The sequence below is a fragment of the Rosa rugosa genome, chromosome 5 (assembly GCF_958449725.1).
Source record: "Rosa rugosa chromosome 5, drRosRugo1.1, whole genome shotgun sequence".
NCBI lineage: Eukaryota > Viridiplantae > Streptophyta > Magnoliopsida > Rosales > Rosaceae > Rosa > Rosa rugosa.
In genome coordinates, this window is record NC_084824.1 from 37,922,888 (window position 1) to 37,994,754 (window position 71,867).

The 71,867-nt window shown below is 39.5% G+C and overlaps 4 protein-coding genes and 1 long non-coding RNA gene across 7 annotated transcripts; 3 read left to right on the plus strand and 2 right to left on the minus strand.

Annotated features, from left to right (window-relative positions):
* Window positions 1-2,179: 2,179 nt before the first annotated feature.
* On the plus strand, window positions 2,180-5,778 carry LOC133709356 (probable alpha,alpha-trehalose-phosphate synthase [UDP-forming] 11). The gene is made up of 3 exons (XM_062135073.1): window positions 2,180-4,624; window positions 4,698-4,971; window positions 5,279-5,778. The coding sequence occupies exons 1-3, from the start codon at window positions 2,580-2,582 to the stop codon at window positions 5,597-5,599; spliced, it is 2,640 nt and encodes an 879-aa protein (XP_061991057.1). The 5' UTR covers window positions 2,180-2,579; the 3' UTR covers window positions 5,600-5,778.
* Window positions 5,779-11,553: 5,775 nt separating this feature from the next.
* On the minus strand, window positions 11,554-14,257 carry LOC133712241 (uncharacterized). The gene is made up of 4 exons (XR_009847241.1): window positions 13,999-14,257; window positions 13,074-13,575; window positions 12,660-12,863; window positions 11,554-11,815 (listed from the first exon to the last, which is right to left on the minus strand). It is a non-coding gene; the product is annotated as an uncharacterized LOC133712241 (long non-coding RNA).
* A 13,583-nt stretch (window positions 14,258-27,840) lies between these two features.
* LOC133708834 (protein WUSCHEL-like) lies at window positions 27,841-28,468 on the minus strand (the record flags this gene model as incomplete). The annotated part of the gene is made up of 1 exon (XM_062134369.1): window positions 27,841-28,468. A coding segment is annotated over exon 1 (498 nt), but the record flags the coding sequence as incomplete, so codon positions are not given.
* Window positions 28,469-37,193: 8,725 nt separating this feature from the next.
* On the plus strand, window positions 37,194-43,292 carry LOC133708401 (cyclic nucleotide-gated ion channel 17-like). 2 transcript variants are annotated; one of them, XM_062133862.1, is made up of 7 exons: window positions 37,196-37,502; window positions 38,254-38,824; window positions 39,802-40,011; window positions 40,093-40,391; window positions 40,838-40,949; window positions 41,388-41,624; window positions 42,191-43,292. In XM_062133862.1, the coding sequence occupies exons 1-7, from the start codon at window positions 37,474-37,476 to the stop codon at window positions 42,917-42,919; spliced, it is 2,187 nt and encodes a 728-aa protein (XP_061989846.1). In that variant the 5' UTR covers window positions 37,196-37,473; the 3' UTR covers window positions 42,920-43,292. The 2 variants fall into 2 exon arrangements, with proteins under 2 accessions (XP_061989845.1, XP_061989846.1); XM_062133861.1 differs by having other exon boundaries at window positions 37,194-37,502; window positions 39,802-40,391.
* A 1,102-nt stretch (window positions 43,293-44,394) lies between these two features.
* On the plus strand, window positions 44,395-48,427 carry LOC133712827 (uncharacterized). 2 transcript variants are annotated; one of them, XM_062138942.1, is made up of 10 exons: window positions 44,395-44,651; window positions 44,860-45,016; window positions 45,117-45,203; window positions 45,864-45,991; window positions 46,947-47,043; window positions 47,148-47,225; window positions 47,307-47,532; window positions 47,840-48,063; window positions 48,197-48,256; window positions 48,373-48,427. In XM_062138942.1, exons 1-9 carry the CDS (start codon window positions 44,455-44,457, stop codon window positions 48,218-48,220), a joined length of 1,218 nt encoding a protein of 405 aa, XP_061994926.1. In that variant the 5' UTR covers window positions 44,395-44,454; the 3' UTR covers window positions 48,221-48,256; window positions 48,373-48,427. The 2 variants fall into 2 exon arrangements, with proteins under 2 accessions (XP_061994926.1, XP_061994925.1); XM_062138941.1 differs by having other exon boundaries at window positions 44,396-44,651; window positions 48,197-48,427.
* The last annotated feature ends 23,440 nt before the right edge of the window (window positions 48,428-71,867 follow it).

Consider the following 71,867-nt stretch of genomic DNA (forward strand, 5'->3'; position numbering starts at 1 on the left):
ATCTCTAGTTAGCTTAAGTGAGAGAGAGAGAGAAAGATTGACACGAGATGTATAGTGGTTCGCCTCCGCATGAGCGGAAGACTACGTCCACTTGAAAGCTATACTAGTGTGTCGAGCCTTGCGGCCTAACAAGATTACAAGAGATGTAATGAATAATCATGTCTAGTGTTGTGGGAGGGGGCATTCCTTTTATAAGTGAAGGAATGTTTCTCCTTTACTTATTCTTCGATGTGGGACAAGTTACCACACATTTCTAGTCTATTTAACATGTAGAAAGCCATGTTGTGGAGGCATGTTGGCAATGGCGGGAAGGTGGCTTCCCGGTGGCGGATTTGCGACTTCCGGATACCGCCGCGTAGCCTGAACATAGGGCTATACGATGTATGTCTTGGTTGGGCCTTGCCATGTCTTGTGGATGTCCCAAAGTGGGTGTTACTTATGCTTGGTGATGTAGCAAATCCTCCATATTATTGGAGGTATGTACACCACTAAACGCAATACTACTCCACCAATTGAGTGAAGCTCAAGGGGGAGAAAAATAATAGGAAACTGACAATAAAATTTTTCTACAGCATCCATCAGTAGACTCGCTGACAACCTAAGACCAATAATCCCTGCAGTTCCTCGCGGGTATTGATCCCAAGAAAAATAAGAGACTAGGTACCAAAGCATGGTGCGTCCTGGATCCCAAATTTTTATACAAAATCCACCGGGATCCCAGATCCGGTACCAACAGTAGGTAAGCCCAAGTAAAGCTGCTTCAACCCCTCTAAAAAGGCCCAAGCCCACATTTGATAAACAAATTTGAGTCCAAGCCCTAAGGGGAATTGCCCTAACAGCCCAAATCGATCTAGCCCACTTAGCGTCTGCTCCTCGGACGGACCAAAACTCCGGTAATCCAGCGGCAATACTACTGCCACTCACGGCCACCAATTGGCTCTGCCACCAGACCATCCAATGACGCCGATCTGCAGATAGAATAGGCAGAGAAAGAAACTTGAAACGAATCTGACCCGACCTGCCCTTCACCATCACGTCACCACTCGACGATCTGTCACCTGCACCACCTCGCCCACTACCTCGACGCAAGAAACCACTGCTTGCGCTGAGACCAAAAGAACCTCCACGAACAAGAAGCATCGGCGTCGGACTCAGATGATCTGGTCGGAGTAAGATCGGAGCCACGCTTCGCAGCCTTCTACTCGGATCCCACTCCATCCCACAACCGCCGCCGCCCTCCTTTGCCGTTCCAAAAGTCCTTTGGCTACCCAATACAGCCACACCAATGCCTAAACTCTCTTCAAGAATTGCTCTACCATCAAGAACAACAATAACCAACACACAGAGGCCGAAGCCTGAGAATATCTCCATGAAAGGAGCAGATTTAGGTCGCGACGGCCAAGAGGCGCCGCTACCACAAACCCTAGCAGAGCGCTAGGGATATACTTGACTATCAATTTAAATATATTCACCTTTATAGATAGTATGCTTGATAGAATTTGGATTTAGGTTGAATATATGTTTATAACTATTATATATGTTTTATAATCTTCTTAATATAATTACTTACTTAAGTCTTGAAATGATGATGCCTCAACACATTGAGGCTCAGTCCTTAGCTAATGCGACACTACTAAAGCACAACGTGCTCTTCTCTTTAAAAACTCTATCATCATATCTTAGTTCATCAAATTATAGGTCGGCTAATATTGCTCTACACTTTAAATTCGCCAAATAAATCCTCGTTATCTTTTTTCTTAAACTTCAACACATTGAGCCTCAGTCCTTAGCTAATGCGACACTACTAAAGCACAACGTGCTCTTCTCTTTAAAAACTCTATCATCATATCTTAGTTCATCAAATTATAGGTCGGCTTCTACACTTTAAATTTGCCAAATAAATCATCGTTATTTTTTTTTCTTAAACTTCATGAATTTATTCAAATTCCATTACCTAATCTAATCCAACTTCTTTCGTTTATGACACTTAAAAGATGGATTAGGCCAATCATAAATGCTATCTTAATCACAACCGAAAAAAAGACAATTACAATATATCAACTTTTTAAAAAATAAATAAATAAAAAGCTTGTACCAAAATTAGGAAAGAAAATAAAAAGTCAAAATAAAATATAAAAAAATAAAAAACTTCCTATATTAATCCACAAAATTTGTGTCAGGCCTCAAGTTCCAGTCAGCACCAACATTCCCCGTATTTATTACGGTAAGGATAATCCGGCGATCCACTAAATCCGGACCGTCCAAGCAATTCCCTCGTACGTACCACCCCCATCTCATTTCATCACCATCATCATGATAATATATAACGCAATCACTTTCGTTCTTATCCTATTAGAAGATTACTACTGATTTATTGGGATTTTACTGATTGAAGAGTGAAACAGAGAGCTGGGTCAGAAAAAATGGATTTCGTTTCAAAATCTTTCAATTCCATTACTCCAAGATTCATCTTCCTTTGCAATACCCACCTATAAAGACTTGACATCCTCACCCAAATCCCCCCACCATTGTTGAGACAAAAAAGTTTCAATCTTTTTAACCTTCTGGGTTTCTCGACTATGCTCTCGAGATCTTGCTTTGATTTACTGAATTTGGACCCCATTGACGATTTCCGGGCCGTCAGTCGGATCCCCAGAGTCATGCAAGCCTCCGGCTTCATCTCCGAGTTCGACAACAACTCCGACGACCGTTCCGGCGGCTCCTCCTCATCCGACAACAACAACAACAACAACGTTGTTTCCTCTGTTTCGCAGGAACGAAGAATCATCGTCTCCAACCACCTGCCGATACGTGCGTTTCGAGAAGAAGACGACGACGAGACGAACACGTGGCGTTTCGAATACGACCACGACAGCTTGGTCCTCCAACTCAAAGACGGCGGCGGCTTTGGCGCGGACGTCGAGGTCTTGTACGTGGGTTGCTTAAACGGAGTCGAGATCGACCCCTGCGATCAAGACGACGTCGCATTTGTCCTCCTCCACGAGTTCCACTGCGTGCCGTGTTTTCTACCGACGGAAGTCGTCAACAAGTTTTATCACGGCTTCTGTAAGCACTATCTTTGGCCTCTGTTTCACTACATGCTGCCCATGTCAGCCAGCCACGGTGCACGCTTCGACCGTGCACTCTGGCAGGCCTACGTGTCGGCCAACAAGGCCTTCGCCGATAGAATCATAGAGGTTCTAAACCCGGATGAGGACTACGTTTGGATCCATGACTACCATCTCATGGTTTTGCCTACTTTCTTGAGGAAAAGGTACTACCGGGTCAAGCTTGGTTTCTTTCTGCATAGTCCTTTTCCGTCGTCGGAGATTTACCGGACGATTCCGGTCCGGGAAGAGATTCTGAGGGCTCTGTTGAATTGTGATCTTATTGGGTTCCATATATTTGATTATGCGAGGCACTTCTTGTCTTGCTGTAGCAGAATGCTGGGTCTTCATTATGAGTTCAAAAGAGGGTACATGGGTTTGGAGTATTATGGTCGAATAGTGAGTATTAAGATGTTGCCTGTGGGGATTCATATGGGTCAGCTTCAGTCTGTTTTGTCGCTCGATGATACTGCCAAGAAAGTGAAGGTGTTGAAGGAAAAGTTTGAGGGGAAGATTGTGATCTTGGGGGTGGATGATTTGGACTTGTTTAAGGGGATTAGTTTGAAGTTTCTGGCAATGAAGCAGCTTTTGGAAGAGCATCAGAGTTTGAGGGGGAAGGTGGTTATGGTGCAGATAACAAACCCGGCGCGAAGCCGAGGCAAGGATGTGCAGGAGGTTCTGAATGAGACCAGTGCTATTGCTAAAGAGATCAATGACAAGTATGGCCGACCCGGGTACCAGCCCCTTGTTGTCATCGATGGACCTGTGACGACGCAAGACAAAGCTGCATATTATGCCATTTCGGAGTGCTGTTTGGTTAATGCTGTGAGGGATGGGATGAATTTGGTGCCTTACACGTACACTGTTTGTAGGCAGGGGAGCTCTGTTTTGGACAAGGTGTTGGAGATTGGTGATGAGGCAGCAGATACGACACCTAAACCGAAAAAGAGTGTGATCATTGTCTCTGAATTTATTGGCTGTTCTCCGTCTCTTAGTGGCGCAATCCGTGTCAATCCCTGGAACATTGATGCTGTCTCTGATGCCATGAATTTGGTCATCACAATGTCGGAGGACGAGAAGCGTCTTCGCCATGACAAACATTACAAGTATATCAGCTCTCATGATGTTGCTTATTGGGCTCGGAGTTTTGATCAAGATCTTGAGAGAGCTTGCAGAGAGCATTATCGGAGGAGATGCTGGGGCATCGGTTTAGGTTTGGGATTCAGAGTTGTAGCTTTGGGACCCAACTTCAGGAAGCTTTCTGTGGATCACATTGCCTATGCTTACAGAAATACAAGTAGCCGGCTCATCTTATTGGACTATGACGGCACTATGACACCTCAGGCTTCAGTGGACAAAGCTCCAAGCAGTGAAGTTATTTCGGTCTTGAATTGCTTATGCAGTGATCCGAAAAACATTGTTTTCATTGTGAGTGGCAGAGGGAAGGATTCTCTCAGCAAGTGGTTTTCGCAGTGTGAGAAACTAGGTTTATCAGCAGAGCATGGTTACTTCACCAGGTGAAATTCTGTGCTTCTTTAGTGTTTTTACATTTGACTGTTCTTTCTTAATTTTGTTATTCCTCTCTTGTAGGTGGACTAAAGATTCTCCTTGGAAGACTTGCTCATTGACAATGGATTTCAGTTGGAAGAAGATTGTGCTGCCTATTATGGAGCCATACACAGAAGCAACCGATGGTTCTTTTATAGAAGAGAAAGACAGTGCACTGGTCTGGCATCATCAAGATGCTGATCCTCATTTCGGCTCATCCCAGGCTAAAGAGCTGCTTGATCACCTAGAGAGTGTGCTTGTCAATGAGCCGGTTGTAGTTAAAAGAGGCCAACACATTGTGGAAGTGAAACCACAGGTATGCATCTTACTAAATTGTTCGATACATGAAGTCTTCAGCAGTTTACAAAGTAGGAAACAAAACATTTTTTGTGGAAAACGTTGATGACATTACACTCCGGCTTTGAATGAATTAGAAATAGTGTCTTTCAAATTTACGTAATAGGTGCCATATAAAGTACTGAAATCAAAATCTGCACAACTAGATTTAGGGTATAATTTTCAACTCCTCATGGATGATGCCAATTGTCATAAAAGTTATTAATTTCATTTATTAGTTTCGTGTAAGAGTTCTGCAGGGTAACACTTCGTCTCTGTAATTGCAGGATGTGAACAAAGGTATAGTTGTGGAGGAGCTCATCTCCACTATGCGAAATAGGGTGAAGTCACCAGATTTCTTGTTATGCATAGGGGATGATCGCTCAGATGAGGATATGTTTAAGAGCATCATGTATCCCGAATCAAGTCCGTCCTTGCCAGCCATTGCAGAAGTCTTTGCTTGCACTGTTGGTCAAAAACCAAGCATGGCAAAATACTATCTGGATGATACAGTTGATGTCATCAAGTTGCTTCAAGGCCTCGCTTCAGCATCAGCGCAACCAAAGTCTGGACCGCAGTTTCCGGAAGCATTTGAAGTGTTCATTTGAAAGTGACCGGTAGCAATTTAGGTAGCTGATGTGCTGTTTTTGCATCAGGATTTAGGTATATTTGGGCCTTGACTTGTTTGTTTACAAGGGGACATAAAGGTATAGAGCTAACAACACATCGAACTTTGTACAAATGATATCTGCATTTACCGATCCATCTTAAAACTCCATTCTTTTGAGTCTTCTAGTTCTAGATATATATGTTCTTTTAACATAATTAAAAGTGTCACGTAAATCCAGTTTCTGCTATTTAGAAAACTCACATGACTATCCTAAAATGAATACCGAACCGGTTTAGGTTTCAGACAGTTGATCCTCAATCACTTGCAAGGTCCAATCGGCAACTCATTCAAATTGATATGTTTTATCAAATCAACCTTCGACATTTAAAAATCTCAATTAGACTCTAATAGTCAACTTTTTATACAGAATACTTGCATGAAATTCAATTTCATGATTGATGAAAGGCAGAAAGTAATCAAAGAAATATATAATGAGGAAAGCCTTGGATGGATTGAGGGAATGGAAGATCGTTGAAGGGATGAGAGAGAGAAATAAAGAAAAGAGGCACTGAGATAGGTAGGCAGCGTGAAGAATTGAAAATGTTCAGCAAATTGAGGAAAAAAAATCAAAAAATGGAAAACGTATCGGTTACTAATTTTGTACTGGAGTATGTTATTTTTCAATACTTCTAATGTACCACATAGAGTCTACTTTACGTGGCAACAAATGTACATTCATATTATTTCTAATTTGTGAATGGTTATGCAATATTTGCTTTCACATAAGGTGAGTTTTAAGTGGTACGTTAAATGTGCTTCACCTGAATAAAAATAGAGGTAAAGTTTGTATTGGACGTGTTATAGTGGTTTACAAACTTGAGAGTAATAGTCGTAATATGTAAATCCAATATACCAATTAGCCTTTTTCACACATGATTTGCATGTGTTAGCTAGGGCTGAGCAAAAGTTAAGAAAAGTTATTTGAGGAAAAAAATATTTACAATTTATCAGTAGAGAGATAATAGAAAGTGAGAGATAATTTTGTTTTTAGAGCAACAGACAACATAATTGTATTAATTTATACTATTATTTAAGAGAAAAGCTTTCGTTAGACATAATAGATCTTTACACTTCTACCTCCTCCTATGTTCTGTCTCTCTATTCTATCTCTCTTATTCTCTAGTTTAAAACACAAGGAAAACTCTAAGCGGCCTCCCTTGCTGCACCAAAACCCTAGCCAACACCGATCTCCTTTGATCGACGTTTTTCCAATCCTTCCAGGCCAAATTTCGACCTCTATTCACCAATTGCAAACCCTATCCTACTGCACCATGTCAAACATTGATTCAATCACCAAAAGTTTTGCTACCTCACTTGCTATTGCTACCAATGAAGTGGTAGACATCTCGTCCATGTCTGATGAGGGAGCACAACGCAATTCCCAATCATATCTTCTGACAAGACTTCTGACACCGAAACCAACAACCACTATAGACTTGAAGCGGCATTTCCGCCGTATTTGGGTCCTGAACAAAGGTTTCAATGTTCAGCAATGCACTCCGGATCACTTTCTATTCTCTTTTGATCTTCGAGGGGATAGAAACAAAGTTTTAATGGGTGGCCCGTGGAGCTTCAATCGGGCTTTGGTTGTGCTGCAGCCATATGATGGAGTTTCGTCTCTGCAATCTGTAGAGATGGAAGATTTATTTTTCTGGGTTCGTGTCACGAATATGACGCCGGCATATGAGCAGAGGAAAACTATAGTGAATGTTGCTTCTGTTGTTGGTAAATTTCTTGATCTAGATCAGAAGTTGTTTGATGCAACTGGAGAAATTAGGGTTAGGGTTTCTCATGCAATTTTGAAACATTTCTTCATGCAAAAAACCATAAAGTTTGCCAAAGAGTTGAGCAAGAGGTCCACTTTTTCTTTGAAAACCTAGTGGGCAAATGCAAAACATATCAGCGTGTTTTTCATGATGGGGAGGCCTGTAATATAGAAGCTGCAACACCGGTGGCCACTACTGCTCCAACACAGGCAGCAAGAAAGCTAGAACTTAATGACTCCTTTTTGGGTTTTCAGGGAAATCAATTCAAGGATGGAACGTTTCACTTTCAGGGTATTACCACCCCAATCCTGCCGCCTGTGGGAGAAGCTGAAACAAGCAAGCTACGTAAACCTATTGTTATCCGTAGTGCAGAAAAAAGACCTGCTAGCGAGGATAATTTGTTGGCCATAGTACATGTGGACACCGAGCAGCAAGCAAAGAGGGATATGCCTTTCCTCTCCCCAAAGAAACTACAATTCCTAATGTCTGATTTACTGGAAGGCAAGACAAGCCCTGTGGCACCCTCCAAGGAGGTAAAAATGTATGAATTCTCTACCAAGTTTAGTGCAAAATCTCTGGGATTAGTGGAGACACCAGGTGGTATGTTGGTGTCTGCAAAAGTAGTGATGCCCAAACCTATGCAAGTAGAGCTTCCTGGTGGAAAAAAGAAGAGAGGAAGACCTTTGGGTGCGAAAAATAAAAATCCCCCTAAAGCAAAGAAAGTTCTTGCTGAAGATGTCTTGAGTGTTCTGTTTTTAGGTAAGCCTCCTAACCCTAGCGTAAAGGGCAAGGAGAAGATATAGGTTTTTTCTTTTATGATTGTAAAGCCTATACACTATGTAATTATTTTGGCATAGTTATAGGCTCACTTTAAATAAGTGAACGATAAGTTCTAATATAGTTGGTCTATCCTATGTACCACTGTGGCTCCCCGACGAAGTCTTGTTCTGTCCATTATTATGTGGCAGTGGATGGGTATGTAATGGCCTTCTTGGCATGCGCTATTTATCAATGAAATTATCATTACTTCAAAAAAAAAAAAAAGACATAATAGATCTTTTAACGTAATACCCTTCAAATATTAAAATATTGGTTCTAATGTCAAACCAGAGATTTTGCATACTTGCCCACTTTCTTCAGATAACTACCTCCATTCCCACACCTATCGGGTGTGTGGTTCCAATATGTTTTGTGATTGGTACCCTGACCGTGATAGATGTTAAACACTTTTAAGCTCTGACTAGCACATGACACCTTTTCTTTATATGGTGGAATAGTGAGCCAATCTGTGCTCCTTCATGGATTGTGTTGATCTTGGTGGTGCCCACAATGTTTGTTTGCTTTTTTATTTATTTTTATATGAAAAGACTATAAAATTAAATTTGGAAGCCTCTCGGGCATCCACAATTTACAGCGTCAAACAGTAAGGCTCTCGAGACCTCACTAAGAACCCTATTGGTCCAAGTTGAACCAATTTTGCGACAACGTTTACTTCTCTAAAAATGTGTTTAAAAGTAATGGAAGCAACAGAACGTTTGTTGGTTTAGAAAGAATCGTACTTATAGAGCTAGAGCTATATTATTGTATCTCGAGCTAACTCAAATTCAATGGTTAATGGTCACAAAAGTCACTTGATAAACCAAAAAATAAAATTGGAGAATGGCGTAGTAAGACACTAAGCCTCACATATTCACAGCTTAAGTCTTTTTCCTAAGCCTAAAAATAGCCAAGAAAAAACCAAAATCCTAATTGTACTTACAATTTTTTTTTTTTTTTTTTTGTGGGGAAGGGGGAGGGGAGGAAATATGTTAGAAATTAATAGACAAGGAAATTGAAATATACAAAATAGTTTTTACTTTCTTTTCTCTCTTCAAGACCACAACAAGTTGGTTCTCCCTTTTATTTTTTTATCCCTTGTGTTCATTTATGTGAATGAATCAATCTAAAGAAATTGATTAGATCGAATGATGGCTACCTATAGAAATTGGAAGGAGATTGTGCCAGGTATTGAAGCAGAAAAAGAACATGGTCCTAGTCTTGTAATCCTCGTCCTTCGTTTATCGAAAGTAGTAGCATGTCGGACTGAAAACCAGCCCGATATTTTTAGGTCCAGTTTTTATTCGATCCCAGCCTTACCATATACACAAACAAAAGCCAACCTAAATATTTCGGTATGGTCTCTAGCGCAACAAAATTTCAATCAAGCCTGGACCGCACCTAACCTAACCGTGAGCCTGTTGTGTTGCCGGCCTTAACTCACTAGCGATCAAAAGTTAACGACCTTAACTTTTGACCCAATTTGACTTTTCATCTCTTTCACCCCGACTCATCAAACCGCAAGGCAACACATCAGATCTTGTCACCATGACCAACCTTTCCATCACCAGTATTGGACCAAAAAGCTCCAACCAAAGAAAACGATGATGTAACCAACAAAGTACTAGTCACCAGTTCCGAAAGCAGAGCTCTACCCACACTCCTCGAATGACCAAAACTAAAATCAGACAAAAAAAACTACTTAAACTTTGATTTATTGAAAAACTAAAATACACTAATATAAAAATACAATAAATGTGTTGAAGGAAAATAGACTTAGTGTGCCTTATCAAACTAGGAGTAGTAATATGAGAGAAGGTTCTAGAATTCCTAATCCTACTCGGATTAGTATTCCTTGTAACATTAGAATATGTGCTTTGTAATCCCTATATATAGGGCTCCTATTCTCAATAATATGATTGACAATTCTCTCTACATTCTCTCTCGAATCTCTTTTTCCTTAAACACGTTATCAGCACGAGTTCTAACCACAAAACAGAAAACTAAAAACCAAAAACCAAAACCCGAAAATCCTCTTTCACCACCGCAGCCCCTAGCCCGAGCTAGCCGAGCCTTCGCTGCAGCCTGCGTGCCCGTGCGCTTGCAGCTCTGTATCGCTGCCCCTGCAACATCACCGCAGCCCCTGCTACTCGTGTTCTCTGCTGCCCCTGCAGCGTTTACTTCCTAGCTGCATCTGCAGCCTTTTAGGACCACCAAACCGGACCACCAGCAGCAGCTTTCTGCCTAACTCCCTGCAATACTCGGCAACAATCAAAATTCTTTGCTGCATCACCACCGAGCCATTTGCCACGACCAGGATTGCAAACCGTTTGCAATCCTAGCTTAGGATTGAACAGCTACCACAATCCTATCTCTGGATCGAAAAGCCTCCGCAATCCTAGATTAGGATTGAAGCAGCATCTGCAATCCCTAGCTTCCATCAATCAACAATAGTCCGAGCTTCATAAGTTCAAGAATCAAGGTTTCAAGCTTCGAATTAACCAAGTAAGTTTTATAATTAAAGTTCCCGCTTTTCGTACTTTAATTTCTCCTTCTTTTCTTCGGGGACTTGCAACCTCCCTTCTTCTACATCCCACATTTCTTATAACGTGGGTTCGATTCTTTGAGAAAGCGGAATCGTGGGGATTCACGCTATTAACGAACTAACACTATGCCAAAAAAGTAATCAGACGACAGAGGAGATCTGTCGTCTGATCAAAAAAAATTCTATTGTCTAGTACGGTGCCGTCTCTTGGGGGTATCAGACGACAGATTTCCTCTGTCGTCTGAAAAATCAGACGACAGAAGGTTTTCAAGTTGTCTGTTGTTTGATTAAAAATCAGACGACAGAAGGTTTCAAGTTGTCTGTTGTCTGATTAAACCCAAGACATGTGTTTGATGAATTCAGACGACAGTTATCTGTTGTTTGTAATGACTTACAATAACAGTTTTCTGCTGTTTGTTTTGTATTCTAATAACACTTAACTGTTATTTAAACTACCAACACAAGACAATTGTTTGTTGTTGTACATTCATTTAAGATACAATTATATGTTGCTGTTTTTGTTTTGAGTCAACAAAAGTTTATATATTTTTGTCTTTGTTTTTATTGTCAGACCACATTTTTCTGTTGTTTGAGTAGGAAAATAACAGTAGATTTTTCCTTAATTCTGTTGTTCTTAACTAGCTCCAACAACATATTTTGTGGTTTTGATTTAGTGGTTGCATGGTATTTCAGATGTCACATTTGTATTCCTATGAGGATGTAATCTGGAAACTACACAAAAGGCATATATTATTCATTCTGTCATTATAGCCAACAAATACATCCATAATTGTTTCATACATAAACCTAATGAGCATCTGCTCAATAAACTCATAAGGCAAAAAACTACCATCTAGAGCAACTACACTAATTTAGAGTGACTAAATATAAGTAGCAAAAGCTTTAATTTAATTAGCCAATTATGTAACAGCTATGATTCTTCAAGCGGATAATCCTCCAGAGATATCAGCTAATTGAGGCATCAAAGTTTTGAAGATGAGCCATTGTTCCATATAATTCTTGCAATCTGCATATCACACAAACACAGAAATTTAGCAAAGCTTCCTCTTGTTCACAAAGGCACTCCATCCAGTGGTGAGCAAATTAAGTATGTCAAGTTCCTCACCTACTAATACTTCATATCAGAAGCATGTAAAACCACAGAACAAGAGAACACATTTCTGTATCAAGCCTATATTAAAAGATTTAAATCGTACTTTACAAGTACTAATCCACATGATCACAAAGAAATATATTAGATCTATACTTTTGAAACTTATATCTTAAATTCTCTAAACCATCAATGAAAAAACTTCAATCTTCCAAAATATCTCCTCTGTGGTGTTATAAGGCCTAATATTTTGACAACATATTCCAATAAACAAAAGCCTAACAATCAAACATGTTCCATACAGAGGAGGCCTTTCATTTTTTTTTCGAGTGCAAAGTGCAAACCAAAAGAAAGCAGTAATATTTGTTAAACTATATTAGTAGATGTTCCTTGTCAGAGGAAGAAGATTGACAAGCTAGACTGATTGATACAAGGTAAAGTAGGCAAACATTGTACATATATCACAAGCTTTCTACTATTATCATTAGTGACTAACATCTTACTGGACACATTTGCGGATTGATACAAAGTAAAGTAGGCAATAGATCAAACACACTTTTGAAGACTTGTATGTAATACCATAAGAAGATCATGATAGAAATAAGCATTGTTTCACATCATTTTACATGGCGAATAACACAGACTAAGACTACTCTTGTAACTTGGTTTCATATTGCATAATCTAGCAGAGATAAGAAAGCATGTTTATACGGATCAAAGTACAAGATTGTGGATTAAGGATATTACACAAAAGAAATACCTTATCTCCTATTCGTGAGCTCCAAATGTCAGAGTGAGTCACTCTACCATCACCCTTGGTTGATCCAGATGCTTGGCTTGTCTGTTGATTTAGCAGTGGTTCCCATGTTCTACCCCTAGTATCATACTCATCTTCAACACCATAGTCAGCTTTATGAGTATATATCATGCCCCGTAGAATTATTACTAGTAGCAGAGATAAAGCCTGACATTGCAAGAAAGATGTATATAAGAAACAACAACAAAATAATCATAAGCAGGAATGCTCTCATATGCTAAAAGGCAGTCATGTTTTCTGAAAAAAAAAAAAAATAAATAAAGCAGATCCTGAAACTGAATACTTGGGTTTCAGCTTTTGTGAATGAAAGAGGGCTATTGATCTTAATACTATGCACTAGAGAGAGCAACAACATACCTGTATTCCAACAACAGCTATCCCAACCCATGCCACTTACAGATTTCATTGTTCTCTTCAATGACAGATCGAAGACCCTCAAGGTCACCGGTTAACTCAAGTGGAAGATCCCGTGTAGGCATGATAAAACATGTTAACTTTATTGGGTAAACAAGCACGGTGAAAACCCTTGTAGATATTACTGAAACAATATTCAATATTGTTAACGAAGCAACACCTTGTCCCAATGGCAATTTATTGCTATGAACGCTACCAAAGCTGCTTCCACCAGAGTTAGTACCATTATGAGTAGACTATACTAAAGATATCAAAGAGTTAAGGAAAGTATAGGATATAGAATCCAGAGCTGAAACTTTTGAACAAAATTTAAGTTTATACAATCCAACTTGCATGATATAATTCATTTAAAAACTTTGACCAAAGTTTAAAACTTGTGGCGATACAACCTATGAAAGTAATGCCATGGAGCCAAGCCCCCGCTCCCATAAAAGAGTAGATGAACCTGCCACCAACAAAAACACATATATCAAATCAAAAACCATATTTCTCCCTCTGGAAACTTCAAACCAATTCTAAACATGTAATTACTCAAAGCCAGATTCAAATAACCCAATTACTCACAGGCCCACAAACTTTGAGAAACATATGCACATGTTACATGGTGTTCGAACATGCAATTCTCTAATGCTCAGTATGTAATATGCAAGCACCACTAATCTGGGACTACAAACATGAATCTTTTGGCCTGTTGGGTAGTGCAGGGACTAGTTCTACCATATTCTAAATAAAATGATCAGCTCAAATTCCTGAAGGGGCTACAAATTCAACACGTCATCTTTCTTCATAAACCCATATGCAAAAGATAGTTTGACAAAACCAGTTTTAAACAAGAACATAATATTAGTTATAAGAAAGAGGAATTTACATTTTGGGGACCAATGATGTTGTCCAAGAACGCAAGTAGATATCATCTCCGTCATCCCATAGCTCACACTGTCATCCCCAATATCTCTCTCCACGTTCAAGTTCCTCTTGGAACTGCAGGGAAACTCAATTGACTTAAGGATCCACAGTTGACATAACCAAAAGACTTAAGATTCATGTTTACTCTGCTAAATAAATTTTACTTCAATGTTGAATAGTATCAGTTTTTTCATGATCAAGGTAGCATATAATTGGCTCACAAAATCAGCCACAAAACCAATACAAAATTCTTCTTGCATACCTTATCATCAATATAATAATGGGCATATACATATGACCACTTAACGTTATTCTATTTGACAACCTATAAGGTCCAAACCATGGCTGCCCTACTCTACTGTCCAATAAACAGTTAAACTTCAGCTTTTTAATACAAAAAACCAAAAGCAAGAATCACAAAAGTAAATTGAATTACCAATCCTCTCCTCAAACTTTTGGACCAAGGTAAATCCAATTACTTTACGTACTCTAGGAAAAAAAGATGGCACAGAACATTAAAGACAAAACATGTGATACTAGAAGACACACATGTAAAGCCTGGACATGACTATATGAGATATTAAGATAAGCACAAAACACACTCTGTATAAGTATTCAGATAAACCATACATGGTTCACAACTATGCACAGCATATACAAAATCATGCATAATCATTTAATTAGCCGACCACCCTGATATTTCTGACTTATATATATATATATATATATATATATATATATATATATATATATATATATATATAAAACCTTGCATTCACAATTCCTGACTGATAAATACAAGCAAGAACTAGAAACTTGCATGTGCCGATAGAAAACAGTAGTTGGAAGCCTTAAAATAGTCTCTACAGCACACCATCAAAGTTGAGAATCGGTACATGAAAGCTCTCTAATGAGTTCTGCACTTATGAAAGCTCATTCAACTTTACAATGAAAATTCCAATCGAAAATACCAACATCGAAAGACATAGAAGCAAGAAAATCCATGCTCGCAGACAATCTCTTTGATAAAGATTGTAGACTTAAAAATTCTATTGCTAATTTCACAAAGAAACTCATATTAAACAACAAAATCGCAACAGCCATACCTAAAAGTTAACAATGCTTTCCGCTACGATACTCAAACTTTTCCTGCAAAAGCAACATAAGAAAAAACATAAATTACAAACCAAGCCAAAGTAGCAGCAAAATTTTAAAAATTGAGACAGGAATTCCCACCTTACCAAATGAAAGTAAGCACAAATACCATAATACACAAAGCAGTCTCTTTGATAAAGATTGTAGACTTAAAAATTTGATTGCTAATTTCACAAAGAAACTCATATAAAACCATTTGAAAAGAGATTACTTTTTCATTAATTAAGATCTCATGTAGACAGGAAGACCCACCTTACCAAATGAAAGTGAGCAGAAATACCATAATACAGAAAGCAGTGACCACAATACCATAACACTTACTAAATCTTACGTTTATCTGTCTGCAACATCCATTGCACACAAAGGTTTTCAATAGGCTTTGAACTTTCTCAAAGTTATCGCACCCATTCAAGCCATAAAACGTAGAAGCCAAAATCTAAAAAACATAAGAACCTACATACCGAGATTACCTTTTAATTCAAATATTGCAGCCGCTATTGCAGTGTTGGGCTCCAAGATCCACAAACATAAACTGATAAAGACACCCAGATTTGCCCAAATCCGCACTCTAATCATGAGAAGAAGAAAGAATCACAAAAGCATTAACTCAGAACAAAAACAAAAGCAAAAAACTGAAAACCCAAACTTCTAGATGAAAATCTAATTTCGAAAATCCCTCACCTTGACACTGTCGAATAATTGATGATGCGAATTGATGGTCTGATCTGATTTCCGAACACTCGATGCTTGGATAGTCGATGTCGCTCTACCCGGTATTGGCTTACCAATAACCCAAACGAAAAAATAATAGTCAAGCCTCCTCTAATCTCTTGAGTCGCTGGTGGAGAATTCCATTAAGCCAGACGCGAATGGAAACAGCAAGTACGTCGGGGTTGAGGGAGAGACTAGATTTGGGTAAGGATTCTCATATTTGAGAGATGGCCGAGTTTTGAGAGATATCGATGGCTGAGTTTTCCTCGAGACACCGTGAGCTTTGAGTTTTTGGTTGCTGAGAGAGTTTTAGACAGAGTTAATGTTTGTGGGAATGAAAAACACGAAGGTTTTGTGTTTTGCCAAAAGAGACTTAAAATCAAACAAGTCAAACTCACCTCATTCAGACAACACAATTTCTTAGATGTGTTGTCTGAATATCACCCATTGACTAGTCAGCTATAGGGTTTGGGCAATTGAGAGGGAAAAAACTTTAATTTGTTGGAGGGAAATCTAAAATTTTTGCTAGAGTTCATTTTAGAAAATTTCCATCTTTTCAGACGACATTTATGTGTCGTCTGAATCTGACCATATATTTAAAATGGAACAAGTATGGTTTCTCATTGTATTCAGTGTGTCGTCTGAGCTCTGTTGTCTGATAGTATTTTTGGCATAGTGTAAGAGCGTTCGTAAGACTTCGGACTAAGAGCGTCCGTAAGCATCGATTTATGACCATCTAAACATCATTGTTTCGGTCTAATCCAAATATTCTTGGAAATCGATTTCTTGGTAGCATTAAGGCTCAGAAATCTTATATTAGTTTTCGTGGAAGCATTGACTCCGAAACTAATACGTTCTTGCTTTCCTTTTCAGGATGTAAGACTTGAACGAGCTCGATTTTACTCCATTGGATTCAACGGGCACGAAATTTTCATGTGGGCTCATAATGTTGAGCTCCACCTAATTGCCCTTGATTTATTGCCTACAATCCAGGAGTCTTGTTCTAAAAGAACCACTTAAGGCCCTCAAACTGAGATAGATAATTCCAGGGCATTTACCCTGATGAAGCGCCACATGAAGATGGCCCTCCAGTTGTTTGGCTCCAATTTTGCTGCAGCTGGTCAACAGTCTCTTTTCTTGCGCGGGCGTGCCAGCACCGTTCGGGTGCGGTCGTCGGGGGTGTCCCTTGACCTGACTTCTATCAAGCGATTGTAGACGAGGAGAGCACCAACCTCGTCGTGGGATTCTTTCTGCCTCGTGAGGAGGACTTTGCTGAAGTTTCTTCTTGTTCACAAGTCGATACTCAATATTGCAGATTGAGCAGAGCGAAATCACCGGGAAGTATTGAGATCTTGCTAAAGCGTGACTTTAGCTTGGCTGGGTTGCTAGGGCGTTACCCTTGCTTGGCTGGTTCTGTAACCGTTGTGGTCGCGGCACTACCGTCGGCTCCCGAGGAGACTAGGACCGAAGCACGTTGACAGAGGGTTTGGTGGCACTGAAAGTCGGCTTCTGAGAAGACTAGGACTAGGAGTGTGATCACCGTTAAGAGAAAGAGAAGGAGAGGAGTTGCTCTTAGAGAGGTTTGCTCTAGAGAGAACTTAGATCATCTTAGAGATGTTGTTGTTGTATGTGAATGGGTGTGTTTTAGAATGAGAGGAGAAGGTGTTTATATAGGGAAGAAAAAGAAGAGTGAAATGATGAGTGGAAGAAAAATAATGAAAGTAGATCTAAGTTCACTTGTAAAATATGGAAAAGATAGAGAAAAGATGAAATGAAAGCAAAGCATGAAGGTGCAGCAACATGGAAGTGGTGATGATCTATTAAAGAGATTGTAGAAGAAAAATATATCCAAGGAAAAAGAGAAAAGCATCTAGCTTTCTTCATGTGGGTAGGAAACATGAACATGTGAATATTGAGCTGGTTTTAGGTCAGTTTCTGCCCCTTTATTCCTTCAATTATTTCTCCAACAAGACTTCATTATATGCCTTCAACTTCTTCATATAAAATGTTCCACTATGAGTGTAGATCATTCTGACAAATTTTCAGATTTTTATTCCATGTGGTTGGGCCGAAAATGCTGCTGGACCTCTTACAGGTCCAGTTTTCCAGTTTTGCTTCTGTAGAAAATTGGGCTGATTGTTTGAAGGCCTTCCACTCAAAAAAAGCTCTTGCACTCTTCATAAGAAATGATCCTTGGGCTGTCTAGAATGGATCTGGAAAGTTTCAGCACATTTTGATTTCATTTGGTTAGTCTGCCACCCCTCCTTCCTTGTCTAGCTCGGTTTTTCCTAGCCGAAGTAGGAAAATATGCTAAAGTTGACTTGTCATACTTCCATAGTAGGCTTTATTTAGCCTCTAAATATATATTTCGAGCTTGTCGACAATATATAGCTTGAGCCACTGATATTGGCTCAATTTCTCCAAGACGTGCCTTGTCAGGCCAAAATGTTCATTTTGGGTCCAAACATTGCCCCTCAGACCTCGAAGTCAAAGGTCTTCGTCTTGACTGAAGAGGTCTTGAATCAGCACTGCTCTTATAATGTCAACCTCCAAAGCCACTTGTATTGGCTTGACTAAAATTACTTGAACAGTAGCCTCTCTCCCTCTTAATTATACATAGTGAGCATACATATATTAATCGCCAGTCTTCCTTCGCGAACCATCCTTTGCGAGGCCATGTAATTAAAACCACTTCGCTGCCAACAATTCGCAACCCAGCTTTCGCCACAATTATTGGCAAAAATATTGATTTGACCTCCTCCACTGCTAATACCATACTAGGCATATTAAATGCCTCTTGTATATGTGCCCAGACCAATACCAATGGCCTCTTAAGTATATTAGCAAGTTCCAGCCACTATTAGGCAAGAACACAATTTTTTGCATCCTCCGCGACGCACAAATTTGAAACTCTTTTTGTATTTTTGTTTTTTTTTTTTTTAATTTTAATAAGACATTGTGAATCAAGGTTTAGACATGCGGCCCAAGTATAGTCGTCTAGACACAAATTTTCTTTCAAATCCTTTAGGCAACCTTACTGAAATGGCCAGGTGGGGGAGGGCGAACAAGAGAGGAAGAATCCATTTTGGCATGAGCTACTCCCACATAGTGGTTTAGGCCCATTTGCACGCACTTCTGGATTCAAGAACCTGTCATGAACGTTGTCCCCTTTCTAGACACCATTTCACATAGGCTATACTTACTAAGATGAGAAAGGTCAACAAGTGTTAATAAAAGCCGCCCCTAACCTTAAGGGACCTGAACTAGGCACCAATAAGGAGTTTAGGCCAATATTAACAAAAAAGACTTCACCTATTCCGTTATGATTCACAACACCTTACCAAATTCAAATTTTTTTTTTTTTTAATGAAAAGAAAACTAGAAACGAAAAATTAACAGCAAATTAAAAGCAAAGAAAGAAAGAAGCTAGCAACACCATGTTTGGCTAACCTCTAGAAGACCACGGGGGAGGCCATCTATGCTTCATTCCAAGCTCCGATGTATCAAAATTTGTAGGGTAAAAATCCCTCCTGTGAGAGCTTGTAGGAAAAGAACAAAGATACTTCTCATCGAAAACTTGGGAAAAATTTGGCTCGTAGGAGGAGTAATCTTGCCCCCCAAGTATCTTTGTTGGTTGGCGAAACATGATCTTCAATTGCACTTTTGGCGATGAAGATGTTCCAAGATCGGCTTTGTTGCCAACTACCATGTCATAGAACATGGTGTCTTCAGGATTAGCCACAGATTGGCCATTATAGACGACCACTTGCTGGTCTGAATTCTCCACATCAAGAGCTTCACTTGTTGGATAATTATAAACAAGAGTTAACTTGTATTGATGATACTCAAATTTACAGTTGCGAAGGACAACTTGGCCACTAGAATAATTGTTCTGGCCATTCATGCAACGTGGGTTGTAGATGTGCCCTCCACATATATCAAAGCCACCGCTTGGCCTTGAAGAATATATGAAGAACTTCAAGTTGAATTGATTAATAAAGCCACAGATTGGCTTCCGTAGGCCACAACTTAATTGATAATTAAGTTGGTCCTGATTTTGATCACCTTCCCCATGACGTCCAGTAGCAGAGTCACAATTAAAATGATCATGAACTTGCTTCTTTTTGATCAAAGGGATGATCATGGGCCATATCTTGCCCCCCATGCATCTGATCAGTAGCCACATATTTGGCTTGATCAGTGGAGAAATCAGCTATATGTTCAGAGACAATTTCATTGTCAGAAAAACATTCTTGTTGATGACCTTTTCCATGCACAGCCTCTGTGTAAGGCTGTGACTCACCAGTGAGACCCTTAGGTTGATTGCCACCTATAGGCAAGTTAGTCTCAGAAACGACCTCTTCGCGAGCAGGTTCTTGACGTTCCAATTCGCCTTGTGTTTGTTGTGCCCCCAACTCGAGCTTTGTGACCGAAATCGTGAACTCATCGAGCCGTCGACGGTCCTCCGCGAGGGCTTTTCTCAGATTCTCATGGTATGCGGTAGAATTCTTTTGAAGGATATCAAGCCGCTCTTCTATGCTCGCATTCTCTGGAATGGGAATAGGCACATAGCCTTCTATCGTAGCCATGACTTCAGGAATTTCTTTTGGTAAAGATTTTCCTCTGGCATCCCAATGATGGTGAACATAAAAAGACTCTGGTGGTGTCCCACTGGGCGTGCCAAAATGTTTGTTTTGAAGCCCGGTGGTTGAATGTCTTCAAGAAAAAAAAAATTCTAACCATGTCCCACTGGGCGTGCCAAAATGTTTGGCTCCAGTTTTGCTGCAGCTGGTCAACAGTCTCTTTTCTTGCGCGGGCGTGCCAGCACCGTTCGGGTACGGTCGTCGGGGGTGTCCCTTGACCTGACTTCTTTCAAGCGATTGTAGACGAGGAGAGCACCAATCTCGTCGCGGGATTCTTTGTGCCTTGTGGTAAGGACTTTGCTGTAGTTTCTTCTTGTTCACACAATCGATACTCAATATTGCAGATTGAGCAGAGCGAAATCACCGGGAAGTATTGAGATCTTGCTAAAGCGTGACTTTAGCTTGGCTGGGTTGCTAGGGCGTTACCCTTGCTTGGCTGGTTCTGTAACCGTTGTGGTCGCGGCACTACCGTCGGCTCCCAAGGAGACTAGGACCGAAGCACGTTGACAGAGGGTTTGGTGGCACTGAAAGTCGGCTTCTGAGAAGACTAGGACTAGGAGTGTGATCACCGGTAAGAGAAAGAGAAGGAGAGGAGTTGCTCTTAGAGAGGTTGCTCTGGAGAGAACTTAGATCATCTTAGAGATGTTTTGATGTTGAATGTGAATGTGTTTGGTCGTGGTACTACAATCGGCTCTCGAGCAGACTAGGACCGAAGTACGTTGACAGAGGGTTTAGTGGCACTGAAAGTCGGTTTCTGAGAAGACTAGGACTAGGAGTGTGATCACCGCAAAGAGAAAGAGAAGGAGAGGAGTTGCTCTTAGAGAGGTTTGCTCTAGAGAGAACTTAGATCATCTTAGAGATGTTTTGATGTTGTGAATGTGTCTGTTTGTCGCTGCTCAAGAAAGGCTTATAGAATTGTTCTCTAGCTTCTCGAGCGTTCTGCTCAATTTCTTGGTCCCAATCGCGAAACCTCTGCTTTGTTTTTGCGATCAAACTGGCCATGTCCCTGGCTCGCTTTTCTTTATGCCTCTCGACGTTGGCCATGATGATCGCCAGCTGTTCCTCAATGCTTGCCCCCTCTGGGATGGGAATAAGCATAAACTCATCATTAATGGCAGTATCGCCAGTGGTGGCAACATTGACCATCTATTTACTTTAGGAATTTCTTTTGGTAAAGATTTTCCTCTAGCATCTCAATGATGGCGAACAAATACAAAAAGACTCTAGTGTAGTCCCACTGGGCGTGCCAAAATGTTTGTTTTGAAGCCCGGTGGTTGAATGTGCTTCAAGAGAAAAAACTTCTGATGTGGTCCCATTGGGCGTGCCAAAATGTTTGGCTCCAACTTTGCTGCAGTTGGTCAACAGTCTCTTTTCTTGCGCGGGCGTGCCAGCACCGTTCGGGTGCGGTCGTCGGGGGTGTCCCTTGACCTGACTTCTATCAAGCGATTGTAGACGAGGAGAGCACCAACCTCGTCGTGGGATTCTTTCTGCCTCGTGGTGAGGACTTTGATGAAGTTTCTTCTTCTTCACAAGTCGATACTCAATATTGCAGATTGAGCAGAGCGAAATCACCAGGAAGTATTGAGATCTTGCTAAAGCGTGACTTTAGCTTGGCTGGGTTGCTAGGGCGTTACCCTTGCTTGGCTGGTTCTGTAACCGTTGTGGTCGCGGCACTACCGTCGGCTCCCGAGGAGACTAGGACCGAAGCACGTTGACAGAGGGTTTGGTGGCACTGAAAGTCGGCTTCTGAGAAGACTAGGACTAGGAGTGTGATCACCGCTAAGAGAAAGAGAAGGAGAGGAGTTGCTCTTAGAGAGGTTTGCTCTAGAGAGAACTTAGATCATCTTAGAGATGTTGTTGTTGTATGTGAATAGGTGTGTTTTAGAATGAGAGGAGAAGGTGTTTATATAGGGAAGAAAAAGAAGAGTGAAATGATGAGTGGAAGAAAAATAATGAAAGTAGATCTAAGTTCACTTGTAAAATATGGAAAAGATAGAGAAAAGATGAAATGAAAGCAAAGCATGAAGGTGCAGCAACATGGAAGTGGTGATGATCTATTAAAGAGATTGTAGAAGAAAAATATATCCAAGGAAAAAGAGAAAAGCATCTAGCTTTCTTCATGTGGGTAGGAAACATGAACATGTGAATATTGAGCTGGTTTTAGGTCAGTTTCTGCCCCTTTATTCCTTCAATTATTTCTCCAACAAGACTTCATTATATGCCTTCGACGTCTTCATATGAAATGTTCCACTATAAGTGTAGATCATCCTGACAAATTTGCAGATTTTTATTCCATGTGGTTGGGCCGAAAATGCTGCTGGACCTCTTACAGGTCCAGTTTTCCAGTGTTTCTTCTGTAGAAAATTGGGCTGATTTTTTGAAGGCCTTCCACTCAAAAAAAGCTCTTGCACTCTTCATAAGAAATGATCCTTGGGCTGTCTAGAATGGATCTGGAAAGTTTCAGCACATTTCGATTTCATTTGGTTAGTCTGCCACCCCTCCTTCCTTGTCTAGCTCGGTTTTTCCTAGCCGAAGTAGGAAAATATGCTAAAGTTGACTTGTCATACTTCCATAGTAGGCTTTATTTAGCCTCTAAATATATATTTCGAGCTTGTCGATAATATATAGCTTGAGCCACTGATATTGGCTCAATTTCTCCAAGACGTGCCTTGTCAGGCCAAAATGTTCATTTTGGGTCCAAACACGAGTTTGAGTACATGAATGAGGATAACACTAACAACCTTTGGGTTGCGCCTCGTGAACGTTTTAGTAACATTCACAATTTTCCGAACTTAATTAGAAGCATGATGGAATAATATCTGCTTCTCTAAACTTTGAAAGAGTTATGAAATATTGTTCGGAGGCTCTCTGCATCATATTATTTATGCATGATTGTGAAAAACACAAAAGAACAAATTGATTGAGAAAACCCAAACATGACCATAGGAGTCATGACGTTGAGGGTATAAGGTTGGACACCATGGCGCCACTTTTGGCCATGGTAGCACTATTTCCAACGCCATTGGTCCTAGGGACCATATGTATTGTGTCAATACATCTCAATCAAGAGAGCATCCTCTTCATGGTATTTTATGGAGTACCTGATCAATGGTAATCAAGATATCGAGCTATAAAAGACTTTAAATCTGGCGATGAAGATAGAATGCAGCAGATTTTTATTTAGAATAGTCTTTTAATTTCCAAGAATTATGTAATGGCTGTTTGGACCCAAAATGAGCATTTTGGCCTGACAAGGCACGTCTTGGAGAAATTGAGCCAATGTCAGTGGCTCAAGCTATATATTGTCGACAAGTTCGAAATATATATTTAGAGGCTAAATAAAGCCTACTATGGAAGCATGGAAGCATGGAAACATGAAAAGTCCATTTTCCTACTTCGGCTAGGAGAAACCGAGCTAAACAAGGAAGGAGGGGCGGCAGACTGACCAAATGAACTTGACATGAGCTGAAACTCTGCAGATCCATTCTAGACAGCCCAAGGATAATTTCTTATGAAGAGTGCCAGAGATTTTTTTTGAGTGGAAGGCCTTCAAACAATCAGTCCAATTTTCTACAGAAGCAAAACTGGAAAACTGGACCTGTAAGAGGTCCAGCAGCATTTCCAGCCCAACCGCATGGAATAAAGCTCTGAACATTTGTCAGGATGATCTACACTCATAGTGGAACATTTTTTATGAAGAAGTCGAAGGCTCATTCTGAAGGCTTGTTGGAGAAATAATTGAAGGAATAAATGGGCAGAAACTGACCTAAAACCAGCTCAATATTCACATGTTCATGTTTCCTACCCACATGAAGAAAGCTAGATGCTTTTCTTTTTTTCCTTGGATATATTTTTCTACAACAATCTCTTTAATAGATCATCATCACTTCCATGTTTTTGCACCTTCATGCCTTGCTTTCATTTCATCATTTCTCTATCTTTTCCATATTTTACAAATCACTTTCATACTCCACTTTCATTATTTTTCTTCCACTCATCATTTCACTCTTCTTTTTCTTCCCTATATAAACACATTCTCCTCTCATTCTAAAATACACATTCACAACACAACATCAAAACATCTCTAAGATGATCTAAGTTCTCTCTAGAGCAACCTCTCTAAGAGCAACTCATCTCCTTCTCTTTCTCTTACCGGTGATCACACTCCTAGTCCTAGTCTTCTCAGAAGCCGACTTTCAGTGCCACCAAACCCTCTGTCAACGTGCTTCGGTCCTAGTCTCCTCGGGAGCCGACGGTAGTGCCGCGACCACAACAGTTACAGAACCAACCAAGCAAGGGTAACGCCCTAGCAACCCAGCCAAGCTAAAGTCACGCTTTAGCAAGTTCTCCTCACTTCCCAGTGGTTCTCGCTCTGCTCGATCTACAACATCGAGTATCGATTGTGATTTTCAAGAAGCTCAGCAAAAGTCCTCGCCACGAGGCACAAAGAATCCCACGACGAGGTTGGTGCTCTCCTCGTCCACAATTGCTTGAAAGAAGTCAGGTCAAGGGACACCCCCGACGACCGCACCCGAACGGTGCTGGCACCCCCGCGCAGAAAAGAGACTGTTGACCAGCTGCAACAAAATTGGAGCCAAACATTTTGGCACGCCCAGTGGGACAAGGTTAGAATTTTTTTTCTTTTCTTGAAGACATTCAACCACCGGGCTTCAAAACAAACATTTTGGCACGCCCAGTGGGACAAAACTAGAGTTTTTTTTGCGTCCATCGATCGTTGGGAAGCTATGGGAAAATCTTTGTCAAAAGAAATTCCTAAAGTAATGCTTGTCTTGATCTTTCCAAGGAAGAAGTGTCTATGAACTTTGCTCTAGACTCGCACATAGACAAGATGGGCAATGTTGCCGTCACCTGTGATTCTGCTTTTGATGACAAGTTCGTTCCTCTCCCCATCCCAGAAGATGCAAGCTGGAAAGAAGAGATGGACATCCGAAGGATTAATACTGATAGGCATTGGGAGATGCTAACCAAATCGCGTGCGAAGACGGACCAACTTTTTCAACAGACGGAACAACTTATTCAGCGGAACGAGCAGAATGCTCGGGAAGCTATCGAACGGATGGAGCAGAGCGCTCGAGAGTTTACGCAGTGGATGGAGCAAAGTGCTCGAGAAGCTAGAGAGCAATTCCAGAAGCCTTTCTGGAACAGCAATAAACAAGCTGCTCAACATGCCGTGAACACCACGACAAAGTCCGCGACCATGCACAAGAATGACGCCAATCTGACTGCAACTCATGTGGATTCGCAACATGGGGAGGTTGACGCCATCAACACAAAGCAAGAGAGCTCCTTGAAAAGTCAAGAAGCGGCGCGCGAAGATGGTGTTACCAAAATTGAATTGCCTATAAGAGGCGATCAATTTAAAAGCAAAAACCTTCCTCTCGACCAGCCCGTCACAAAAGAAGAAAGTAGCTTGCCCATTGTTGAATCACAGCCTTACATAGAGGCTGGTTATGGAGAAGATGGTCCACAAGATTGTTCTTCTGACAAGAAAATTGTCTCTGAACAAATATGTGATTTCTCCACTGATCAAGCCAAATACGTGGCCACTGATCAGATGCATGGGGGGCAAGATATGGCCCATGATCATCCCTTTGATCAAAAGAAGCAAGTTCATGATCATTTTAATTGTGACTCTGCTACTGGACGTCATGGGGAAGGTGATCAAAATCAGGACCAACTTAATTATCAATTAAGTTGTGGTCTGGCTTTATTAATCAATTCAACTTGAAGTTCTTCATATATTCTTCAAGGCCAAGCGGTGGCTTTGATATATGTGGAGGGCACATCTACAACCCACGTTGCATGAATGTCCAGAACAATTATTCTAGTGGCCAAGTTGTCCTTCGCAACTGTAAATTTGAGTATCATCAATACAAGTTAACTCTTGTTTACAATTATCCAGCAAGTGAAGCTCTTGATATGGAGAATTCAGACCAGCAAGTGGTCGTTTATAATGGCCAATCTGTGGCTAATCCTGAAGACACCATGTTCTATGACATGGTAGTTGGCGACAAAGCCAATCTTGAAACATCTTCATCTCCAAAAGTGCAATTGAAGATCATGCTTCGTCAACCAACAAAGATACTTGGGGGGCAAGATTACCCCTCTCACGAGCCAAATTCCTCCAAATTCTTCAACGAGAAGTGTCTTTGTTCTTTTCCTATGAGCTCTCACAGGAGGGATTTTTACCCTACAAATTTTGATACATCGGAGCTTGGAATGAAGCATAGATGGCCTCCCCCGTGGTCTTCTAGAGGTTAGCCAAACATAGTGTTGCTAGCTTCTTTCTTTCTTTGCTTTTAATTTTTTGTTAATTTTTCATTTCTATTTTTCTTTTCATTAAAAAAAAAAAAAAAAAAAGTTGAATTTGGTAAAGGGGTTGTGAATCATAACGGAATAGGTGAAGTCTCTTTTGTTAATATTGGTCTAAACTCCTTATTGGTGCCTAGTTCAGGTCCCTTAAGGTTAAGGGCGGCTTTTATTAACACTTGTTGAACTGTCTTCACACTTATGACCTTTCACATCTTAGTAAGTATAGCCTATGTGAAATGGTGTCTAGAAAGGGGACAACGTTCATGACAGGTTCTTGAATCCAGAAGTGCGTGCAAATGGGCCTAAACCACTATGTGGGAGTAGCTCATGCCAAAATGGATTCTGCCTCTCTTGTTCGCCCTCCCCCACCTGGCCATTTCGGTAAGGTTGCCCAAAGGATTTGACAGAAAATTTGTGTCTAGGCGACTATACTTGGGCCGCATGTCTAAACCTTGATTCACATTGTCTTATTGAATTCAGCTACTTATTAATTAAAAAAAAAAAAAAAAAATTAGTGCGATCCAAAAATTACTGAGGAGTCAAAACACTGAGGGATTAATTTATTAGCCAGTCTCTTCGCATGCATAAGCCTTCGTGGGAAATTCTAGTGTTCCTACACTCGCGAAGCCCATTCATGAAGGCCTGTTTTTGAGGCCCATAATCGTTTCTTCGCTACGCCTAGCAACACTAGAGGGGCAACACTACACTACTAAGCCGAGTCAGCGGCTCTGGAAATTTTTTCCAGCTTTGCCCTCGCAGGAAAGGCTGAGCTCAAGGGAAATGTGAGAACCACCACCGTCACCGCCACCTTCATCGGAAGTAGTCTTCATGTTGTCAAAGATGTCCTCACCATGCACGGGAAACAGTGAAAGGGTTTCAATCTCCTGGTGATCTTCTCCTCTTTGTTCCATGAAAGTTTGTTCTACATTCATGTCAAAGAAAGTAGAACTAGTTCCCCCTCCAGCTAAGATTGAACAATCCCTAGCACTCTTCTCCATGTTCATAGATCCATAACCACCATAGTTCCCTATCTGCCCGTTAAAAGCAATCACACCAGCTGAAGAAGCAGAAGCAGATGCAGAAGATCCGAAGTTAATATACTGATCCTCAGGTTTCCAATTGGTACCATTGTCATCACCAACAAGCCCTGATCTTTGCATGGGCACATGAACATCCGAAGTGGACCTCTTCTTCCGCTTCTCCCGAGCCCTTTGGTTCACGAACCAAAAATAGACGTTCTTGAACTCGATCTTGCCGTACCATTTCAGCTGGAGACAGATCCTCTGAATCTGCTCTATAGTTGGGGACCTAACTCCCTTATTGTAGAAAAGCTCCTTGAGGATTCTTATCTGATCTGTAGTGGGATTCCACCTGTTCCGCCTACAAAGCATGTTAGCACTACTCCCGGCTGCTTTGTTGCTTCCTCCATCCTCGGTTGGTTCCTGGGTTTGTGGTTCCATTGGTGATGGATTGAGAGAATGCGAGAATTGAAGAGTGATGATGATGAGTAATTGCTGTTAGAAATATTCGAGTTGATGATATGATTTTGGGATTGGAAATTTGGGTTTATAATGTGGAGGAAGATATAGGCATGCAAATATCCACCCTTGGCCGACAGTCTCGGAAAAGCATTTCCACCTGCTGGATGGTTAAAGAGTCAAACCGATGTCAGTAAAGCGTGATTAAAGTTGCCCTAAATCTCGGAAAAGAATGGATTATTGGCGCGAGGGAACCGAACGGTTTTCGAGGAGGTAACTGTTCTTTTCACGAGATTATTTTTCACGACTGTTGTTTTTCAACGAGTGATTAGTGCCTTAAATCTCGGAAAAGAAGGAATTATTGGCGCTAAGAGTTTTGAGTTGGGAGCCAGCAAGTGGATCCAAAAGATACATATTTTCTCAAAACCCTCGCCGCGAGGCTCTTTTTGATGCGGAGCATATTTTAAAAAGTTCATATTATCTTCAATATACAACTATGGGGGCCTATATTTGGGGCCTTGCGAGACACGTTGACACAGCTTCTCACGGATATTTGAATATCAGGATAAGAAAATATTATTGTATTCATAAAGTGGCTTTGCGGCCAAAAACAGTACATTCATTACAAAGCCAAAAGTGGCTAGAATACAAAACAGGAATCTTCCGATATCTTCTGAATCTTTTCTCAAGTGGAAGCAGCTATGGAATCCAACGTTGGGCTGAGCCGCGCCATTATCCCAAGGAGGGGCAGACTTCAGGGAAGGAAAAAGAGGAGTAACGGACCCCCCGCGCCCCTTTTACATGGAAGCGGTAGAAAAATACAACATAGGCTTGGCCAACACCATTATTCATGAGAAGGGGAGACTCCAGTGAAAGAAAATGGAGCCTCCAAGCCCCCTCAATTGGAAGCAGCTATGGAATCCAACGCCGGGTTGAGCCGCGCCATTATCTCCTGGAGGGGCAGAGAGTGAAGGAACCGAATATCAGCTTGAGTCTCTGCACCCCCTCTAGCCTTGGTAACCACCATTAGCTGGACGTGAAGTACAGGAACAGCCATTCTGTAGCTTGAACCCATTCCTTCAAAGAGTCCATCCCTTCTCATCCCTCCAAGATTCTATCAAGAAGAGAAAGGGGGAGAAGGAGGTGAGAACCAAAGCCCCTTCCATCTGGAGGGCACAACACAGGCTGGGTCCAGAAGGAAGGAAACAGAGGAGGAAAGACGAACCTCAATTTGGCTTCCCTCCCTTCCCCGATTTGCTCCAAGTGGGGGATCCTAACAAAAAATGATCTTACATGACCGGAGATCCCACACTCGGAGCCCCCTCGCGTTTCTAAACCAATCTGAAGCCTGACATTGTTGTTACAGACTCCCAGAAGGACGAAACAAGGGTTTGCCTAAGATTACGCCATGAGGCCTAACCCAGGCTTAAGATTACGCCATAAAGCCTAAAATTTAGAGGCTAAAGGTCATTTCATGAGGGGAAGATTTGTGAAGAAGGAGAAAAAGAAGCAAGGACTGAAAGGCCATTTCTTGAATATTTCAGAAAATTTTTTATGAGTATTCCCTTCCCGAAATACAACTATTTATAGGAATTCAGGCAAATCCCCACCCTTGAATGAAGCTCTATTTCAAAACCGATGTCAATAAATCGAGATTAGTGATTCCAAATCTCGAGAAAAAAGGGATTAGCAGCATGTGAGGAGCGGTTTTTGAGGAGTTAGCTATTATTAGAGGATTAATAGCATGTGGGGAAACCGAACGGTTTTCGAGGAGGTAACTGTTCTTTACACAAGATTATTTTTTCACGACTATTGTTTTTCAACGAGTGATTAATGCCTTAAATCTCGGAAAAGAAGGGATTAACAGTATGTGAGGAGACTGAACAGTTTTCGAGGGGGCCTACAGAGATTGGCCCATGAAGCTCAATTTCAAGCAAAGTTCCTCCACGCGGAGGTTCGCCGCAATAGCACTTGCTTCGGCCTGAGTGGCCCATTCTCTGAGATGGGCCAGGTTGCGGCCCATTTCTTCAGAAGCAGCCAAAGGTTCATCGAGTTGGGCTTCTTTTGCAGCAGTTGCATTCTCAACAGAGAGCTAGCAAACAAGGCAGATACTTGCTGCTATACACATGGCGAAGCTACCACCAAGGAAGAGAAGTATCCTCATTCGCGATCAAAAGTAGTCTCCTTCGCATGGGGGGCATACTAAAGTTCTGATCTCCTACAACCTACCTAAGTTTCGCCAATTCACTACATACCAGACATCAGATACATGGGGGGGCAATAAAGTTGGCAAAGGAAGCATCAGTTCATGACAAAGGCAATTCAGTAGTGGCATTCAAGCTTTATGGCCTATTTAGAGGCCTATATGGAAACAGTCAAGCCAATACAAGTGGCTTTGGAACAACGACTTTGAAGCAACGACATTATAAGAGCGGTACTGATTCAAGACCTCTTTAGTCAAGACGAAGACCTTTGACTTCGAGGTCTGGGGGGCAATGTTTGGACAAAAAATGAGCATTTTGGCCTGACAAGGCACGTCTTGGAGAAATTGAGCCAATGTCAGTGGCTCAAGCTATATATTGTCGACAAGTTCGAAATATATATTTAGAGGCTAAATAAAGCCTACTATGGAAGCATGGAAGCATGGAAACATGAAAAGTCAACTTTAGCACATTTTCCTACTTCGGCTAGGAGAAACCAAGCTAAACAAGGAAGGAGGGGCGGCAGACTAACCAAATGAACTTGAAATGAGCTGAAACTCTGCAGATCCATTCTAGACAGCCCAAGGATAATTTCTTATGAAGAGTGCCAGAGATTTTTTTTGAGTGGAAGGCCTTCAAACAATCAGTCCAATTTTCTACAGAAGCAAAACTGGAAAACTGGACCTGTAAGAGGTCCAGCAGCATTTCCAGCCCAACCGCATGGAATAAAGCTCTGAAAATTTGTCAGGATGATCTACACTCATAGTGGAACATTTTTTATGAAGAAGTCGAAGGCTCATTCTGAAGGCTTGTTGGAGAAATAATTGAAGGAATAAAGGGGCAGAAACTGACCTAAAACCAGCTCAATATTCACATGTTCATGTTTCCTACCCACATGAAGAAAGCTAGATGCTTTTCTTTTTTTCCTTGGATATATTTTTCTACAACAATCTCTTTAATAGATCATCATCACTTCCATGTTTTTGCACCTTCATGCCTTGCTTTCATTTCATCATTTCTCTATCTTTTCCATATTTTACAAATCACTTTCATACTCCACTTTCATTATTTTTCTTCCACTCATCATTTCACTCTTCTTTTTCTTCCCTATATAAACACATTCTCCTATCATTCTAAAATACACATTCACAACACAACATCAAAACATCTCTAAGATGATCTAAGTTCTCTCTACAGCAACCTCTCTAAGAGCAACTCCTCTCCTTCTCTTTCTCTTACCGGTGATCACACTCCTAGTCCTAGTCTTCTCAGAAGCCGACTTTCAGTGCCACCAAACCCTCTGTCAACGTGCTTCGGTCCTAGTCTCCTCGGGAGCCGACAGTAGTGCCGCGAGCACAACGGTTACAGAACCAGCCAAGCAAGGGTAACGCCCTAGCAACCCAGCCAAGCTAAAGTCACGCTTTAGCAAGTTCTCCTCACTTCCCAGTGGTTCTCGCTCTGCTCGATCTACAACATCGAGTATCGATTGTGATTTTCAAGAAGCTCAGCAAAAGTCCTCGCCACGAGGCACAAAGAATCCCACGACAAGGTTGGTGCTCTCCTCGTCCACAATTGCTTGAAAGAAGTCAGGTCAAGGGACACCCCCGACGACCGCACCCGAACGGTGCTGGCACGCCCGCGCAGAAAAGAGACTGTTGACCAGCTGCAACAAAATTGGAGCCAAACAATGGCAATTATGCCTTAATCAATAAAATGACTTATTGGATTATCTCTTTTCCTCTAGGCGTACTCAATTAAGTATGATGTCTAGGAAATTAATTGAGATTAGTGGTGCTTAAGAGAGCTTTGCTCCACCGACATCTCTCTCTACTTCCCTGGTCATGTTTAATTGGAATTACCGAACGAATTAAGTGACTACAATTTGTCTAATGTTTGATTTTACTTTGGATTAGATTATGGTCACGAAACTTTGATGTAATCATTGGCTATTATTAATAAAGTATCGATTTATTTTATCTCATGTCATGGACATATTTTTCGAACTTTATTACTTAAAAGATATAAGAGCCAATGGTCTTCATGCGGAAACGCATTGTGAGAATGGACAAGAGTTCCTTTGCATCACCTCTAATGACTACGGAAATAAACGAGTATTAGAGAAACTTATGTGTCGATCTAGTGAGTTATGTGCAACCACCATTCGAATAATTGAATCCAATCATGTTATGAGAGATGATTTATGGGATTCTGACACATATAGGCTTTGGCACGACCATTTGGGACATCCAGGTCGTGATATGATGATCCATATATTAAAGACTTCACACGGACATCCATTTTTCAGAACGAAAAGAAGTAAAACTCGGTTTTTCGACACCGAATGAGCCCTGCGCCTCACGGCGCCGTTCACCCCCAAATCCGGCCATCCTTGGCCGGCGCCGCCATCCCCCTGCGGCCTCAGGGTGGCATTGACGCCACCAAGGCTCTTTTGTCTCCAAACTTTACTTCTAAGGTCAATTGTGACTTCGTGGCTCAACCAAAATCATCATTGGTTGTTTCTAAAGCCCATCCTTCGTTTTGCAAAGCCTGCTCTTTAGCAAAATTAGGATCGAGACCATCCTATGCAAAGGACACTAAAGAAAATATACCATTCTTGCAAAGAATCCAAGGTGATATTTGTGGACCTATTCAACCACCATGCGGACCATTTAGATATTTTATGGTGTTGGTTGATGCATCGACACGTTGGTCACATGTCATGCTATTGTCCACTAGGAACGCTGCATTTGCTAAACTCCTAGCACAAATTATTAAGTTAAGGGCTCACCACTCTGATCATCCTATTAAGTCTATAAGATTAGACAACGCTGGGGAGTTTACATAAAAAACTTTTGATGATTATTGCATGTCCATTGGGATTGATGTTGAACATCCAGTTCCTCATGTTCACACCCAAAATGGTCTCGCATAAGCCGCCATTAAACGACTACAAATGGTCGCTAGGGCATTGGTAATGCGCACCAATCTCCCTATTTCTGCTTGGGGCTATGCAATATTGCATGCAGCTGTGCTTATTCGTTTGAGGCCCACTGCCACTCAACCCTTTTTCTGCGTCCCAGATGGTGACTGGGTATGAGCCTAATGTCTCACACTCACGCATATTTTGGTGTGCAGTTTATGTGCCAATTGCGCCGCCACAGCGCACCAAACTGGGCCCTCAACGACGATTAGGCGTTTATGTTGGATATGATTCTCCAACGCTTATCCGCTACATAGAACCCTTGACAGGCGATCTCTTTACCGCTAGATTTGCGGATTGTCACTTCGATGAGACAGTCTTCCTGTCGTTAGGGGGAGATAAAAACATAAATGTTCAACAAGAACGACAGGAATTGTCGTGGTCTGTCCCCACTCTGTCTCATCTTGATCCCCGAACCGCACAGTCCGAAATTGAAGTGCGGAGAATTCCCGATCTTCATAACGTAGCAGAATCGATGCCTGATGCATTTTCTGATATCGCTAAAGTGACGAGATCACACATACCTGCTGCAAACGTGCCTGCAAGGATTGATGTCCCTAAAATTAGAGGACATGACGCCACCTCAAGAGTACATGAGTATGGCGCCAACGTCCCCACCCTTGGTGACGTTGTGGCTAGGCCCATGGCTCCTGCCAGGAAGCGCGGGAGGCCCATAGGTTCGATGGATTCTCGCCCAAGAAAGAAAGCGAGTTTGGCACAAAACAATCCATTAATCATCGATGTAAATAATCCATCTCATGAGAATATTCCGGATTATGGTTATGTCCAAGAGACATCATTGGGGGACGCTCCAATGTCAGAACCAATTCCAGAGAATAGAGAGATCTCTATGAATTACACTAGTGTACATGAGATGATGGATAGAAATTCTATGGCGATTGATGATGCATTTGCATATCATGTTGCAAAAGGAATTATAGAATATGATGATATCGAACCTCGCTCTGTTGAAGAATGTCAACGAAGAGCAGATTGGCCTAAATGGAAAGATGCGATCTAGGCTGAATTGGATTCACTAACAAAGAGACAGGTATTTGGGCCTGTAACGCAGACACCCCAAAATGTAAAGCCTGTTGGCCATAAATGGGTCTTTGTTAGAAAGCGTAATGAGATAAATGAGGTGGTAAGATATAAGGCCCGCCTCGTGGCGCAAGGTTTCTCACAACGCCCTGTAATCGACTACGAGGAGACATATTCTCCCGTAATGGACGTTATAACGTTCCGCTTCCTTGTCAGTTTGGTAGTTTTCCGAAAAACTTGACATGCATCTTATGGATGTGGTTACAACATATCTCTATGGGGATCTAGATTCAGAGATATATATGAAGGTTCCAGATGGACTTCAATTACCCAAATCAAGTGGCTCTAAACCACGGAGCGCGTTTTCAATAAGATTAAAACGCTCACTATATGGATTAAAACAATCCGGACGGATGTGGTATAACCGTCTAAGTGACTACTTGATTGGGAAGTGATATATTAATAATATTAATGAAATATGCCCATGCGTGTTCATTAAAAGAACAAGTTCCGGATTTGCAATCGTAGCAGTCTATGTCGATGACATGAACCTAATTGGAACTCTAGATGAGTTAAAGGAATTAAACTGCTAAATACTTGAAATCCGAATTTGAGATGAAAGATCTTGGGAAAACACGGTTTTGTCTCGATTTAGAACTCGAGCATCGTAGTGATGGGATTTTGATCCATCAGTCTGCATATACTCAGAAAATTCTAAGGCGCTTTCATGAAGATAAAGATAAAGCAAAGCCTGTGAGTACTCCCATGATTGGTCGTAGTCTTAAGCCAGGAAAAGATCCATTTCGTCCAAAGGATGAGGACGAAGAATCATTAGAGGCCGAAGTGCCCTATTTAAGTGTAATAGGCGCATTATTGTACTTAGCTCAATGCACAAGACCAGACATCTCATTCGCAGTGAACTTGTTAGCTCGACATAGCTCTGCGCCAACACGCCGCCATTGGATTGGTGTAAAGACAATCTTTCGATACCTAAGAGGTACGATTGATATGGGCCTATTTTATCCCTACAGAGAGAAGAGGAATGACGGAATAGTGGGATCGGACCCCATTAGGCATGGAGCCACCGTCCACCATGACAAAGTGGCCAGCCATATTGCCGCCAACTCCGCCACCACCACCAAGGGTGGCCGGCCTCATCCTACTCCCCTCCATCAAAACGACAATGATGTTTTGATGGGTTTTTGCTGATGCAGGGTACCTCTCTGACCCTCACAAAGGTCGCTCCCAAACAGGTTATGTCTTTACCATGGGAAGCACTGCGATATCTTGGAGGTTTACGAAACAGACCTTTGTCGCTACTTCCTCCAATCATGCAGAGATTATTGCTCTACATGAAGCCGTTCGTGAATGTATATGGCTAAGGTCTGTAATTAGACATATTCAAGGAAGTTGTGGTTTGAAGTCTACCACAGATGAACCTACATGCATTTATGAGGATAATGCAGCTTGTATTGAACAAATGAAGTTAGGTTTCATCAAGGGCGACAACACCAAGCATATATCGCCTAAGTTCTTCTATAATCAGCAAGAACAATCACTTCTAAAGATTGAAGTGAATCAAATCCGATCAGAGGAAAATGTAGCGGACTTATTCACTAAGTCGTTACCTAAATCCACATTCGAGAAACATGTGAAGAGCATCAGATTGAGAAAGTTATCCGAACTCCCACGATTGTAGCAATCAGGGGGAGATATCGACATCAGGGGGAGTTATGATGTCTACATGTTCGATCTCGAATGGTGAAGGACGTGTTGTGCTCTTTTTGTCCTTCGACCAGGGTTATTTTTGTCCCACAGGGTTTTTTTTGTTACCTGGCAAGGTTTTTAACGAGGCAACGGATGAAGCGTCACCACCAAGTTTGAGCGGCACAAGGAGGAGTGTTGAAGGAAAATCGACTTAGTGTGCCTTATCAAACTAGGAGTAGTAATAGAAGAGAAGGTCCTAGAATTCCTAATCCTACTCGGATTAGTATTCCTTGTAACATTAGAATATGTGCTTTGTAATCCCTATATATAGGGCTCCTATTCTCAATAATATGATTGACAATTCTCTCTACATTCTCTCTCGAATCTCTTTTTCCTTAAACAAAATGACAATATTTTATTAAAAATTACAATATGTTTTTCTTATTACACCCTACAAAATACGTACTTAAACTTCATTCTTAATCTATTCATTCATCGTTAAACCTTAACGCTTCTATCTTAACATTCATCATCTTCAATCGTTGTCGTGCTATGCTAACAGAAAAAGAATTTGACATGCGGAGAAAGCTAAATAGAAAAAGAATTCGAGTTAAACCCTTGTACCATTGGAAAAAAGGGTATTTTGGGTACTGTAAATGGGTGAATTATGTAAATTTAAAATTAAAAAAAATATATGTAGGGTGAAGAAAGTAGTTAGTAGAGTGGCAAAAGCCGCACCCAAAAATAATTGAGTTAGAATGAATCGTTACAATTGACCAAGACATGTGTGAAACGAGGATGATTATCAAATAATCTAATCAAATGAAATAAAATTTCCCTAAAAAAATCCCAACCCACTAGCAGTAGTGAAATGGTATACACGCATGTGTGGACGGAATGGAGAAAATCACAGGTCCATGGAATGACTTTAAGAGTCAACATTATGGTCATGTTTGGGTTCTTCATTCTGATATATATATTTTTTTTAGTAGAGACAACGCACTTGCTTTGTGGAATGATTTAGATTCACTCCAGCAGCAAATTAATGCCTCTCACACTCTCTAACCTCAGATTTGCAAAATTACAAAAACCAAAATCCCATTTAAAGTTGCTGACTTTATTCTTCTGGGTAGGTATGCTAGGGTTCTGAAGAGCGATTGGATTTTGAGGTTTTTACTTCTTCTGGGCATGGAATTGAAGAAGGAGAGGCTTGTCAGGTAATTTCTCCTGCAAAGTTTTATCATTTATTTGGTTGCTCGGAAACTATGTCTTTGAGGAGCATGACAGTAAAGTTGAGCGATTTGTTTCTGTCTTTGTTCTGATGCTTTTTTGGGTTCTGAAAAACAAGTGGGATTTATGAAAATTTAGTAACTTTTAGTCGAATGGTATCACCAAAACTAAGCTCTTCTCAGTTAAGCATGCAATTTGGATTATACTAGATTGTGTTGGGTCTTACAGTTTATCCAGAAACCAAGCCAACCCTTAAACATTAGATTCGGGTGTTTAGTCTACTTATAGATTTTTTGTTTCTTTGCTGAGGAAATACATGAAAGTATAATGTTTCGATTGAACTAGGTACAAATGAAGAAATTCTAGTTTGATTGTGGCCTACGGCCTGCCAAACTAATTGGTGAGACTTCATTAAGGATAATAACGGATCGGCGCTTCCTTTAGTTCCATTGATTATGTTGAAACTTTTCACATGCCTCAAGTTTACTTTACGAAATATGTACTCTATTTGCAAAGTTCCATTGATTATGTTGAAACTTTTCACATGCCTCAAGTTTATTTTACGAAATATGTACTCTATTTGCAAAGTTCCATTGATTATGTTGAAACTTTTCACATGCCTCAAGTTTATCTTTACGAAATATGTACTCTATTTGCAATTTTTTGCAACTAGGATAATGTTTGCTGTTAAAACAACCTGAGCATTGGGATACTCTACTAACCCTTTTGTGTGCTTAGGTTTTATTCTGATAAAAAACACCATAGAGATTCTATATGGGACAGAACTGAACCGTATCGTCTCGAAAAGTCGGCCTCTGCGTATAGGGTTGCATCATCTTCGTTGCTCAAATCTGATAATGGACTAGTGGGGGGCACACGCAGATTTGCCGAAAATTTCAGAATCGGGCATTCAAAGGTGTTTCCAGAGGACCATGAGCCGTGGCGCAAGAGAATACTTGACCCAGGTAGTGAAATAGTGCTGCAATGGAATCGAGTTTTCATTGTCTCGTGCTTGGTTGCACTTTTTGTGGACCCATTGTACTTTTACTTGCCCATGGCTCAAGGGAGTGAAAACAGTTTTTGCATGAAGACAGACTTGAATTTGCGAATTATTGTGACTTTTTTCCGGACTATTGCGGATTTCTTCTATTTTTTGCACATGATTATAAAGTTTAGGACGGCTTATGTTGCACCAAGCTCCCGCGTTTTCGGGAGGGGTGAACTTGTCATGAACCCAAAGAAGATTGCACAGAGATACATTACATCCGACTTCTCCATTGATCTCATAGCCACATTGCCACTTCCTCAGGTACTTATTTGGAGTATAACTCTGGAATTTTGAAAACCCTAAATCTGCTCTCCTAGTTGCTTTGTGTTTAAATTATTTAGTGCATCATGGAGTGAGTGAAAATGACAATGGGTAATTGTTTATTGCCAAATTTTGTTGTGGATGACATGACGGAAGGCAGTGAATATCTTTGTGAGGAACTGAGGATATATTAGGATTTGTGTGAGGGTATCATCTGATAGGCAGGAGCAATAATCTTTCATTTGCTTTTCTTTGAAGTATGCACTGAACCTGAACCGATTGGAAGAACTATCCAAAAACTCATCCTTTTGTGTGTTTCCTGCCTGTCAAGTATGTTTTTGGTTTGCAGGGCACGTTTTTTGGGTGCATTTGCAATTAAAGGAAGTATGATTTAGTTGCAAGAAATCTAGATTATTTATCATTTGACAGATGAGTTATGTTTACCTTGTGACTGATAAGATTATCATATTAAAAAATGAGTTATGTTTACCTTGGGACTAATAAGATTATCATATTAAAAAATGAGGTCATAAAAAAATTAGCATGTCTTACTACATGTCATGTGCTTTAGGTAAATTCAGCATCTACCTTGAGGGCAGACTTTAGGCTTCTAATGTCCCTTATCCACTTCATCAGTCAAACTGTTCATTACTTCTCTCCAAAGTGGAGCTTTTGTTTCAACTTCATGGATGACACCAGGATAATTATTGAAACTGCAGACTGAGAAATCTGGGTAAAATATTTGGTGATTGGATACTGCACACTCTGTGGGGGGATACAAGAAGTGTATTCTCATATATTTTAACCTAAAATGGAGATTGTGAAAAGTAGCATCCTTGTTTGTCCAAAGACGAAATGTTAGATTCAAGAGCATGAGATACTACAGTTTGGTCTCTTTTTGTTCTTCAACTAATACTATTGTAAATTTTCCCCGGGTGAGAAGGGTGAAGTACAGCTAATTGTCATAATATGTGCAGATAGTCATCTGGTTTATCATACCTCCCCAAAATGCTCAAACAGATAGCACCAACAATGCACTAGCACTAATTGTTCTCCTCCAGTACATCCCCAGATTATATCTGATTTTCCCCTTAAGTTTGCAATTAATCAAAGCAACTGGAGTGGTGACAAAAACTGCTTGGGCAGGGGCTGCATATAATCTGCTATTATACATGCTGGCCAGCCATGTAAGTTGGTTGTGTTGTCTTCTCTGTCTCTCTACCATCCCCTATTTTCTGGAAGGATATAACATTTTTTTGCTGTTGCAGGTTTTAGGGGCAGCATGGTATTTGCTATCTATTGACCGGTATGCCTCATGCTGGAAAACATTTTGTAAAAAGGAACTCAGCCCCGTAAAATGCTTGCCTAACTATTTAGATTGTAATACTGTTGACCAAGTTCTTCGCAAGACATGGGCAAATGGTACAAATGTTTTTGAAAAATGCAATCCCGAAAGTAACATATTCAAATATGGTATATTTGGAACTGCACTCACAAAACATGCTGTTTCGTCCAACTTCATCACAAAGTACTTCTATTGCTTATGGTGGGGTTTACAGCAACTAAGGTATGGGGCCTTTTCTTTTCTAAACTAGAAACGTATGATTTAATGAAGAGCCACTTTGTTCTACTTGCAATAACATCATCAAGACTTCTATTCTATGTGGTTAGTATATTCATTCATGAATTTATCATGTTGATTATGAATTTTCTTATCACGTTGGTTTTTCTGTTGCTTTTTGAAATATGTCCTGTTTTTTGACGGGCTGGAATATGAAATATTATGTATATAGTCCAGTATTTACTTCATTTAATACGAGTATGAGTGAAAATTTCACAAATATATGATCAGTAGTATGCTAAATTCCAGTGACATCTACTTGACAGTTCTACAGGAAATGACAGTCTCTTATTTTTCATATTTAATAATAAGTAACATTGAATAATAGTAACATATTTTGATCTGTTAATCAATAGAAAATGATTCACATAGTTCCTTTCTTATTCTCACAGTTCGTATGGGCAAAATTTGACAACGAGCACTTTTATTGGAGAGACATCATTTGCCATTCTCATTGCGATCGTAGGTCTCGTCTTATTTGCCCACTTAATTGGGAATATGCAGGTATTGGGGAAGGCTTTTTACCTTCTGGTTTCACTTTACTGCTTGAAGAAGTCTATTAAGTGTTTCTTTTCACTCTGTAGCTGTTAAATGATTGTTTCTACATTCTGGGATTGTTTTTACTTGTTATATTCCAACGTAGAAAACAGTTAACCTGGAAATTAGTAAATGCCAAACTTTTTTTTATTCTGTGTGCCACTGCTTAAGTTTTAAAAAGCTTATGCGATAGTTTATACAATGACAGCTTTGCTTTGTTGGGTAATTGCTATTATGGTTCTGGATGTGGATTATTAGTTATTGATTGATTGTTTTTGATAGGATATGCTTTGACTAATGATTGCATTTATTGTACTTATATGATTCAGTTACATAAGAGTGATAATTTAAATGAGTTGATGTGTTTTTAATTGATAACTCAAGTTAGTTGTCTTTCCATTGTAGACCTATCTCCAATCAATTACCGTGAGGCTTGAGGAGTGGAGGCTTAAGAGAAGAGACACTGAGGAATGGATGGGGCATCGTCAACTCCCTGAAGATTTGAGACAACGCGTTCGACGGTTTGTCCAATACAAGTGGCTGGCTACTCGAGGAGTTGATGAAGAAGCCATCCTTCATGGCTTACCTGCTGATCTTCGCCGTGATATTCAACGCCACCTATGCTTAGATCTTGTTCGACGAGTATGGTTCTCCTTAAGTATTTCTCTTTCATGGCTTACCAATATTCTTTGTCATATGCTATTATGGTCTAAGAGTATTGCTTGAAGGTATAGTTGGGGCATACCGCTAAAGAGATCCTTTGGATTGGCATTTCTGGGTACCCTGTATGCATGTGCAACATACAGTAGAAAACAAGCTTCTGTAATGTTTTTGCACACATCGGCTTCTAATAATTTGAAGGCTCCTGTTATCACGTAATGTTGGAATATGATCAAAGATTCAAAGTTTATGAAGTTGAACTGGCATAAAAATTTAGTGTACTGCCTTTGAAATGTCTCAAAAATGTGTTTGCCACACTTTTCAAGAATGATGTGTTCGGTAGTAAATGTGGTCACTTTGTAACTCCATTCATGCACTGTGAGCTATAATGACACCACTGCATGGGGTTCATACCCCTTGCATCGTCGTATACTGGGCCAAATAATTTTCAGTAACACCTCCCATGATTCCTTTCCTGTGAAAACGAAATAAACTTAAGTCCACATCTTTGACATTATACTCATCCCCTTTATTTTCAAATTATTCAGGTACCTTTCTTCTCACAGATGGATGATCAGCTTCTTGATGCAATATGTGAACGTCTTGTTTCCTCCCTAAGCACAGCAGGCACTTATATTGTCAGAGAGGGTGATCCAGTGACAGAAATGCTTTTCATTATTAGAGGTACTCTCGATAGTTCTACTACCAATGGAGGCCGGACAGGTTTCTTCGATTCAATAACATTAAGACCTGGGGACTTCTGCGGTGAGGAGCTACTTGCATGGGCGCTGCTCCCAAAATCCACTGTCAACATGCCTTCTTCAACAAGAACAGTAATAGCACTTTCTGAAGTTGAAGCTTTTGCATTGCGAGGTGAAGATCTGAAATTTGTGGCCAACCAATTTAGACGCCTGCACAGCAAGAAGCTGCAGCACACTTTTCGGTTTTATTCTCACCATTGGAGAACATGGGCAGCCTGCTTCATACAGGCTGCTTGGCGTCGCCACAAGAGAAGGATGATGGCAAAAGATCTCAGCTTGAGGGAGTCCTTTGCTTTGGATGAGAAAGTAGCCTATGAGACAGCACAAGAGGAAGAAGAAGAAGAACATCATTCTGCTGGTTCAAATTCTTCGCAAGCAAAAATGAATCTTGGGGTCACACTACTGGCCTCAAGGTTTGCTGCAAACACAAGGAGGGGTGCTCAGAAGATCAAAGATGATATGCCCAGGTTACCAAAACCTGCAGAACCTGACTTCTCCACTGAGCCTGAATATTAGTTGCTTGAATTAGGCTGTCGGTTCAATATAGCTGTATATTTTCTGATATGATAGGGGTGAAACGCTAAGATTTCTTGGTACCTTTTAGTTGGGACTGGGTATTATCAGCTTTCACCCTATTCCCTGCTGCTGCTTGCCATGGCCATTATATATAGATATCCTCATAATCAGATTGGTGGAGTTTGCCTTTGGATTAGACTCGAGTGTTTTATGGTACAAGATATACAAATCTGATGTCACTTCAAAGAAATCAGAGCAACAGTTGTTACCATAAACTGAATGGTAAATGATGTATTACCTGAAGATGTATGAAAGCTTCTATCCGGTCTTTTGGCTCAGATTGTTGTCTAACCTTGACCAGGAAACTTTAAAACTACCTACAAAACCATTTTTTTTTTTAATTGTATAATAAGATATATTTTCTGATTCCAACTTGTTTAGAATCCTTCACGTGGTTTTTTTTTAATTTTTAATTTTATTATTAATTTGGTTTTGGACGTTCCGGTTAGAATTCTATGATTTCAAACTGAAGTGTGTATTTTTTTTTTTTCAATAGAGATCACACGGTTTCTTAAAGATTTTTTAAGTCTAGAAATTAATCCGTATTGGATGATCATGTCAGAACACGTCGGCAGGATTCGAATCCGGATAAGAAAATTTCATACCTAGAGGCTCTTACCAACAGTCCAACACACACTATATGTAGTGGTTTGAAGTAGGGCTGCCACTTGGTTTGGTAATTACCAAAACGACTGAATACCAACCGATGTTTTAAGTTTGGTAAACCGATTTTTTGGTAACCGAGACCGATAAAATCGAAATCGAAAATTACTGAAAAAGTTGGTTTGGTTTTGGTAAATACTGAATCTACCTATTATCTAAATATTAGCTTTATATACTAGGATTTTCAATACACATACATGTATATTAAGAAATAAACATAAAATTTTTCATAATAGTATGAACATTACTACATATACTACATTAAAAAGTAACCTAGTCAAAGATGGTTAAATAACCTAGTTTTATTGAAAATGACTCAAACTTGATGTCATATATACAAAAGAAAGCTATTATTAGGAGATGAGTACAAAGTTTACGACTATAAAATTGAAGAACCTAGTTTTGTTCGTTCTAATTTTAATTACAAAGAATTAGTTGTTCTAAAGTTGGTGATACCGAAAACCGAAATACCGAATTTGGTAGTTATGATTAAAAATCGAAAATTTTGATTGGTAATTGGTAGCTCAATTTTGAAACCGAAAGCTTTGATTTTGAAGTTGGTAATACCTATAACCGATTCGAACCGACTGAGTGACAGCCCTTGTGTACTGTTGAGACAATAGGTACCAAAATAACCTTTTTATTTTAATTTTAATTCAGCAGCTGTTAATCACTCTCTCCACTCTCTGTGTGTGACTCTGTCACTGTCATACAAAAAGTCATGTACATATATATCTTTATTTCATGCGATGGCAACTGCATTAGGTACTCTCTCTCTCTCTCCCTCATATAATTGGTTTCAAGTAATATCCATGAAGAATGTAGAAATGTGGAAATCAGTGGGAAGCATTGCGTTGCTATCTCTGTTTCTGGGTTTGCTATTGACCATGCTCTATGTCTCTGATCTGCATAACCCACTCTCTAGATTCCGCAGCAATTTCTCCTTTTCCCCTCTTCTCTTCAATTCCAGTCACCACTTGCTTCACCCTTTTCATGTCTCTCCTATCAGGTCCTTTATGACCCTTTTTACTCTCAATTACTAGTTCCATTTGATTTTATGCATTCTGATAGCACCCACAAACATCCCATATTGAAATTAAGTTTTGTATTTGAAGTTGGTTTCCTGTTGGTAAATTATGTTGATGCACATTCTTAATATGCATGTAATGTAGAATTATTTCATTAACAAAAACACATAATGCTCGAAATTTATGCAGAAAGTTGGATAGAATATTTGCAGAAACCTTAATGTCTGCTCCCCCAAGAATAAATTTGAGGAAGGACCGTTTTCTCGAGGGGCCTGTGTTACAGGAATATACATTTGCTGCAAATTCTGTTCCTTTCAATAGCTGTCATGCTTCTACCATTGTTGAGGTGAAAACTATGAGAGAGTTGTTAGTTCTTTGAGATTATTGAGTCTTTTACATTTGCCGTATAAGTTGGCTAGACCAGTCATTGTTTGTTGTTTTCGTAGGTTGATAAAGATCATTTTTTGGTTGCCTATTTTGGAGGGTCATCAGAGGGAGCACCTGATGTGAAAATTTGGTTGCAGACTTACAAGGTAACCCATCTATGCAATCCATTGGGTTTTGTTACGTTATGAAACCTAGTGTGTATCCTTAATTCCAATAATTTCATGGCAATAACACAATGTGCCTGTGTACATGTGAGTGTGTATTCTGCTCATGTACATTGACTATAATCCAATCTGGTAGTATGACTTTTGTAATTGCCAAATATTACAGATTTCTGTGCAATTGTAAGGTAGCTCTCTTATCGTTAAACCTTAAGCCTAATACGGGGTTTGCTTTTGGAAAAATAAAATCTATATAGTGCATAAAAACATATACACTGTACAGATCCAGATTGACATAAAAATAAATTTACAGAATTCCCTGGATTTGCTTTCATTCTAAGAAAGTTATCTCATCTACTTTTGTTCACATTTTTGCTTGTTGTCTTGTATATGTATCTTTTCTTTGGATATCCAGATTGACATAAAAATAAATTTACAGAATTCATGGATTTGCTTTCATTCTAAGAAAGTTATCTCAACTACTTCACATTTTTGCTTGTTGTCTTGTATATGTATCTTTTTTTTGGATATAAACTATTAAATGGGCTACAACTGAAGTTTATTATTTTTTCGTCATAGATTTTTTCTTATACTCCTTAGTAAGGTCCTTTCTTAACACTAAAAAGTAAATTATTTTCTGGGCAGAATGGCTATTGGCAGTCGCCTATCATTGCTGATGAACAACCAGATGTTCCAATGTGGAATCCCGTGTTATTCAAACTTCCATCCGAGGAGCTGCTGTTGTTCTATAAAATAGGACAAGAGGTTCAAAAGTAAATTCGTCCTGAAAGTTTGCAATCAAGTTTTACTATAATCTTTGATTTTGTTCGATGTTTCTTGGTATCTCTGTACAAGTAGTATGTTCGTAAGTTCCTAAATCTTGTACTGTTTGAATGCCGCATAGCTAATATTGCCCAAAACAAAAAGAGGAATGAGAGCTTTCTGCATGATTTGAAATCATTGTCATGGCAGCTATATTAGTTACAAAAGAAAATTCTTTCATGTTGGGCAAAACTAGATTAGCTGGCCAAATCTCTTTGGATCAAATTAGATTGTAGGAGGTGTTATACTTATGGAAAGGTGACTAGCTGGACCAAATTAGATTGCTTTTTTGTTTGAAACAGTTTCAATTTTTTTTTTGGCATATCAAATCCAATTTTTATTTTTATAGTTGGTGGGGGTGGTGAAGCACACAATCTATCTGAAACAAAAATGATTGAGTGAAGACCTTATGATACAAAGGCTACAACTTATAACCAAACTGGGCAGCAAATTATGAACCGCCTCCCCCTAATTTATATATCCACTATCTATTACTTAATTTTGTTGAGCTGAAGGATTCTTTCTTTATTCTTTTCTAAGCTTCTACTTAAACATTGATGATTTCCCGTTGAACTTTTGCGCTTAGCTGTAATTCAATTTCATATGGTCTCTCTCCATGATATCCTTCAAAATTTTGAATTAGAAGAGTTTTGCCTGTGTATCCTTGGTACCTATTCTTGCCTTCATGGAAAAGTAACTGTAACTTTTTCTTGTCTAGTTAGATACATCCCAGAATGGAGCTTTTCTTTATCAAGAATAGTTAATAACCAACTTAAGTAATGAAGTAATTATGTTTTATTGGTTTATGATTATGCTCCTTGATTTTTCCCCTAGATGTCTTTAGAATTTTTATTTCTTTTGTATTATTTGTTGGCTTCTGCTGACTTTCTGTTTGATGAATCGAAGATGGAGTGGATGCTTGAAGAGGTCATCTGATAAAGGTGTTACCTGGACAGAAAGAGAACAACTTCCTCCTGGTATATTAGGACCAATAAAGAATAAGGTATTGCTGGAATTCATATGTTAGATGTTGGTACATGTGCTCGAATGTGAATTGTGGTCGATACTAAAAAACAACATTATATTCTTTACTTTGCTATTACTCAGCCTATCCTGCTGGAAAATGGAGTTTTGCTCTGTGGATCCTCTGTTGAAAGTTGGAATTCTTGGGGGGCATGGGTGGAGGTTGTTACAGAACTCACTTAGGTAGAGTGCTTACATCTTCCTGAGTTTTAGTTGGTTGGCTGACATTATATGATTCAACAGGTCGCAACGGATTCTGTTAGGTCTTGGAGAAAGTATGGTCCTATTTACATTGAAAATGAAACTCTCAGTGTGATTCAGCCAGTTCCTTACCAGACTTCAAAAGGGACCTTGCGCCTTTTAATGCGATCCTTTGATCACATTGGTAGAGTTTGTATCTCAGAATCCCACGACGGTGGCCAAAACTGGGAATATGCAAAACCTACTGATCTCCCCAATCCAAACTCAGGTTGGTTAATTATCAATTCTTATATTTTTGAAGGTATTAGATGAACATTGAAAATGCACAATATGTTCAACTGGAAATTGAAAATGGAGTCCATTTTGTTCAGAATGGTTTCTGAATGGAGTTTTATTGTAGTATCAGGTCTGCAGTTGGTAAATTAATCAATTTGATTACATTATTGTGAGTTGCTTTAGTATTCTCTATTTATTTGAAATCAAACTAAATGAGTGCATGTAATGTACATCGGCTAAATAAATCTGGTCTTTCGATTCTGATATTCAATCTTGCTTACTCAAATTCTCCCAATTAGGTATTGATGGTGTAAAGCTAAGAGATGGCTCCATTTTACTTGCATATAATACAATCTCAAGGGGTGTACTTAAAGTTGCGCTCTCTGATGATGATGGGGACTCATGGCGTGATGCCGTGACATTGGAGGAGGATTTGGATATGGAGTTCTCATATCCAGCTGTTATTCAATCTAGTGATGGGTGTGTTCACATAACTTACACTTATAATAGGACACAAGTTAAGGTACTTCTTCGATATCTCATGTGTTAGATTCATTAGAGGAGATTCTTATATTCTCTTTTTACCATTCGATAGTTTAATCTGATGTTCGTCTTTCCATAGGACATCTAATTTCTCATGCCTTTTCTCTTCGCAGCATGTTGTCCTTAAACCAAATTGATGCAGTGGATGAGTAACAAAGGGAACAAGAATACAGGTCTCTCTATTGTGGCACAATTTTTCAGCAGAGTATCAGTACATCCCCAGACCATAATTTGTAATAGACACTTCATCAATTTGAGTTTGCTGAAATATGATTTTTATTTTGTGCAGCCAAGATTAATGTATAACTGGGGAACCTTATGATAGTCCTTGGTAGTTTTTGGTTCGTGTTTCTGTCAAGAGTGAATATTCAGGTACAAAAGAAACCTACTGAGGTTTTGGTTATTCGTTGTGTATGGGCCTATTCGGTTATTGGGCCAAGTTGTTGAAATCCATCACGACTTGTAATCCATCAGCAACTTGGGCCTTACCTCTATGGCATAGATCCTCATTCACAAAAGTTGGTATAGTGATAGTGGGTACTGTGAAAGCACCAATGCTCCTGATCTAGCAATATCCATTATATTTCGGTACATAGGAGAGCCAGAAGGCTTAGGTTTTTAGGAATATAGTTGGTTAGTAAGCATTGTTAACTATACTCTGCTAAAAGTTATGGAACGAAGTCTGCGGCACAGGCCAACTCTCGGCAGTCAGGGGCAAGTGTTCCTTTCAGTCAAGCTAGTAAACCCCATAGAACTCTTCAGAGGGCATTGTCATAAGTCATAACTAATTCCTAACCTCTCTAGAATTGTCCTGAAACGTCTGTATTATTAGGACAAAAGATCTTTTTGCTGTTGTTTGGTTTTCCTCTACGCTAATGTAAGGGATAGTCAGATATTGATTGCATTGTTGCTGATTAAACCTGGATCACATCTTTGTTCCCTGTCATCATCAGACTCTTTGCCAGCTTGCATGGATCATATTGAATGCCGTAGGTGATTGGTACCTTCATTTCACACCCATTCCCTTCTCCTCTCCATTAAGTTTCCTTTCACTTGCATCACGACACTCAAATTCAATGTACTTAACAGAAAGAAACGAACTTCCCAACTAAAAACAAAATGTGACATGGTAAAAGATGCGAGTGGTCGTTTTTATAGGGATAGCTATTAAATTAACGGTTTGACAGCATAATACATTTGCGAATATCTCTCTTATAATTACCGAGCATGGAATTTAAATTTTTTGGCTGTATATTATATTGAATGGCACCTGGTGTGCATGTGTTACAGGAGTAGAGCGCTTATCTTCGCATCTGCCGTAAGAGCTTTGCTTATTAAGTTATTATCATTTGTGGATTTTTAAAGCTCTAACCAAACCATATCCTCTATAGATCCATTACAAAATTGCTGATATAAAAAAGTTGCGACCCTTTTATTGGTCAAGGAAATTTTCTCGCATACAGCTTTTAATCATCTAGGGTGTCAAATAGTATTTAAAAATGGAAATGGGATATTCAATACTTAAAACCCTTTTGAGCTAGGAGATTTTCCCCATAAAAATAAAAATAGGAGCTAATTAAGCTATGTCATCCACACTATTTCTGGTGGTGGTATAGATTTAATTCCACCAAGAGAAAAGAGAGATTTATTTCTCCAAGAGGGATACAATGTATGTGAACCCGCGTATAGAGCACCATCCCCTTCCCCATAATTCACACCTGTAGTTTCTGTTCCCAAATCATTATAATCTGAAAACCCTCAATAAAAAATGAGGTCATACCCCCCAAATGGAACACAGACTGAAACTCGGCGCCAATTTCGGGAGTTCTTTGCAAGTTAGTAGAAAATGCACATTCACTTTTGGCATTCAATATCTAGAGGATAACATTTTCCGACCCATTTATTATGGAAAAATTAAAAAGAGTTGAATTCCAGGGTCAGTAGGAGACAGAAGAAGAAGTAGTCAAAAGACCCATATCGTATTGTACAAGCATGAATGCATCCGCAAATTTCCTTTTTCGAACAAGCTAGGGTTTTATCATCATGGTGAAAGAAGCAAAGTCTTCACAGACTGTACTGTTCTAATTTGTTCCCTCTCGCTTTTTTCACAGTGGGCTTTGAAAATATCTAGTCGACCTTGACATGACTCACATGAGTGCGTGCTCTTTCTCTCTTGTGTTTCTGGAACGCGTTTAAGTTTTTGTATAAGTCAGCTTTTTGTCCACTGTCTCTACGGGCGCATGTTCGAGCTTTATAGTGAATTGCCTCCATCACCTTTACCACCTCTCTCTCTCTCTCTCTCTCTCTCTCTCTGTGAACTGCATGCATAACAGAGAAATCTTAGTGCTGGATTTCTTGGTCTGGAGGAGAGAGGACTCAGAGGAGGGAGAGTACGTACTCGTGTAGGCTATATCGGAGTGGGTTCTGTGTGTATTAGCAGCTTTTGAGTAGGCATTATGCATGTGGGGGCTTTTGACATCTTTATGAGGCTAGGGGTGCTTTGTCTTTACAGTGTTTGTTTTTACCTTTGTAATGCCTTGAGAATCAGAATCTTTCAGGGGTTTGGATTTCTTTGCCAGAGTTCATTCAAAAAAAAAGGAGATGCCTCTTTTGGAGACAAAAGAAAAGATAAATTTTTGGTTCTTGCAAGCTGGCCAATAGGTTGTAGTTGGACACTTGGACTCGCTAAGGTTTGTGATTTTAGGTAAAACTCATAAGCCCTAATTAAAAACCCTACACTAGTACTAATATATTTGTCCATAAGTTTAAACTAAGTACATATTATTTTTAAATGAGATATTGATCGATGTCACTAAACTAAATAATTGCGGGTTCAAACATTTCTATTTTAACATAGATTTTTTAATTCTTAAAAATTGAAGAAAAAAAAACTTAAGAAAAACAAAGAAACACGTATATTCTTGGATTTTTTTTTTTTTTGTATTTTTGTATTTTTTTTATTTAAGAGAATAAAATATAGCATTTAAAGGTGATTAAAGGACACGATCTATTGAAGTTATATAATACATCAATGCAACCATCCTCTCCAACTGGTTTTCTGCTTTTGTCTTATACATTTTGAAGGCTTCTAGGGCTTGAGATTTTTCTAAGATAAGAAAAAACTGACAGTATCTAGAGAAATCATCAATGAAGGTGATGAAATGGTGATTTCCACATATGGACAAAGGCGTAGCTACACACGGGCTCCGGTGGGCTACAGCCCATCCCAAATTTTGAAAAAAAACATTACTTTGTAGCTTATTTTTAGTTTAAAAAATTAAATATTAAAAATTAGCCCACCCCAAATTTCTATACTTAGCCCATATGTTATTAAACTTAGTCCATATGTTATCTTTTTTCTTTTTTTGATCAGATATATATTATTTATTTTCTTGAGGTATTTAATTTGATTTTATTTTCTATTCTGCTTTAAGAGGTATAGTCGCATAAAAAGCTTGCTTTTTATAGTAAACTAGGTCAACTTTTTTCTCTTTTTTTCTCTCGCTGTTTCTCCAAAATCAATCAGACCCAGACAAAAAGCTTTGGTTCTTCTGTCGACTGCCGTTTTCCCTCTTCACTCTTCAGGTTTAAGTTTATCCTCTATTTCTCTTGGGTATATGATTTTTGCACCTCTTCGATTTTTAATTCATATATTTTTTGTTTTTAGTTCACAATTGATTAATCAAATCCATTTGAGTCCTATTGTGCTATTGCTACTTGATTAATATACTAATTTAGCTTGCTGACTTTGTTTAAGAGGTGTACATGCTACTGGTATATATATTTTTTATTGACCAACGTTTGACCCCATATGTATTGTTGGATTCTTTATCAGTTCTTAGATTGTATTTTTCTTTTTCATTAAGGTTTGGGATTATGGGTTTGCTTTTTTTGCTGATCAGTTGGCTCTTCGTTTTATCGTTTAATGAATTGTTAGAGTAGTGTTTTTGTTTTACTTTTGATTTTATAATAGTTGATTACTTGATTTTATTGTTGCATTTGTCAATTGATGATGGTTACATATTTAAATATAATGTCTGATCATAATCGACCAACCAAGAAAGCAAAAACTTTTGATTCATGGCTCAAGAAAATAAGAGAAGATCAGAATAGCAGTACACCACTTGCGTCTAATGAGCATCATCATGTCACTTATTTGCCGGTTTCTACAGCACCTACAGAAAGAGCATTTTCAGCTATGAAACATATCAAAACAATATTGCACAACAAGATGGAGAATGACTTTTTGGCTGATAACATGATTGTCTGCATTGAAAAAGAGTTGGCCGAGAATTATGATACAGATTCAATAATTAAAGATTTTGTTTCTATTCAAGGGTGTAAGGTGCAATTTGAGTAGGTACGTTCTTTTGTCTTAGACTTCCGTTATCAAGTTTCTATCAAACGTTATAATGTTCATTTTTGTAATCAGTTAGCTATTTGATTGTTTGATATGTCTTTAATATAAGATGTGGTTTGTAAAACTTAAAAAAAAAATTAAAAGAATTAGTAAACTTTTATGAAAATATTTTTTTAGCCCACCCCATTCTAAAATCCTAGCTCCGCCATTGCATATGGTTGTGTGTTTGAAAGGGCACACATATGTCTCTATGAATGACTTTTAGAATTTGTTGTCTCCTGATAGCTATTTTCTTTCTAGTGTTTGGCAATTTTCTTGTAAAGCTTTCTACACATATCTAGATTAAAAAAAAATGTATTCATTAAATATTTTATTTTAACCAGAAACTATAGCCTCTCTTTTGAGAAAAGGCCTAGCTTCAGATGCCACAGGCTAGGTAACCACAATTTTCATTGAATTTAGTTCCTTTAACACCATTAGTGTTATTATTTTTTTTTTTTTTATTGTTCCATCACACGGTGTCCTCAAAGGCTTCCTAGGCCCAGAGACTAATCTGTGCTCGGGGGATCTTGTCAAAACGCTTCCTCCCTCCTGGCCACCAAGAATATATTGGGATTTAACTCCAATAAGCGTCGGCGGGATTCGAACCCGGGTATGGGGGTTCCACACCTGGAGGCTCTTACCAACTCGACCACCATTAATAGTGTTATTTCTTGATATGTCATCATTTTCAACAAGCAAAAATTCATGCTGAGAAATTGATCAATTAATTTTTAAATAATTTCATAGAGACATGAGAACAATTCCATATGAAATTTCTTGATATTTTTATTCCATTTGAGTCATTAAATAAACTAAAACCAATTCTACTCAAAAGAGAAATAGAAAGCTTCTTTTCATAATAGGAACATATATAAAAACATCATCCAAAATTAGACATCTTCCTGACACAGAGATGAAACTCATCACTTCGTGGCACCCTCTTCTTTGTGAACCACTGCAAGCAATTGACAATGTGCAAAGCTGAGCCAGAATCTAACCACCAACTATGAGGTTCTACATTTATAAGGTTCCCCTCTAAGGAAAAAGTAGAAATAAGAATCAAGGAATTACCTACCCTTCTTGCCTAGCCAATCTTTGTAATTGGGAAGTTTTTCTTCATGTGATTAGTTAAACTTGAAAGGCTTGTTGGCTTTTGGTGCTTTAGCAGATGTCGAGGGTTTGGTGATGGTTTCGGGAGCTTTCAGCTTCTTCTTCTTTTTCTTCCTTCTGTATCCCTATTTGGGGAACAAGGAAGCAAAGAAGAAACGTGCATGGAAGGCCTCTGGGAGCAAAGTAGAAACGTGGAAGGTCTCTGGGAGCAAAGAATAAGAAGCCTCCCAAAAGTAAGAGAATGCAGCTATGGAACATCTAACGTTGACTTACCCTGCAAGTTCTCCTCGCCCTAATTCTAAGGGTAATTAACGAGAAAGTTTAATTAGTTTTTTGTTTTTAGCGTCTATGCAGTGTTTAAACATTAAATTAAGGAGATTTCCGGAGCACCACAGCTGAGTGCATTGACGAAGGAAATCTCACCTAAAGTTTGATTTTGTGTCTGAATATTTGCTTAGTCGATCTGTAAGCTTACTGATCGAAACAAGTGAGCTTTGATGACATCGAATGAGTGGTACTGTTATATGTACAATGTGTTTCTTACCTACTTAACAGATTATTAGCAATGGAAACGTATGTGAGTGTTGTTTTGGCTTGAGTTTTTGAATGAATTATATGAATCATTACTAAAAAAATAAAATAGACCAAATAAAGTTTATTTTATATTCTATGTTTTCTAAATCTTATATAATTAAGTCAATTCTTGAGAGAATGTTTAAATTTTTGAAGTACCATATATGCCCTCACATAATATAAATATTAATAAACAAATTTTTTTTTAATCAATCGATCAATGATTGTCATATATAATCATCACAAGCCAGAATATGCCGTTACATACCCTTCCACTGCCATTTAAGGGCATAGACAGACAAGAAGATAGTGGTAGTACCCACAGTGGTACATAGAAATAAACCAACTAATTGTACAATCAAATACGTAGAGGTAGCGAGGATCCTCCATTGGTATTACGCATGAGGCGCTAGAGATCTAAGTTTCTAATACAAGGAACTTCATTGTAATTAGGCAAAAAGCTAAAGACATAGAGTTGGACCAAGGGCAAAATCCCTAGCCCAAGAAGGCAGCCCAAGAAAAGAGGTCCAAACTCAAGGCCCAAAAGGATTGCCTTGACTCAAGCCCACACTCCATCTTCCTCACCTAATGGCCGCATGCACAGTTTCGATACAGTTCCACTGGTCCCCGCCGCCGCGACCCAACGTCGTCCCTACCCATGCCGCCACCGCGCCCAAGCCGAGCCGCGCTGCTACGCACTAGCTTCACTGCTAAGCTATGCCCTCCGATCCAGCACCTCGCACCGCCGCCGAGTATCTCCGAATCGTCGGTCTTGGAGGTCTCTCGATGAGGAGCACCCTCCTGTACAAACCACCACCGCGCTCAAGACATCGTCCGGTGCTTGTCGCCAAAACCATCCAATCCAAACTCCGAGCCAAACCCCTCTCTAAGAAGCTCCCATGCCTCTAGTATTCAATTTCCCTTTCGACAGCAGCCTCTAGCTGGCGAGGCGAGCCAACGCCGACCATGAGTGCCGCCGGACAAGAAGAAAATTGTAAACCCTAGACCAAGAATAGTCCGAGTTTTGTGGAGCTCTCCTGGGCTAATTTATATCATATTAATAAACAAATTATTTCTATATGAGGATAAGATGGTCAATAGACTATATCATATTTGAAAAAAATTGCAATACCTCACATGAAAAAAGAAGAACCTTCCCCAAAATTAGGAGAGAAATTGCTGTTACTTTTTTAATTTAAAAAAATTACAAATAAAAACCAATTGACATATGCGGAGTACATGTTAAGGGGCTAGTAAGTATTTAATCAAATACTATTCACTTTATTTTTTTTATATACTAAGCAATGTGATTTTTCTATATGTAATATCAACCAATGAGTGAAAGCTCTAGCAAACCTAGCGCCACCCTCGGCTGCTTTCAACTTTAGGGGCATCTCGCACCTCCCAATCACCATTCACCCAACCATCTGAGGTTGCTAGTGTCCACCGTGACCCAACCTAGAGGCTTCAAGCTGAAAATTTCACTCCGATATGGATCTGCAAGATCCATCTCTTGGCATCACTGTTGCGTAGTGTAACTATGGTCGACGAGGATGCATAAGAACGTGGTACCGGTTGCAAGGACTTGGCTCCGACCTCGGCGTGGCTGACTTCATTTGGATGTTTGTTTGCAAATATTGTCTAAGATCTTGTGGAGACTCACAATGATAGTGACGGTTTGTGGGACAAGCCTAAGTTTCGCTTGATGTTAAAACTGATGATGGAGGTGTTGGTGGCCATAATGGCCTTAAGCGACGTGGTTCCAGCACTCCCTACAACAATTGGGTGCCCCCTATCAATTGAAACCCTAGGTCCTCAGTTTTTGCTAGGCCTCGGGTCCAGCAACAGCCTTCTTTAATGGGACTTTGTTTTTTAGGTTTTCAAGTTTGGGATCCAGGGAGTTTTTAGTCAATTTGTCTTCTAGTATGTCAAGATTGCTATTCTTATTGTCGGGTGGACTGATGATTGCTATTCTCTATGATGAGTCTCAATATGATTGCATTGTGAGTACCACAATTGCGTGCTTAGGCGACCGATGCAAGTTGTGCTGGGGCGAGGATGATTTTGATCAATTTGCCAAATTTTTGTTTTCCCTCAAAGTAGTGTCTAATGGTTTGCTTTAGAAATCTCAAGATCATGACAATAGTTTTGTTGTTGGTAATTATCATAGGGATGTTACGGCTTTATTCTTAGATTATGCTAGTTTTTACATAGTTGTTTCAGAGCTGTGTTCTATTGTATTAGATCAAATTGTTGGTGTAGTACACCTCATAGTTTATTCTACCTTAGCTCCATGGTCAAGCCTTTTATGGCTTTTATATGCTCTCACTTTTAATTGGGGTGCCCTCTTAGGCAATTTCTATCGCTAATATTTTAATGAACTTTTTATTTTAAATAAAAATGTGATTTGTCCATATTTTTCTAACTTCAATTAACCAGCTCATCATTCTTCTCTTTTCGTGACACTCTTAATTCAGCTCGATCGTTAATAATATTTAATAATAATTATCTAACTTAATTAGAAACATTATCATCAAATGCTATAATCTCCCTCTCATTCAACCGCTAGAATTTAATGTGCTGCAGTGAAAAATTTATGTTCAAACATGGAGCTTTACCTTGCATTCAACTGAGAATCGAGTTTACCCCAAGAACAGTTGCATAAAATAATGTCTATATATATGTTGTCACGTTCGACCTCCATTCTGTATAGGTTGTTCGATGCAACCTGCTAGCATTAGATATCCATGCGTACATATCTGGGATTTGGGGATTTTGAGTCTATCGGGATTTGCTTTGCAAATCTTTATAAGAGGTACAGATATGTGTACTTTCATCATGTATGTCATGGTAAACACCTCTTTCATGGTTGACCTGCACTTGATTTTTAATTTATTGATCAAGTGAATCTAAATCTTCTTATGGCCTACTAATAATTTATGGAATGGGAATCAAAATATATATAAAAAATCATGCAAAATTTATAGCTAGCTAGCTCAAGATGTGATTAATCAACCAAAAAGATATGTGCTGAACCTTATAATAATGCCTCCATTGGTCGGTTGTAGTTGCAACTTGGAAGACAAAAATGTTCATCTGTTCTCTTAAATAATTTAGATCTAACGGTGAAAATATTATTTTTAAGTTTGAGTTGTTATTTTTAACAATTGGATCTAGATATAAAGATAGACGAGCATAATTTTCTTGTTCAATTACTAAGCAGATGAATATTTTTGTCTTCCAAATTGTAACTAGACTTGGTATTTGAACAATGCTACAAATTCATAGAAATAGAATTTTTGGTTTGTAAAAGTACCAAACGACACATCAATATAGGAATTCAATATTTCACAAACATTTCGTAAATCTTTGTAATATGCACTCTAACAAGCAACGTACACTGTCTTTTTACATGTTAGGAAACCACATTGGAAACCACATTTTCAGTGGTATAGCTAGAAGTTTCATTTAGAAAATTGACTAATCACCCTAGGCTGGCTATGCCCTTGCACATGTTGATTGATAAATTACAATTTACAAAAGAATTGGGCTCTCTTAGGACCACTCAAAGAAGATATAAGAAAGTGTGACGAAGAGAGAAAAATGATTTTTCATATATAAACCAACACAAGCTAAACAACTTTAAAGATTTTCGATTACCTTGTTTATTTATATGTATCATTGAGAAACAAAGATATATAGGTTTGTCTTCCACCTAGATGATCAGGCTTCCTTCACATGCTGGCAAAGATGGTGATTCTTTATTTAATTAAGCAAATAACCTAATCGATGGATGCGAACTTTGATTAAATATATATTACAGATACCTCTAGGATTTTTTTTTCTTTCTCTAATTATAGGCAATTTCTCTGGTTCCAACGGACCCAATAATTGACTACTAGCTTGCAGCTTGCAGCATGTCTGCTATTAAGGAGAGGAAATAGCAAATGGTATACAAAGTTGTAGTTTACATGACCGTACAAGGTCAATATTAGAGTGATACTTGCGTTGGAAATCAACTTCTTCATAGTGTTGAAGCTACAGTTAGTCAGACCAGAAACGTTCATGGTAAGTGACACGTGCACATTAACAGTTTGAATACGTTACACACTTATTCAGTGACTAAAAAGTAAAGGCAACAAAGAAAATAAAACACTAAACCTATTTTGATCCCATCGTCCTAATATTCTACCAATAAATTAAGTAGCTTAAGAACTCTTGATTGTACGACCGCATTAACAAAGCAAAAGGAGTACCACCAATGAGATCAATGTACGTAGATTGGGTAGTAGCTTCTCCCAAGCTTCTTCTTTAGTTCAATACGAGCTTGTTGGCCTAGTACGTTCCAGTTCTAAGTATGACAAGATGAGTGCGGTGGATCTTTTTTCCCACATCTTATTCCAGTCTGAGCAATAAGACGTGCAAGCTGCTATGGCTCTTCAGTTCCATAATTCTAATCCCTGATTATAGGACCCTTTTGTAAGTTTTTACTTATGCTATAACTAGTGGAGTAGGTGCTGTTGCTTACGAGTGATTCTTTCTATCGTACCCTTTTGTATTTTATCCTAAAATTTCTTTTAAATAAATTAAAAAAAAAAAAATCTTCAGGGGACGGAGAGGTTATCCACTAATTTTAATTTTTAATCAACAACCTAAGCATCTTAAAGACTTGTCTTAACTTTTAAATGCACATTTTAAAAACCAACTTTATGGTTTTAATTGGCTCCCATAGCATGATCTATTGATTAATGTCTCACGTAGGCATCTCTTCCTTTTGCAATATATCCAAAAGGATCAGTCATTCTTAGAAAAGCTTTTGTTAATTTCTTCCTACAAAGTTGAATGCTTATGTGTAAAGTAGAAGAGATTAGTGCATCACAAAACCAAATTTCCACACCATTAGTGGAGAAAAGTAGCTTTCCATCCCTCTTTTGATTTTTTATTGTTAGTAACAACTAAGGATTCCAAAAAACTTCCAAAAACCAAAAAGGAAGTAGATGCCCATGTTTCTGAAAATAGTTTATGAGGTGGGGATTTAGCATCTTTCATATTAGTATCTGTATAACCAAATTGAAGAAGTCTCTTGCCTCCTATTGAGACTTTTTATACTCTTCTTATAGTCCTACAGAGAATCAGAGACTACCACGACTCTAACACAAGAGATATCAACATTGCATGACTTCACTACTCTTTTTCCTTCTAATGACTCTTTTACATAAGAATTACCTAATTTCTAATGATGGGTTTTCATCACTTGGGTCGTTAATCTTCTAGTTGTGTATATACTTTTTTTTTTTTTTGGATACATTAGTGGGGATAGTACAAGTGAGAAAGGGGAACCGATGGTCATCCTTGAATTTGATAAAGAAAAAAAAAAATTCACATATCTTTTGCTTGATTGGTGCTTGTCCTGCCGTTGGAATTTATTTCTCATGAAAAAGTAAGGCCACTTTCCCTTTATTCTAAACTAAAAAGGTGATGGAAAAAAGGAGGGGAACTTCAAAGTCTTGCTTGCTTTGAGTGCAAGAAGCTACCATAAACTTTTTAGAAGGGAGGATTCTCAATTCACAATTCTTCCAGCTGTGATGATTTGTTGTGTTTGCTTAAAGTTTGACCTTTGGTGACATGATTATCATATACCTGTAAGAAAAAAGAGAAAAACTTAGTGGAGTTTTCCTTGCACTAGTTAAAAGAGTATGGGGCCTTTTGTCTCATAATACTCTATCAATTAGCCTTTCGGGAAAAACTTTGATCAATGGATTGTCATCAATTGATTGATTAACAGTTCTGCATTTGTGAGAAATGGGTTTAATCAAATCATTAAATGAGTCATGGAATTATTAAGTTCTTAATTAACAAGTCTGATGAACACTCTGATAATAACACGACACGACTCTAACACAATAGAAGTGTTCTAAGCTTGAAAGATCTTTACGTACACTTGGGGTCATTGGTCGACCGATCTACCAATCCTTAGTTGGAAGAGAAAAAGGAAAAGTTTATTTTGCATTATGGGTAGTCTATTATTGGTGGGGGTGAGAAGGGATTGTAAAAGGCATAGAGTTGTAGTGGGAAGAGCCTTTTCCCCTATGAAGGAACCGACTATAAAGGAACATCTTTTGATAATGATGCCGAGGCAAAATTATCTAGAAAACAAAAGGTGGGGAAAGGAAGTTTTAAATTCAAACTAGGGAAGAAGTAGGACAATGGAAAGTGATCATCCAAGGAGAGCTACCTAATGCTCTAAAAGTCGGGAAAAGTGTTCAAGAGTGTGACGAGGTTCATCTATAGTCTTTTTGAAGTGGAAGCAATTATTATGCTATCATGCTTAAGTTTTGCATATGTTATGGCTAGAGACAAAGCAAGTATGCATGTATTTTTTTATTATATGCATTTTCATGGGTATAATTATATCTAAAACACTAGAATAAGCTAATCATCAAGTCAATTATTATGTAATTAATATATTTTTATTTATTGTGTAGGAAATAAGCGGAATTGCAAAAATCGATGAAAAATGGTGCGAAATTGAAGCAATTTGAAGTTTCCGACAAAAGGACGAAAAGTCAACTGGTTGACCATCAGATCAACCAAATCAACTTGGCCCGATAGCATGAAGTCCAAGGCCCAAGACCAAAGAAGCACAAGTGAAGACCCAAGCTCATTTGTATTACATCTTTGTATTCAAATTTCAAATTCAAAATGGATGTAATGACAATAATAATAGCGGACCACACCTCACATACATCACACATGTGGATGAGATATTTATTTGTGTTCACACTAAACACACATTCACTTACACTTTTACCCTCCGGTTTTCTATATATTTTCCAAAATATTTTCTAATCTTCTAATTCTCTACATTTTTATTAAGTTGTTTTAGTCTTTTCGTTTTACCCATTTTCTACTTGTTTTTTAGCCCTTGGATTTAGGGTACAAGTCCAATCTTGACCCTTGAACCCAATGGGGTATTTAAGCACCTTTGCACACACATTTCACAAGCTTAAGACCCATTTTTCTGCACCCCAGGCCTTTTGGCCGAATTTGGGGAGATCTCTCCCTTCTCACCTCTTCTTCTCTTCTCCCTCCTCCATTTCTTTTTCTTCTTTTCATCTTTGCCTCAATTTTATATTGGGATTTCAAGGAGATCTCACCCAAAGCTTCAAGGATTCATCAAGGACTTCAATCTTTACAAGATTCAAGACTTGGGTAATTGTGGGAGTTGTAAATCAAGACTAGTCATGCTAGCTTTTTAGCTATTTGTGACTATTCTTGTTTTCTCCTACACTTCTCTACTCTTTTATCTTCGAATTTTGTAATTTTGATGTCTATGATTATAGGTTGTGAGTAATTTCCTTGTTGGGGTTAGGATTGTGTGCCCTAATCCAAATTTGATGTAATGGATGCTTAATTTAATTTATATATGGAATTTGTTAATTATTGGCTTGTGTTTTGTGATAATTGATTAGAATGCATGCTTAGAAATTGTCAACTCTTGGGTATGTGTTTTAATAAGTCTAGATTAAAATTTGGGGGATGACATCCTTAGATTTTAGAGCTAGAACCCCGATTTAATATTCGTGGGAAGTACAAGCATGGTTCACTACATGTGTTTATACCTACACTAGCAAGCAAGTTCTCTCCATCACCAAGCATAAGTAACACCCACTTTGGGACATCCACGAGACATGGCAAGGCCCAACCGCGACATCCATCGTGTAGCCCTATGTTCAAGCTACGCCACGGTATCCGGAAGTCGCAAATCCGACGCCGGGAAGCCACGTTCCTGCCCTTGCCAAAATGCCTCCACAAACATGGCTTTTCTATACTAGAATAGTGATAGTCTCATCCCACATCAAAGAGAATGTAAAGGAGAGGCATTCCTTCATCTATAAAGGAATGCCTCCTCCCACTTACTCCACATCCCATTATATCTCTTGTAATCTTGTTAGGCCGCAAGGCTCAACACGCATAGTTAAACATTCAAGTGGACGTAGTCTCCCGCTCATGCGGAGGCGAACCACTATACATCTCGTGTCAACTCTTTCTCTCTTTCTATTTCTCTCTTTTTGATGCTAACTAGAGATCCCCTCGGATTTCTAACGTTAACATTTGGCGCCGTCTGTGGGAAGCCAACAATTGGCTTCGTCACCTTCCATGAGCTAAGTCCGCTTAGCGGAACTCAAAGAAATTCTTCCCTCCTTCTTTGAGCAAGTTCAAACTCATTGGTTCCCGGTGAGTTCATGTTTGAATTTTTGTTTCTTGGCGGCAACTTTTGCCAAAGCATGATCAAACATCACTCCAGCGGTACAACTAGAGCAGAAATGTGCAGAAATTTGCTTGGTCAACGTTGGCCATTCTTGGTCAACGCCGAGCATGGATGGTCAACGCCCAACTCAAGGTCAACGCTGACTGCAAAAAAAAAAAAAAAATCTGGGCGCCAAATTTCTCTGGACACCCAGCCATCTTCTCTGGCCACCCATGGGTTTCTTTGCTGCGCTGCTAGTCCTCTCTGATCCGCCGAACCAGCTCCGCCCGACCCTCTTTCTTCTTCTTTGCATCAGGCCGCCGGCAGCAGCTCTCTCAAGACCCAGCAAGCCCCGCTCCGCCCAACTTCCCCCACCGCCGACCTTGCACCGCCGACCTTCCATCAAGCGGCTTCCGAGCTCCATTCATGGCAGCCAACCATCGAACCGGGCCTCCGCTAGCCATCTTGAGTCTCCGCCGGAAGGACTCCACCGCCACACTTCTTCAGCGGCACCGCCACAACTCAGTACAGCTCCACCAGCAGCTAGCCAGCCCGCCCACAGCGCCGGCCAGTCTGCCAACATCTTCCGCCCAACACTATCAGCGGCAAAACCTCCGCTCGGCTGCACTGCTCACAACATGGCTCGCTGGCACGTCTCCGCCGAACTCTTCCGGCACGTCTCCGCTGCACACTCGCTGCAAAGCTCCGCTGCAGATCCCTTCGACCAACTCACTGCATTACTCTGGGAATCAAACGTCAGCTCCCTCCGCCCAACTTCGAAGCTCCGCCCAACTTCGAGTCTCCGCCGAACTCTTGAGTCTCCGCCGGACTACACCACCAGGTAGCCTCCGTCGAGCTTCTCCGTTGAGCAGCGCCTCCACCGGACTGCGCCTCCGTTCCGCCGAGCTCCGAGTTCCGCCGGACTTCTTCCTCCGCTGATGACTTTTCTCCCTCGAACTCAATCTCCAACTCAAAGATAAGCTTCGTTGCCCTCCACTGGTTTCTTCTTCATTTCTAAGTAAAACCTGGCATGTGCCGCACGTGGCCATCTGCACAAATGTGTTGGGCACAACGTGGCATACATACACAGCTCACACATATATGATACACACATATACATATTGCATGCGTATATCAAAGTAATTTTTGTCGCTTGGGCCATGTATCATTGCTGCCGTCACGTTATTTGTCGTCAACCACCACACTTGCTTGTGCACTTTGCTTAAAATTTCTACCAAAGTATATATGCAAGTTACTAGTGTTGATTTTACAAATCCGCATCTTAATCACCTATTTTGTTCTAAGGAAATTCAATTGTTTCTATGGAGCATTCAATCTCAACTACGAGTTGACGGACATTATCGGAGTGCTTTATCCGCCACAAGCAATGGACCGTCATGCTCGGCCAAACTCCGCTACCCTCCTAATTGGCACGAGATAAGTGACTTCCTCTTTTCTTTACGCTCTTACAATTTGAGCTACCGCCGATGCCATGACTATACGTGTCTCTATAACCCTTGAGCATGCCTACAAAATGTTATTAGCAACTTTCCTACAAGTACATGCTACACACATACATGCTTAAATTCACTTTCATGTGACATTCATCTAGAACCTTGTGACACTTATAGCTCAATTAAACATGCTCGGATAAATGCTTGCGAAACGGTTACGACTCGCTTGGGTATCAAAGCATGGCCGCGGCTCGCTTGGGCAACGCTCCGCACGCTCATACAGCGCCTACACCCAACTAGCTCGAACACCTAACTCGCTACACTTATCCAACATGCTTTAGTTACGCTCTCGATTCACAATGCTTCTTACATGTGGTCTAGCCTCCGGGCACCACACTTTTTCACGTTTTCTTACATATAGTCTAGCCTCCGGGCTCCACGAGTCTATGGTCTACGACCTACCGCCATGCGGCAGGGCGACGCCCCATTCTCTCATGCACTTACGAATTTTTGTCTTTTGTGATACAGGATGGCGAGTCCCTTCTTGCTTGCGGAGCTCGGGGACTTGTAGAGGCCGTGCGCCTCTCGGATATTACTTATGCTTGATGACTTCATGATTTGAACTCCCCAACCAAGAAGCTACTCTTACTCGGGGACTTCGGGGACTTGTTTATACCTACACTAGCAAGCTAGTTCTCTCCATCACCAAGCATAAGTAACACCCACTTTGGGACATCCACGAGACATGGCAAGGCCCAACCGCGACATCCATCGTGTAGCCCTATGTTCAAGCTACGCCACGGTATCCGGAAGTCGCAAATCCGACGCCGGGAAGCCACGTTCCTGCCCTTGCCAAAATGCCTCCACAAACATGGCTTTTCTATACTAGAATAGTGATAGTCTCATCCCACATCAAAGAGAATGTAAAGGAGAGGCATTCCTTCATCTATAAAGGAATGCCTCCTCCCACTTACTCCACATCCCATTATATCTCTTGTAATCTTGTTAGGCCGCAAGGCTCAACACGCATAGTTAAACATTCAAGTGGACGTAGTCTCCCGCTCATGCGGAGGCGAACCACTATACATCTCGTGTCAACTCTTTCTCTCTCTCTATCTCTCTCTTTTTGATGCTAACTAGAGATCCCCTCGGATTTCTAACGTTAACAACATGATTAGCTTGATCGCAATTATGGTGAGCTTGGTTGCCTAATTCCTCGAACTCTAGGCCTCTTGATGTGAATTAGTGACCCTTGAACCGGCTCTAATCCATGTCAAGTGAGTTCCTACGGCCCTTGAACAGGAGTAAGAATACCATGAAAGGGAATTTCGGCCCTTGAGCCTTGAAAAGCCTTGGGTACGGCTTCTACCATCTTTAGTAAATTGCATGTCAATAAATTAGCATCTAAAGCATTGAATTAGGGTTAGGATTCATCCCTAACTACCAATCCCATATCTATCTCAATTTCTTACTTTTCTTTCCTTTATTTAATTTAATTGTTAATTAGAGTCTCCATTTAAATTCTTGCACTTTAGTTTTAGAAATTCAAATTACATTTTCGGTGACACTTTCTACTTCATTGTAAATAGTCATCACTAGGTCTTAGTTTTGATTAGGCTTTGGTGCAAACCAAAGCCGAGCATTGCTAAGGCTTGGTGCCTTAGAGTAGCATTTTTATTTATTTTCTTTTATTTTTATTTTTCTTTTGTTTGCTAAGTGTCTTTATTTCTGATTACCCAAGGATTGTGGATTATCCACTAATCCCCGTGGTACGATAACTTTGGGCATAATACTTCCCTATCTTGACAATGATACGTACACTTGCGTAAATGTGTATAAAGTCATTTTTCAAGATAACTAGTATTGAAATATTGGGATATGATCCTTTTAGGCCGAATAGACATAGGTTTTTATTATTTTTTGGAGACATAAAGCTAGACGTATGTAACATCAAAATACGAGGAGCAAACCCTAGATCACACAAAAAGTACCCTTAAATTGCCACAACTATAAGGTTTGACTAAGCACACCTACCAACGACCAAGAATAACTAATCTAAAAAGATATTGCACTTTTTTTTTATGCGAAAAGACTATAATAAAAGATGGTAGCCCTTTGGGCAACCAGAGTTTACAACGTCAAACAAAATGGCTCTAGCGGCATTGCTTGGAACCGAGTTAGTCCAAGATTGGCCATCATAAGAGTTATGTCCTGAATTTGCAATAGCATCTGCTACAAAGTTTGCTTCCCTAAAAACATGTCTAAATGTGATAGAAGAGAACATTGCACCAAGCTTCCGAGTGTCTTGAACAACCTTGATTAATCTCTAGGGTGGTTAATGATACCAGTAACAGTGTCAATAACAAGTTTTGAGTCTCCTTCCACTTGGACATTTGTGAAGCCTTTCTCTCGAGCATTTACAAGGCTATCTCTAAGGGTTGTTGCTTCCGCTACTGGAACAGTTGTGTCTCCAAACCCTTTGGCTACTGCAAAGAGAGGGTTACCACAAGGATCTCATATGATAAAACCTCCTGCAACAGAGTTCCTATGACCAAAACCATCAAAGTTTATGTTGACATAATTACTAAGAGGAGATTACTACAATATAGTGGTGGAGTGGTTTTGCAAAGTATCTCCTCCAGTAATTGGTTTTGCCCTTGCTATGTCATTCAACATTGCAGTAGATGCTGCCACTATAGCATTGGGAAAACTAACAGTTCCCCTAAATACAATTTCATTTCTTGCTTTCCAAATCTGCCAGTAGAGAATTAGTAGTTTAACAAAGGTATTACTTTCGTAATTAAGGCTACTTAGACCATCTCCAATGGAGTAGTCAAATCCAAGTGGAGGCCTCTAACTGTAGTAAAAGACATATGAAATCACTCCAACCCATATGCCAAATCTGATGTGGAAATGACCTCTTCACTTGGGCTGTCAAATTTGACAACAACAAATCCAAATGTCATTTATTATTTTATTATTTCTCTCTCCTTCTCCCTCTTTCCATCTCTCTCTCTCTCTCTCTCTCTCTCTCTCTCTCTCTCTCTCTCGTTCTTCCTACCAAGACTGAAACTTTCATATTCCTACCTAATAGGAGCATAAAGTGCAACGTTTATAATGTCCAAACCCTATATTTTGCTAAGTTTTCCTTTAAGAGCTAAATGGAGTCTCAAAGTCCAGAAATGACTAAGACGAGGCACAAGTGGCGCAGAAATGAAGAGAAATGAAGAAATAGAAGTTCTCACAATCCTACTAGGAAAAGGAATCCCAGTTGGAGTAGGAATCAGAAGCTAACTTTGATTCAAACTCTTAAGTCGCGGAAATTAGGAGTTCTGCTAGAATCAGGAGTCCCAATTCGAGTTGGATAAGGAAACCTAGTGTCACAAGGAGTTTTTGTTGAACAAGGATTGCTCAAGAAAGTTCTGGAAGCTCCTAGAAGATTTCGGCCAAGAAGAAACCTGTTGGCATGTGGAGTCCTGATAAAACTAGGAGACTTGTGGAAGTTAGGAGATGTCAAGGAAGGATCATGAAGATTCTAGAAGTATTACCAACGTCATGTGCAAGAAGTGTGACCGTGAAATACAAAATAAACTCGAAAATTGGAATAAATATCGAGATAGGAGTCCGAGTTGCATTCTACTCTGTTTTGCCGTGAATTTGAGAAGATTCTAGATGCCATGTGCCATGCACACCTCATAGAATGCATATTGGATACAACTTGGACTTATGACGCAGGTTTGATGATCTGGAATTATTTTATTGGTCCAATGATGCGTCAACCAATCAGAAAATTCAAAGGAAAGCCTGGATCAATACAAATTTGGAGAACTCAAGTAGAAACAAATTTTGACACAAGGGAGGACATCTCATTATAAATACATGCTCTTTGAGAGGTCACAAGCTACCATTCTCGCCACAATTTCGTATCCTCACTTGTTTGCTCTTTAGTTTCAGATTTTCACTCATCAATTAAGCATTACCGTGACCATCCTCCATCCTTGCCGTGATCACCACCTTGTGCCGCCACCTTACAGCTGCTTTGGATCTTTGGGACGTAATCAAGGGTTCTTCATACCATCATCTTCATCTATTCTTCAAAGTTTTATTCCTTTGTAATTGAAAATTCTGCTTTTGATTTTTTTTTTTTTGTGTAAACCGAAACTATGATTTCATAATCTGATTTTGGGGGCAATTTTGAAGCCCTATTCTATGTGATATTCGTGTTTATGTGCATGTTCTTGATCTTTGCTATTTGCGATTTCATGAAAAGATAATCTGATTTTGTTTTTAAAAAAATGTTTACATGTGTTTGTCCTTTGGTTCGAAACATTGAGTGATTGCATGTAATTGGAGCTAGTAATTAGGCTTATGCTTTGTAACCTTAATTCGAATAAGTAGTACAGGCTTTGGACAAGAGTCGAAATCAGATTGTTTATAATATTGAATTGACATGCTTTGTGTACTTGGATTAGCATAATTATTAACCAAACTTTCACATGAACTTAATGATTCGAATCTGATTTTTGCAAGATTTCTTTGATTGTGTGATGCATTTTTTAAAAATATATTGACTGAGTGCTTTGCAAAATCAATTGTGTAGAGGAAAGCAAAATAAGAGACATTGTTTGCTTTTAACTTTGTTTCTTAGTTGATAACTTTTCATGGCGACTAGTTTAGAATTAAGGATGCATGTATTTTATGGAGCTTGAATTGTGGTGGATAAGTTGTTTCCAAAGTTTTCATTCATTCATCTTTCAAATTAAAATGGTTTTATGGTTCTTTGTTTTCTGCAATTTTTCGTTAAAAACCCTAAAACCCCCCTTTGTTTGATCTTTGTTTTCGTGTTCTTGGTTGTGTGTTTTGTTTTAGGTTTTCTAGGAATTAAAATCGTAAAATTGTAATCTGATCTTGTGTTATAGTAAAAAGTGTTTTTGGTTTTAGTTTTGTGACGTTTTTGTTAAGTGTTATGTGTTAGAGTTAGTTTTGTGTAGTTAGTTTTTGTTTAGGATTTGTGTTTGTTTTCGTGTTTGATTTAGATTTCTAGTTCGTGTTAGTTTATATTTTGTTTTCTATTTGGATTTGGTTTCGTACTTTGTATACAATTAGTATTCCTTGTGTAAATAGGATTCCTAGTTTGACTGTGATTTGTATTCCTTATCTACTTTGGTTTAGGATTCCAAATCTGTGTCTAATTTGGATTCTATGCTTGACTAGGATTCTAATTCTTGTAGTTTTCAAAATACTTGTCTATAAATATACTTTGATTTTCGTTGCATATACTTGTAAATATATTGTTGTTTTCGTGATTTTATGTGAGTACCCTCATTCCCCAGTTTGAACGATCCCTGCTTGCTCTATACTAACGTTTGACATTTTTCAGGGTTAAATTGTGTGTTTTCTTTGAGCGTATCAATTTTTGGCACCGTTGTCGGGGATTGAAAAATCCCCATAAAAATCACGCCATTTAAGGAGTTGAGTTTGGTAAGGAGTTATGAATCATAACGGACTAGGTGAAGGATTCTTTTGTTAATACTTGTCACTTAACTCTTCTTTATCAAGTAGGCGCACTGAAGTAACACAGGGTATCTAGGCTAATTGGATACTAGAAGTACATTCAAGTGGGCCTTGAGCCCCGCCAAAATCATTCCTCTACTACCTGGCTCTGTGTGAAAAGAGTTACCAAAAGATAGAGAAGGGAGACTTGTATTAAAACTGGAATCCTTGTGTCGCACGTCTAAACTTTGATTTACGATTTCTTATTGGAGTCAACTACTTAAAATTGTAAAAATACATAAAAATTTCATTAGCTTTGTATATAATACTTGTGTGACGTTTTTGGCTTGTATATACATCGGTCCACATCATTATTATTTGTTAACTAACTTCATCTTATCCATCCATTTGTAGATCAATGAATGTCCAGACCATCTGAACTACCCAAACCACAACCATCTCCATTAACTGTCATGAAGGAAAGAATTAAAAGACTTAAGAGAAATCAAGATCTAGACTTGTTTGATGTCACCATCCCATCCCCCATCCAATTTTGTGAGCTTCAGTTGAACAGTCAGGGAAACCGTGTAGAGGATGAATCAGAATCATCCAACTCTACATATGATCAATCACCACAACCATCACTACCACTATCACCTCAAGCTTTACCTCCACCTCAACCAATGGCTCTCACCACCAAACAACTTTCCACCAAGTGGCGTTCCTACTTGCATCACCTACCCTACTGCAGCTGAGGGAGCAACAGCTAATTTTAAGTTGAAGTCTGGACTACTTCATCTTCTTCCTAAATACCATGGACTCTCTATGGAATATCTCAACCAGCATTTAATGGAGTTCCAGTTCATTTGCACTAGCATGAAGCCATAAGGGGAAGTTGAGAATATTTTGAAGGTGAAGGCCTTTCCATTTTCGTTGGCTGACAAGGCAAAGCAATGGCTTTATGAGTTGCCAAATGGACACATCACTTCTTGGGATGACATGATGAAGGCGTTTTTAGGCTCCTTTGTTGACAAACTACCAGCTGTGGAATGGCTCTAATTCAAAGTAGAGCTACAAATCAACAATAATATGGAGGTTCCAGAACCACCACACGTGAAAAGGTCAATGAGGTAAGTACTATTGCTCAATTGGAAGATAAAATTAGCAAACTTACTTCTATTGTATCTCAGGCTGTTACCACTAAAGGACAAGTCATGGCGTGTGAAGTATGCTCAATGAAAGGACATATGACTGACCAATGCTCCCAACTCATGAAAAGTGGAGGATATGAAGGAGTTAACGCCATAGGGTTCCAACAAGGGCCCCAACGTCTAAGGAATGATCCATTTTCAAACACCTACAACCCTGGATGGAGGGACCACCCTAATTTTCGTTGGAGGGATAATGAAAACGTCCAGAATGCTCCTCAAGGCTTCAACCAACGTCCTCCAGGCTTCTTTCAAAAGCCTCAAGCTCCTCCTAACCCTACTCCTTTCAATACTTCTAATTTTAATTCAAATGCTTCTTCTTCTAATGATGATTTGATTAAAGCACTAACCAAGTCTACTCAAGCTTTGCTTGCAGGTCAAACTAATCATGGGAACCAGATCAACGCCATTACTACTGACATGGCAAAGATGAAGAAGCAGATGAGCCAAATAGTGGAGTTTATGGGTAAGTTTCATGAGCAAGGTAAGCTTCCAAGTGGCACCATTCTCAATCCTCACTTTGAACAAGCCAAGGCCGTGACCACAAGGAGTGGTAAGACCCTTGTGGACCTTCCCAAGCCTCAAAACAAAGCCCAAACGCCATTTTAGAGGAGGGGGAAGACCCTGCACCGTCCAAGGCCCAACTCAAGGCATCCACACCTTCAAAAGCAATTCCGGAAACCTAAGATAATGTTCCTAACTTGTCGAATTCGGTCATTGCTAATCAATCTTCTTCTCCCTTGCCTTTCCCAAGCAGATTTGCTAAGTCCAAAAAGGATGAAGCTGAGAAAGCCATCTTGGAAATTTTCAAGAAAGTGCAAGTTAACATTCCTCTCCTTGAGGCCATAAAGCAAGTTCCCAAGTATGCTAAGTTTTTGAAGGAGCTTTGTACCACAAGGAGACAAAACCATGAGAAAGAAGTGGTGAAGGAAAGTGAGAATGTCTCAGCTGTGCTTCAACGTAGAATGCCTGAGAAGTGTAAGGATCCAGCGAGTTTTTCTATCCCTTGTGTTATTGGAACTACTGAATTTGAAAATACCATGCTAGACTTAGGTGCATCTATAAATGTTATGTCATATTCTGTTTATGCATCTCTAGGTTTAGGTGAACTTTAACGTGATAATGTTATTATTCAATTGGTTGATCGATCTAATGCATACCCTAAGGGGTTAGTTGAGGATGTACTTGTGTAGGTTGGTGAGCTTATCGTTCCAGCTGATTTCTATGTGTTGGAAATAGAGGAATCCTCTTCTTGTTCAACACCATTGTTGCTAGGTCGCCCTTTCATGAGGA

Coding starts and splice junctions, on each gene's coding strand:
- LOC133709356 (XM_062135073.1), top strand. CDS start 2,580: ATGCTCTCGAGATCTTGCTTTGATTTACTGAATTTGGACCCCATTGAC. Junction 4,625..4,697: donor GAGCATGGTTACTTCACCAG/GTGAAATTCTGT, acceptor CCTCTCTTGTAG/GTGGACTAAAGATTCTCCTT. Junction 4,972..5,278: donor TTGTGGAAGTGAAACCACAG/GTATGCATCTTA, acceptor CTGTAATTGCAG/GATGTGAACAAAGGTATAGT.
- LOC133708401 (XM_062133861.1), top strand. CDS start 37,474: ATGGAATTGAAGAAGGAGAGGCTTGTCAG. Junction 37,503..38,253: donor AAGAAGGAGAGGCTTGTCAG/GTAATTTCTCCT, acceptor TTGTGTGCTTAG/GTTTTATTCTGATAAAAAAC. Junction 41,625..42,190: donor GCTTAGATCTTGTTCGACGA/GTATGGTTCTCC, acceptor CAAATTATTCAG/GTACCTTTCTTCTCACAGAT.
- LOC133712827 (XM_062138942.1), top strand. CDS start 44,455: ATGAAGAATGTAGAAATGTGGAAATCAGTGGGAAGCATTGCGTTGCTA. Junction 45,017..45,116: donor ATGCTTCTACCATTGTTGAG/GTGAAAACTATG, acceptor TTGTTTTCGTAG/GTTGATAAAGATCATTTTTT. Junction 47,044..47,147: donor TAGGACCAATAAAGAATAAG/GTATTGCTGGAA, acceptor GCTATTACTCAG/CCTATCCTGCTGGAAAATGG.